Below are 72,089 nucleotides of genomic sequence, written 5' to 3' on the forward strand. Positions count from 1 at the left end.
GCAACTTCTTCGGAAACTTTCCCACTGTGAAGGAGAAGTAGTACGCACCAGGCAGGCGGCATCGGAAACTGCCCGTATCTGGGTTGAAGTCATCACCGATGTTGACCAGAAGGCGGTCAAAGGTCACAGCCCGTTGAGTGCCACCCAACACGCTGCTGCTACGTGTGGCGGAAAAGGCTGAGCGCGGGCCTGAAGTCATTGGGGTGATGTTGAGGGACGCTACACAGCCCAGACATGTGACCAGCCCAAGTAAACAGGAAACACCACTGCTTGGTCTCCATAATGTCACACCAGCTGCAGTGGGGAAAAAAAGACATCGTTATCATTACCAAAGATCTTCAATGTCACTTCTTGGCACTGTTGAATGAAAATGTAAAATTGTTCTCAAGCCACTCGAAGTTAAAGTTAGTTGAAAATGACAGCCATAGGAAATTAATGGGAAATATAAAAAAGACGCTAGTAATGCCCGGAAATGCCCTTGTAAGCAACTAGGGAATATACACAGATCAGGCATAACATTATTACCACTGACAGGTGGAGTGAATAACACTGATTATCTTTTCATCCCGGCACCTGTTAGTGGGTGGGATATATTAGGCAGCAAGTGAACATTTTGTCCTCAAAGTTGGTGTGTTAGAAGCAGGAAAAATGGGCAAGCGTAAGTATTTGAGCAAGTTTGACAAAGTCCAAATTGTGATGGCTAGACGACTGGGTCAGAGCATCTCCAAAACTGCAGCTCTTGTGGGGTGTTCCCGGTCTGTAGTGGTCGGTATCTATCAAAAGTGGTCCAAGGAAGGAACAGTGGTGAACCGGCGACAGGGTCATGGGCGGCCAAGGCTCATTGATGCACGTGGGGAGCGAAGGCTGGTCCGTGTGTGTGGTTCAATCAAACAGACGAGCTACTGTAGCTCAAATTGCTCAAGAAGTTAATGCTGGTTCTGATAAAAATATGTCAGAATACACAGTGCATCGCAGTTTATTGCATATGGGGCTGCATAGCCACAGACCAGTCAGGGTGCCCATGCTGACCACTGTCCACCGCCGAAAGGACCAACAGTGGGCACGTGAGCATCAGAACTGGACCACGGAGCAATGGAAGAAGGTGGCCTGGTCTGATGAATCACATTTTCTTACGTGGATGTCTGGGTGCGTGTGTGTCGCATACCTGGGGGACACATGGCACCAGGATGCACTATGGAAAGAAGGCAAGCCGACAGAGGCAGTGTGATGCTTTGGGCACTGTTCTGCTGGGAAACCTTGGGTCTTTGACATGTACCACCTACCTAAGCATTGTTGCAGACCATGTACACCCTATCATGGAAACGGTTTTCTCTGGTGGCTGTGGCCTCTTTCAGCAGGATAATGAATGCGCCCTGCCACAAAGCAAAAATGGTTCAGGAATGGTTTGAGGAGCACAAAAATGAGTTTGAGGTGTTGACTTGGCCTCCAAATTCCCCAGATCTCAATCCAATCGAGCATCTGTGGGATGTGCTGAACAAACAAGTACACCTCAAGTACTACCACAGCACACCTTCAGGGGTCTAGTGGAGTCCATGCCTCGACGGGTCAGGGCTTCTTTGGCAGCAAAAGGGGGACCAACACAATATTAGGAAGTGGTCATAATGCTACGCCTGATCGGTGTATAGGGATCTAGTGGTTGCAGTATATATAGTATGACATGATTTTCTTTCATTCTCCCATCAGATTGCACCAATCTGCATTCTATGCATTAGATTTTAAATAACTCATGCTCTATTTTTAACTTAAACACTGTATTAATTGAAAATAAATACTAAAATATTATAAATTAAAAAAATATGAATAACTTTTTTATGATATGTGTATTATTATTTATGTAGATATAAATGGTAAATATTTCAGAGCTGAATATTGTCTAGTACAATGAAATCCCCTCAAAATACTTTCATTTAAAAAAAGTTATGCTTATTGTCTTTGGTTTACAAGTGTGACACCTAATAGGAATAGCAAATGGTTAAATAAAGATTTGTATTTTATCTAAAGTCTTTTTTTCCCTTTTAATCACTTGAAAAAACAACTTCAAAGTCCTGCACCTCTGGCATATGGAAATGTGTAATGAACTGGTTAAAATGCCATATAACCATGCTAGGAAGTTAGGTTTAGCGCTGTCAGAATAGATTCTGCCGTTCATATCAAGTGCTCAGTGGAAGCAGTAGTCCCTCTAATTCAGCTGGCATTGTCTGTTCACAGTGTGCACCGGGAAAAGGCAGTAGATTAGACATTGGTTCATCTGCTCCTATGTGCTGGAACAAAGGCATATTTGGGAAGGAGAATTGAAACATGTCATGGGTGCAGATCCATGGGAGACTTCATGGTCAGGTGAAGACCCAGTCAGTTAGTAACAGATAAGGAACACACCGAAGACCACAATAAGACACATTAAGGACCAATTAGTGAACAAGGGGTCGCTAGTATTTCCACTCGTTTTGACTTACTGTGGTTGACAATCAGGAAAGGTTTAGCCAATCATGTGATATTCCTCTGTACCTACTTTTTTATATTTCTACTTTTACTTGTTTTAAGAGTAAAGTAATAACTAATAATAATTACAAAATTGTCCCTGTTCCTTATGCACCCTAAACATAATTAAAGATTTCTTTATTAATCAGTTTTCATAAGATAAAGACGTCATAAAGTATCAAACTAAAACTTTAATGTTAAGCATGTTTTTTAGATATTAAAAGGCCTAAAGGGTCTCAGAGTCTAAGTTTCAGTATTTCAATGTAAGATCTACTCATCCACCCTTACTTTTGCTGTGTAATATAAATAAATATGAATGCTTTTTAATATAGTAAAATGTAGACAAATGTTTAAAATGTTTTTTGTTAAACGTATAACGAAAAAAAGGCCTATCAATCTTAATGTTTTAGCTAAGTTTTATGACTAATTGGAATTGCTAATATTAAACAGGTGTTATTAAACAGGTTGTTATTCAATATAAATGAAACATGACATTGTAGAATGCACTATAAAAGAAGAAAAGTATTTGAGCAATATTTGAGCATAACTCATAATGATTAAAGACAATAAGAAAAGTTGTTTTTAAGCAAGTTTTCATACCTGGTCTAAGTATCTGAAGAAACTTCATTTCTGTGACGACCTGCTCCTTTGTCTCTTGTAAGCCTGAGTTTGTACACCACTGTGAAGAGGTCCAAAAGTTAATTCTGTGTGGCATCTACTCTCACTGAAAACCACAGTGCCTCCCATGTTCAAATAAAAGAGGGATTGGGAGGGGGGGGGGGGGGGGGGTGAGAGTGACAGAGAGAAAGAGGAGGTGCTTCATGAATACACTTTTTCAACCTAGCCTATAAAATATAGTGCATGATATGATTCTTTGTTTACATTTTTATTAGGTTTTATGCCATACCCCTGCCTGGCACGTTTATAAAAGCTAATTGAACTAATCCTGTATTAACTATAATTGGAGTTTCCCATAATTCTGACTTTTTTCCCTCAGAATTGTGAGTTTATATCCCATTATCCTGGCTTTTTCCCTCAGTATTTGCGAGTTTATATCCCATTATCCTGGCTTTTTCCCTCAGAATTGCAAGTTTATATCCCATTATCCTGGCTTTTTCCCTCAGAATTGCGAGTTTATATCCCATTATTCTGACTTTTTCCCTCAGAATTGCAAGTTTATGTCCCATTATTCTGACTTTTTCCCTCAGAATTGCGAGTTTATGTCCCATTATTCTGACTTTTTCCCTCAGAATTGCGAGTTTATGTCCCATTATTCTGACTTTTTCCCTCAGAATTGCGAGTTTATGTCCCATTATTCTGACTTTTTCCCTCAGAATTGCGAGTTTATGTCCCATTATACTGACTTTTCCTCTCAGAATTGCGAGTTTATATCCCATTATTCTGGCTTTTTCCCTCAGAATTGCGAGTTTATATCCCATTATCCTAGCTTTTTCCCTCAGAATTGCAAGTTTATATCCCATTATCCTGACTTCTCCCCTCAGAATTGCGAGTTTATGTCCCGTCAGGGGCGCCGCTAAGGGGGGGAAAGTTAGGACAATTCTAAGGGCCCACACACTTTTGGGGCCCCCAGAGATTGGTTTTATTTGTAGTAACAGTTCTAGTAGTAATGTAATAGAAATTATAAATGTATAATCTACCAATGAGTCACAAATATAACAAAATGATGGCTTATTTCTGCATTTCCGGCAAAATCCAGCAAAACGCTCCACTCATGAACCGCTCACATTTGCTCAAATCCCACTCCGACATGAAATTTCTCTGTACTGGAGGCTACTATAATTGTTGTAGCCATTAAGAAAATGTATTGTTTTATATTTATGTTTAAATATTATAATGTTATTTTTTATGTCTATGTTGATTATGAAAAGTGAACAGCATGAGTGAGAAAGGACACATCATAAGATGCGCAATTTCAGGAGACATGCAGTGGGTCAGACATGACTGTGACCACTTCATTAAGTTTTGTTTTGGATAAATAGTCTCTTAATTTTAATCAATGTTTCATCAGCCAATCGGGGCATTCTGGGTTGAGCGAGCAGAGCTTAATTGGTCAGTATTATTAAATTGCAGACAAAGATTTTGGATAGCTAGGTTGGTGCGGTAGGGGGCCGCCCAACATCATATTCTTTCATAGGGCCCAAAATGCGGCGCCCCTGTGTCCCGTTATACTGACTTTTCCTCTCAGAATTGCGAGTTTATATCCCATTATTCTGACTTTTTCCCTCAGAATTGCGAGTTTATATCCCATTATTCTGACTTTTCCTCTCAGAATTGCGAGTTTATATCCCATTATTCTGACTTTTTCCCTCAGAATTGCGAGTTTATGTCCCATTATTCTGACTTTTCCTCTCAGAATTGAGATATCCCATTATCCTGGCTTTTTTCCTCAGAATTGCGAGTTTATCCTGGCTTTTTCCCTCAGAATTGCACGTTTATATCCCATTATCCTGGCTTTTTCCCTCAAGTTTATGTCCCATTATTCTGACTTTTCCCCTCAGAATTGCGAGTTTATGTCCCATTATTCTGACTTTTCCTCTCAGAATTGCGAGTTTATATCCCATTCTGACTTTCCCCCTCAGAATTGCGTTTGTCCCATTCGGACTTTTCCTCTCAGAATTGCGAATTTATATCCCACTATTCTGACTTTCCCCCTCAGAATCGCGAGTTTATATCCCATTATTCTGACTTTTCCCCTCAGAATTGCGAGTTTAGAGGTAGGCCTATTACATACTTGTCACATTAACATTAGCTGCCAGGAAATGAATAACAAAACAACACAAATTTAAATAATTTATATTTATGTATTTTCCTAATAAATATAATCAACAGGCTAGCTGTATAATATATTGTTCTTTAGATTCCAAATTGTCGTTCTGAGTTTAAAAAAGCACATCGAATATACACATTTCTGTCATATACACTTCAGTTTTTTATTAATAAAGGTTCGAAAATAATCGTGAGTAAATACAGTGATGCAAAATAGTTTATTTTTCTAGTGCTTTCCCCCAATACAAAACTACAACTTCGATATCATCCGTCGTCATCATCATCAAATGCGCACGTTTCCGCGTGCGTCTGGACGCAACGCGCCGGAAGGCGTGTGTGCATTGCGTCTCCGCCGTCAATGCAAACGAAGTAAGAAGCATCGAGAGTCAAAGCTAAAATCCGCATTCAAGACAAGATGGCAGGGTTGCCCCGCAGGATCATTAAGGTAATCGTGAAGTGAGACACACTGCACATTTTTAGTCTTTCTTTTGTAATTATAACACCACGAAATCCTCAATTATCAGCCAAAGAGAAGCGACAGCTGGCTTAGCGTTTGCCACTGTATTTGTTAGCCACTTCCGTTTCGGGACATTCGCTCGTATCCCGAATATGGGTGGGTTAAAAATACATCCATCGCTGTGAAAGATGGCGGAGGGCCTGTGTCTTATTCATTACTGTTTGGGGCTCAGAATCAAACGCATTAAAAAATGACAAACGTTCCCATACTAACTGAAGTCTAAATGAGAGTGGCTCGCTCGCGGTCATTCATTGCTTAAGCTCGAGCTGTTGTGTGTGTGAGCTCGCGAGCTAACCGCTCCAGAGACGGCTAGCTAGGCGTAAAAACTTGGTGGTATAATCCAATTTAAACAGTCACACTTACTTTCACAGCGATTTTACATGTATATTATATATGTATATCTGTTTTACTGCGTGCAGGACGACTATCTGGTCATATAATGAAAGATTAGCATTAGCAAAATAATTCGTCTCGCTCGCTTCCTGTTGGCTAGGGAAGCTGTCGCTGTGCTTCTGCTAAACGAGCTAATGACTGCAGGCCCCAGACAGCAGAAATGTCAAATAAAACACAGCATGAAGTAATTCGGAAAGACATTATTTTAATAACAGTACATCCTAAATGAGAACTGTTGTTTATTCTCACAGAAAAATGTAACATTTTTAACGTTGAATTAAAGCGACAGTTCATCCAAAATTCATATCAACATCGTCATCGTTTATTAACTTATGTTGTCAAAAACAAAAGATGTCAGTCTAGAACATAGAACGATGTGTTAGAAAAGAATGAAAGTCTCCTTACACTTTCATATTATGGAAAAATTCTATATTTTAGTCTATATTTGTGTTCCACAGATAAACGTCATACCTTTTTTGAACAACAGGAGAATGAGCAAATAATGACGATATTCTTTTAAAGAATTTGCCTGTGTACAGATTTATGGCTAGTGAAATGAGGTATGCTGCTTCCTCCTGATAAAAATCACAACTCTTGAGTCATGCAAATGTTTCTGCATTCTATTTAGATTAAATAGGTGAGGCCCTGGCATATCAATTTGCTGCTGCATCTTTTGTGTATATTATCAGTAAGGGGTCTTGCTTTGTGTTGTCCAGTAATTGGTGCTTATAAGTCGTGCATTTCCAGGATTTTTGACCCACAAACACATACTTCCTCTGAATAAGACATTGAAACTGTTGCAGTAGGTTTGTGTGTGAAATGAACTGACTGATGTGAGTGGGAGGTATAGGAATGCATTCTTGATGGCCTGTCCCCCAAGCATGAGAGCATGGCAGGGAGCCCCTCTCTTGTCTGTGTTTGCTCTGCATGGTTTTGTCTGTGGGATATCTGAAACATGTAAGGAATTTCATTCTGAGCACAATGTATATGCTAGGTTAATATAATCAAGTGAAGTAATCATGTAATGCATATGATAATATACAGTTAGAGAGTCATTATCACACCGTAAACCCCTCTAGACCGTCACATTAAGGTCCTGATCATGCGGTTGGCTATGCATATACATTATTCCTTACATGGTTGCGCTATAGTGTTATTATACACTTAAAAAAAAAGATTTTCATGTTTTTTCAGCAATGATGCATTAAATTTAGATTTATAATATTACAAAGAATTTCTATTTCAATGTAATGATTTTCTTTTGAACTTTCTATTCATCAAAGATTCTGTATTGATAATAAGAGACGTTTCTTGAGCAGAAAAATCTGCATATTGGAATGATTTCTGCAGGATCATGTGACACTGAAGATTGGATTAATGGTTGCTGAATGGTTGATTCCGCTTTGGCATCACCGCAGTAAATTACATTTTTAAGGTTTAATTAGTCATTTTAAATTCAAATTTCAAAAACATTTTTAAAAATTGTCCAACCCCAAACAGGGTAGCTGAAGGGTAGTTTACATAAGATCTTTCTTGATTGGTTGGTTGATTTTTTTTTTTATTATTATTGTACATGACAACTTTTATTGTATCGGGATTATAAAAATATATAATGCTATATTTGTCCAGTTGAAATACTGGAAATGGAAGATTCTTTTAGAAGAGTCTTGTTTTACAAGTTCACTATCGTACGGCCAAAGAACCCTCCTTTTTTGAGCCAGGTTGCAGAACAGGTGTGGTAGCTTTTGGAAATGGGTTTATAACACTGAGATTGTAAGATCCACTTTTTGCCATGAGTTCTCAGATGCCAAGTAGGCAATCTATAAGGTGTAGATTGCAGAATAGTACAGCAGTTCTCAGATGAACAATGTCTCCAGACTCAAGCATTCCACAGGTGATATCAGATTCTCATTAGTCATATGGGTGTGTGTTTCCAAAGGACTGTAAGGGTCAGCCCTGTTTCTCTCTCTTACTGAATACGAAGTGTCTGTCTTGATTGGCTTGTAATGGCTTTCAGTTTAACCCTTGTAGTCTTGGTTTTAGATGAAAATGAGTTTATGAGTAATGCACACCTTTTGCGGTATAACCCCATGCTAAATGTCATTGAGCAGATGCAGGTCAGGATGCAGCTATAGGACAGCATAAAGATCATGGAATAAAAAGATATCAAACCGTGCTTGATATTGAAGTCTTCTAATGTGGTGCAAAGAGAGTGTTTACTGAAAACATTTATATTGCCTAACCAGTAACATTTGTGGTGATGCAAGTCAGATCATCCTCTGCCCTACTGAAGGTTAAGGGTACTGTATTATCTGTAAATATTGTAGTTCTGACATTGGAAACTATATTTAAGCACCCATAAAGTTTGTTACTGTTGAAATGTACACATTTTTCTATTTAAGGTGCATATTTTGTCATGAAACTTTTCATGGTTCACATAGTTGAACGTTCTGGGTCATTTGAAGTCTCTTATGCTCACCAAGGCTGCATTTATTTGATCAAAAATACAGTAAAACATTATTATTATTGTGAAATGTATTACATTTTAAATAACTGGTTTCTATTTGATTATATTCTAAGATGTAATAAGCATGATTACTCCAGTCTTGTGTCACATGATCCTTCCGAAATCATTCTAATATTCTGATTTGCTGCTCAAGAAACATTTATTTTTATCAATGTTGAAAACGGTTATGATTTTCTATTCAGGATTCAATTGAAAGTTCCAAAGAATAGCTTTTATTTGAAGTAGAAATATTTTGTGACATTATAAATGTCTCTTTTGATCTTTACTGAATAAAAATATTTTTTTTGTTTTGTTGTAAAAAATAATTTGAATGGCAAAAAAAACAAAACAAGTGTTTCCAAAGTTTATATCTCCCACCGTTTATGAGTTAAATGTGTTTTTTTTTGTTTTTTGTTTTTGTTTTTTTCTACCAAAAAGAATGCAGGACTCGCATTTTACTATGTTTAAATTCATTCTGCCATTTTCACCCTAAATTGAATCTCTCTGGGCCTGGCTATGCCAGTATTTAATATAAAAAAAAATCCAGAACCTAAAATTATTCATGACCCCTCAGTCTATGTATCACCTTGCTGTACAGGTTTGTTTGCCATTGCAATGTGTTGTTGATGCAGGACATTTAGTTTTGGTTACCTAGCCATTGTGCAAGGTAACAAGGTGAAAGTTGTACAGTTCCAATAACCAAAATCTGTTGTCACTGTGTGCATTATATGTTGGCTCTTTCTACTGTTTTGTTTACTCCTGTGTACTCGACCGTCTCAGTCCTTTGGCTAATTGCTAATTAGCTGAGTGTGTGTAAAGATGCCTTGTGTTCCAGCCTAATTGTTCTTGTTTCCATGCATGTGTGTAGGAAACGCAGCGTTTGTTGGCAGAGCCAGTGCCAGGTATAAAGGCAGAGCCAGATGAGGGGAACGCTCGCTACTTCCACGTGGTCATCGCCGGACCTCAAGACTCCCCCTTTGAGGGGGGAACTTTTAAACTTGAACTCTTTCTTCCTGAAGAATATCCCATGGCAGCTCCGAAAGTACGCTTCATGACCAAAATATATCACCCTAATGTAGACAAGCTGGGAAGAATATGTCTAGATATTTTGAAAGGTGAGAGACCATTTTATTCCATCTTCTAACATTTTCAAATCATACTGATTTTACTCATCATGACCTAAACATGAATGTCCAATTTTCCACTTTGAATTTAATCAGAGATGATCACTAGATTTTCCAATTATCATTTATTCAATCTAAAGGGCCTTTTTCCAACATATCACGCAGACTCTGATTAATTTTTATTTAGCAAGGATGCATTACATTGACCAAAAGTGACAGTAAAGACATTTAGAAGATTTTTATTTTAATCAAATGTTCTTTTTTCACCAAATCAGCATATTAGAATCTCTGAAGGATCTTGTGACACTGAAGACTGGAGTAATGATGCTGAAAATTCAGCTTATCCTCAATTCATTAATTCATGAGTGTGAATGCTATATAATATCAGTATTTACATGAATTGCCATATGATTGTTTATGTTTGTATCTGATTGCCATATATATAGAGAGCATAGAAAATGAGATGGTTTCCTACCATCATATTTAATTTTATTCAAAATATTTCCTTACTTCCTAAGTCTGTGCTGGTGATATTTTGGACAATAAAGACGTTAAATGATATCTTGTATTTTTTACTCACTATTGGGTGAAGTGGGTGATAAAATGTACTATTAAAATTAGGGAAATTACGATCTTGTCCCTAGAGTAGTGTATGGGAGAAAAATGAATTGGTTATGATTCCTGGAAGAGACTCGTTTTATCTTTACCTCAGAGCAATGGCTGTTTGAGTCTATTATATTTTATAGTTCCCTTACCTGACATGTACATACTGTGAAAGATTTGCCCATTTAATCTTTAGGAAGATTGAGGATCTCTGATTACACTTTTGACCTCATAGAGAATGATCCCTCTGCTCAACTGTACAGGGCTGGACTTGGCACATATGAAAGCTAACAACTACTTTCCTCCTAATGCTCTTCATCTTGTTGATCTTTCTCCATGGCATGTCACACAGATAAGTGGTCTCCAGCCTTGCAGATCCGCACAGTGCTGCTATCAATCCAGGCATTACTAAGTGCACCCAACCCTGATGATCCTCTAGCAAATGACGTCGCAGAGCAGTGGAAGTCTAACGAAGCTCAAGCCATAGAGACAGGTGGGTGCTGGTTAAATGCATTTAAAGGGATCTCAATAGCAAAACGTGTCCCAATCACCCTGAATAGATATTGCTAATATTTATTTGTCTGTTTGTTCTACATTCGTTTAAATCAGAGGTTTTTCTGGGTGTTCAATAAGCTTTAAGAGGCCAGTGTGACTACTTCCTTAGCCGCGCTTCCACTGTCGGGCCAAAAGCAAGCGTGCTAGTGCGTGCCAGGGCCAGCTGCGTTTCCATTGTCATTTCTGGGGCTTGATCGGGCCTAATCAAGGCTTCCAGGCCAACAGCCAGGGGTTTTTGGCCCACTGAATACCTTGGTCCACTGAATACCTTGGTCCAACTGGGGCTTGAGGAGTGGTTATGAACAAAGGCGGGGTCCACTGCTCATTTCCCATGTTTTCAAATCGGGCTACCAGCTAACCTCAACATTTAAAACTATTTTCAGGTCAAACTCCTTTTCAGGCACCAGCGAGTGTTATATATACTTATATGCGATGCTAAAGGCTACTTATGCTAACCATTGTGATAATAAATACACATGATTATGGAAAATATCAGAGACCGCTTGAAGAACTTCATATATGATTATATAGTTGTGTGTTTATTTGGTTTCATGTTTCATCTGTCTCTTCCATGTACCTTTGTTGATATTGGACTTAAACTTAGACTAAAATAATCATAAATTACAGTCCGGTTAACGCGTATAACTCCTGTTTTCTGTCCGTGAGCTCCCTCTGTTACTTTGGCTGAAAGGATCTAATGAGATGGGAGAGATCGTTCAAACCTCCTCAGATCACATAATTTTGTGGAAATTAATAGAAATGCTCATTCTTTCTTAAGAAATGTGTCGTAAACAAATAAATTGAAGCAGACGTGAAGGCATAAGTTTGTGTGTTCTCTTTTTATGTCGTTTTTAGTCAGCTAGTTGTGTGATGTTGTTGGAGTCTATGGAGGTGTGTTAAAGGCAGGTTTTAGATTAACGCTGCGGGACTACTGGCCTGAACTTGATTTTAGCCTTGAGGTCCAAGGTTATTGGCCCTGCCCAGCATGTTAGCCCTGGCTCTCACTAGACTGACAGTGGAAAAGCAGCTATTGATAATCTGTGTCGCAAAGGACTTAAAGGGATAGTTCACCCAAAAATGAAAATTCTGTCATGATTTACTCACCCTCAAGTTGTTCCAAACCTGTATGAGTTTCTTTGTTCTGCTGAACACAAAAAAAGATATTTAGAAGAACATTTGTAACCAAGCAGAGAGAGCAACTATTGACTACCATAGTAGGAAAAAAATACTATGGTAGTCAATAGTTGCTCTCTCTGCTTGGTTACAAACATTCTTCTAAATATCGTCTTTTGTGTTCAGCAGAACAAAGAAACTCATACAGGTTTGGAACAACTTGAGGGTGAGTAAATGAAGACAGAATTTTAAATTTTGGGTGAACTATCCCTTTAATGCAGAATAGTTCTTATCTCGTGTAGCTGTTTGGCTATTGCTAATTGCTTTTTACAGTTAGACGTAATGATTTGAGAAAATTCACACCCTTTTTATTCACACAACTGGAGTTGAAGTCAGCTTTGTGCTGAAGATACCAAGTAATTTATCTCAACAGAGTGTGAGAAAGCATTTGGGGGTGTATTAACTCTGTATTTGTTTGTCTTTTTCAGCCCGAACATGGACCAGGCTTTATGCCGGAAACAATATTGAAGTCTAGACATGTATGGGGGCACAAAAAGAGAAAAAAAAAATGGAAGTCCAGAGTGAACAACTCCATGTTCTGCCAAGACCTATTCATTTTCATGTAAAGGACACCGTCTTAGGAAACAAAAAAAATATGATAAACTGAAAAGAATATATTAACAAAAGTAAAAAGAAAACTGCAGACAATTTGTGATTTAAATGCACATTAGTACAACAAAAAAACACGTCTTTGTCCTGATTCACTGCTGTTCTGATGCATGGGCAGATGATCTACTCATACGGCTTTCTTTTACAGTGGTTGGGGAGGTAGCCACAGACTTCTGCAATGAAGCGTGCATTAAAACTGACTGTCATTTTGTCTGTCCCATTGCATTTTTTTGGGGGGAGGGGGTAACTTTTTATATTTCTTTTAACCTTATTTCTTCTCATTGTTCTTTGTTAATGAGGAGCAGCAGACTAGCCCCTGTTTAGAACACAATTTGTCAGACCTACCCTCTTAGAAAACCTAGCAAAAAAAGCATAGGTTCTTTAAAAACGGAAAAGAGACTGAAACCACATGCAAACAGTAATTTCACCTAGGAAATGGTTCAACTGGATAGTCTTTCCACCATCACAGAAACTGTTAAAAGATGTAAACCCTAATGTAGACTTTGTTTTGGACTATGGGTAAGGTAGAGCTAGAGAGAAGGGAGATTTTGCGTAATATTTCTTTAGTATAACAAGTCTGTTATCGTATCCGGTTTTTAGTGTTTTGTTTTATCTATCTTGCCATCGCTGTACTAATTGCACTCTTGAAACTCCATTGCGTGCTTTTTTTTCTTTTCTTGTGTCCATCACAGTCCAGTGCATCGAGATTCATTTGTCTGTTTCTTCCCTTCAGCATTTATTTGAAACGCCAAGGTTGTAGGGGGCTGGAGACGAATAATGAATAGTGAGATTTTAGCAAAGGGGTGAGGGGCGGGAATGTCAATAAAAAGATCAATAAAGGCTTTGTCTCAATTCCCTCGATTGGTCTTTGGTTAAAATGTCAACATCAAATCTGTTTGTAAATCCTTCTTTCTATAGAAAGGGGAAAAAAGATCCTGCTTTATAAAATGTGATGACAACAGTCCACACACATATTTCTGTTCTTTCTGTAAATAAAATCTGTTGATTAATAAGAAATATTTATGTGGTGGTTTTATTACATTTCCGAGAATGACAAGCAGGTTAACTGCTCGTTTTGGTTTTCTTATGCTGTTCTCCTACCTTTCAGTAGGCTTTCATAAGAAAATGTTAGTCACATCGTAAAGTTTATCATTACTCCAAAATAACTTGGAGCGATCAATACAGATTTATTTCATTTGAAGAAATTCCACCAAACGCATAGTTAAAGCATCTTAAGTTCTGAAGATGGCTGTTCATCATCATCAATGTTAATAATTAAGGATTAAAACAAAGTGTGTTTCCCATACAATTTCACAGAACTGCTCTTTTGTTCTTTCCAGTGAATCTTTTTTGCCTTCAAAAAAACAAGCTGCCTGATATCGTGGGGATTGGCAATCTCCTTTAGAACATTAATATTAAGTTGTTGATGAGAAACTACAACTAAATTACTGTTGGCTGCAAATTTGTTGCACGTTTTAATAAATTCTTTGTTTATAAAACTGTTAGGTAATCACGTAAACGTTGCCTGTATATTTGTATAACTTCAACTATTAAAATAATGTTATTTTCGCCCCATCAGTCAAATCTTTGATTCATTCTTGGTTTATCAAGTCTAACATGTCTCACACACACACACACACACAAACTATTTTTGGTTCAACGAGTCAGTGATTCAAGAACATTCTGGACAATCTTTGTCATGTTTTGCAAAACTCTTCAACATCGACTTAAAATAATTGGTTTGCTCTCTGATAGTTCACCCCAAAATGAAAATTCTGTCATTAATTACTCGCCCTCATGTCGTTCCAAACCCGTAAGACCTTTATTCATCTTTGGATCACAGATTTTTGATGAAATCCAAGAGCTCTGACCTCTCCATAGACAGCTATTTAATTACCACTTTCAAGACCCAGAAAGGTATTAAAAACATCGTTAAAATAGCCAATGGTAAGCCAGCGTTCTGACGTAGAACTAGGAAGCGCAGCACTGTATACAAAGTAAACTGCGTAGGAGACTGACACAGGCGAGAATAAATGGTTGAATAAAGTCGTTATTTTTGGTTGTAGGCTACGCACAAATATTTTCTCGTCGCTTCATAAAATTAAAGTTGAACCACTGGAGTCACATGGACGATTTTAACGATGTCTTTCCTACCTTTCTGGGCCTTGAAAGTGTTGATTAAATTGCTGTCTATGGAGCAGTCAGAAAGCTCTCGGATTTCATCAAAAATATCTTAATTTGTGTTCCGAAGACGAACGGGTTTGGAATGACCTGAGGGTGAGTAATTAAAGACAGAATTTTCATTTTTGGGTGAACCCTGTGATTCCATTATTACACAGGTAGGCTACCAGCAGATGGCGCCAGTACAACATCACCACAGTCTAGGTTAAACGCTGCAGTGTGGCTTTTGTCTCTGCTACTTTGAATCAATAACTATAACTGGCATTTGTATCAAATTTATAGCGACACATGCAGCATAGTTCAATTCTACCCACTTCAAGCGTCGGTGAATCCATTTCCCCCTGGGGATGATGTCTCATTCATATTTTCAAAAAGGGAAACGCCTATCTGTTGATGGCATCTCGGGTTTGTAACGCAGATCCTATTGCAGCTGATTTAAGGCGACTGCGCAGAGCTGAAGAGCCGCAGCAGAGCAGAGGAGTGTTCACACAGCACCAACCAGCCACCATGGTCAAGACGAGAACATCCCAACGCTCAATCTCCGCTGTCAAGAGAGGAATTATGTCTTCAACATGAGGCACGTCTTATAAATGCCAACTGTATGATCGGCCTGGAAAATCTGGGACGACTTTCAGCTCTTGGCCTGAAAGGCAGTTGCGTTGCGCGTAGGATCCTCCAACAACTAGGCAACCGAGAACACTTGTATTCTTGTTTTGTTCGGAGAAAACCCCACATGATGAAATTCAAGCCAAATCAGACAAGGACATACGACGGAGAGGGCTTCAAAAAACGAGCAGCGTGTCTATGTTTCAAGAATGATCGGGAGGACGAGGTAAGGCTGAGAAAAGTGCCAATGCGTTTGATGTTTTACATGTAGTAGTAGTAGTAGTAGTAGTACTACTACTTTCGCCTACTGAGACGTCAGAAATAGATTGTGCAACCTGTTTTAAAGTAGCTTTCCCTGTTTCTAATAGGCTACATATTTTATTTTACCAGGACTTATTTCTTAAATCAACGTAAGCCAACCATTAGTGTGAGTCATTAGGCTACTTATACAATAACACTTCCCTTTAAGGTTCCATTTACAACAGTTAATGCATTAACTAACTAACAATGAACGATACATTTATTTCAGTATTCCTCTTTGTTAATGTTCGGTAGCCTAATTATAATACAACTGTTCATTTTAATTCTCAGGTGTATTAAATAATATTAAAATTTTAATAATGTATGTATGTATGTACGTTTAAAATAAACATTAACTAATATCAATGCACGCTTTAGAAGTATGTTTCATTGTTAGTTTATGTTAACTAATGTAGTTAAAGGGACAGTTCACCCAAAAGTGAAAATTCTGTCATTTACTCGCCCTAAAATTGTTCCAAACCTGTATGAATTTCATTCTTTTGTTGAACACACACAAAAAATATATTTTGAAGAATGTCAGTAACCAGACAGTTTATGGTCCCATTGATTTCCATAGTATGAAAAATAAATACTATGGAATTCAATGGGGTCCATCAACTGTTTGGATACCCACTCATGTTCTTCAAAATTATAATATTTTGTGTTCAGCAGAAGAATTCAATTATGCAATTCATACAGGTTTGGATTGGAACAACCTGAGGGTAAATAATGGCAGAATTTTAATTTTTGGGTGAACTATCCTTTTAAATAATGTTAACAAATGGAATTTTATTGTAACATGTGACCACCTAATAAGTTACTTACTATCCAAGTAGTGACTAGTCTAGTTCCTATTCCAACTTTGCCGGTGAGTAACTTCTGACTTGTATGTATGTATGTATGTATGTATGTATGTATGTATAACAGATAAAGCAGTTATGTAATACTCTTTTACCAGTAACTATTTAATAGGTACTAGTACTTATTTAAAGTATTTATATTTATAGTAATGGTATGTGTATCAGCTTTGTTAGACAGTAATAGACACCTGTGACTAGTTGTTACTAGTACCTTTTTTTAATTTCACTATTTACAGTTGTGTATTTTTTTTATAGTTGCCATGACTAATCAGAATGGCTACAATAATAATAGCCTTACTATTTTACTAATAAAATGAAAAATTAATACTGGTGTCTAATTAAAATATCCCTGCTTTTGTGGTATGAACAAACTATCTGAATCTATTATACAGTAACTAAATAATATTACAAATAAATGCAACACTTCACAGTAGGCTTCCATTTGTTAACATTATTAACTCACTCAACAAGCGATAATCCATGATTCATGTCTAGAAATATATGACTGTGCATGGAGCAGGACTGATGGCAGGTGTTATAAATGTAATCAATGAGATCAGCACACTAAAAGCCAGCAGTGAGCTTTACTCCTGAGTAATGACAGCTGTTCACAACAGGAAACGTCTATATGAGAGCGCGAATAGGGGGGGCACAATGTTCTTAATCAGCAGGGTTGTTAATCTGTATAGTATGAGATTTTGTTTTCATACAGCTAGTTTGCTTGATCTGGTCTGCCTTAGGTATTTATTAAGAAGACCGACTTGAACTATTATGTTGTTTTATAGATGCTGGATTTTGTGCGTAGTGTACTAAGGTTTTTGTGATTTGACTGGCGAATGTTTGACATGTACACCGCAGACAATTTATGCACCTTAGGCTCAAAATATCAAATGGATAGTCACAAACAATCCGTTTTAGATCACCCATCATTTACGCACCTTCATGTCATTCTAAACGTGAATAATCTGTGTTACACCAAAATTAGATATTTTGAAAAATGTTTGTCCATACGTTGAAAGTCAATAAAGACTTTCAAAATCTAATTTGTGTTCCACAGAATTCAAAGTCTCTCGTTGAAAATGATTGAACAGCTATCAAATTGATCACCCGCGCCATTTCGCGACCTCCTCGAAAGTAGGTTCTGCTTAGACTAAAAATACTGTCTATTATGAAACGTGTCAGTCACAGTTGAGGTGTGCTTCACTTCTGAGACGAGGGCTTGACCTGATGTGAGTAGTGCACTCAGAAATGACAGGAAAATACTGTTGTGTACACAAATACTCCCCCATAGGTGTCTCCTCTTCCTTAAATGAACTTGAACTTGTCCAAACTACCAAGTCAGTGACTTTTTAATGAAGTACTACTAGAGTTGTCAGCGTTACATAAAACATGTCGAGGCACGGGAGCCTCAGACCCTGAATGTTCCGCATTGCAACAGGACCTGGTCTCCCAGGTTTCTCCTCCATGTGATTAGCACTAAGAGAGGAGGAGGGGAGGGGGTAAGTTACACTATGTTCTAAGGCTCCAAGTGACATATCAGCAGCAATTTATAGAACCAGAATGACAGCACCCACTGTCCCCTGACAGAGTCCTTTTCTCCACTTTTTTTAATCTCTCTTTTTTGTCTCATTTATTCAAAGAATTGCTGTTTAGCTCTTTTATCCTTCTCTTTGGGAAGGATCTTGCCTCTTTTTTCTGTATTTCTATTCACTTCTGATCATTTTAAGTGTTGAGTACAGGGCGTCTACTGTGGACGTCAATGCATTCCTGCCGTAGTGATAGTTAGCCGAGTACAAGCGACAACATGGCACACTCTTGAGAAGTGCAGTCCTTCAGCTTCTCTTCTGTTTGTACTCTTGTCCTACAACACCTCGCAAAGCCTCATAATAGGGCTGGGGAAAAATCTCATTTTGATGAACCGATATTGATTCTTAAATCCCAAGAATCGATCTTTTGGTCTACTGTTTTCAGGTGATTAATGAACAAACCTTTGTAGCGTGCGTGCCTCTCACCAATACATCTAAATAGAGTGGTGCAGGTATGACGTCAGAACCTTGAAGGCTTATTCGCCACTGGTTCCTTCGAGATTTCCCTATGGGTTTTTATAATGGGGTTTTTCAATTTATGAGTAAAATAAAGCCTGTGGTAAACATAACTTGACAATACTTTGACGTTTTGTTCTACAAAGTAAGTTAGACACACCCACCTAGGAAGCTTGTTTCCGCCACAGAATAAAACATTTTAAAAGATAATCACGAGTCAGATTTGTGAGATAAAAAGTCGCAATTACATTTTTATTCTGTGGCAGAAACAAGCTTCTCTTCACAGCCATATCGAAAGCGTGAATTTTGAAAGCAGTTATTTTTTTGAAAACGTTTGTTTGTAATAAGTTACTAGATAAGAATGTTTGGGATGTGAGTGTGTGCAGTGTATGATGTAGAACAAAACGTCAAGTTATATTTACCATAGACCTTATTTTACTCGTAAATTAAAACCCCATTATATAACCCCACAGGAAAATCTTGAGGGAACCAGCAGCGAATTAGACTTCCAGGTTCTGAAGTCATACCTGTACTGTCCACTGTTACTTTTGTAATCCAAACGAAGTCTCAGCTTTCAAATTCTGTACATTTTATAATGAAATTCAAACAATAAATACCGATTTGGTGCACTTTAATGGGCTGTGACCGATCGCTCTCATGTAGCTTAACACAGAGCGCACGTGAACTGATCATCTCTTCCTTTTTACTACTATTTGCAGCACTAAATAAACATGAATGATCATCAGAAGGTATGTTGAACGATAGAGTACAACTTGCCAAAATCCGTATCATGTCTCGTGTAATCCCTCAATCAGTGTTTTAAAGGTCCCATGGCATGAAATTTTCATTTTATGAGGTTTTTCAACATTAATATGAGTTCCCCTAGCCTGAATATTGTCCCCAAGTGGATAGAAATGTTGATCGGTGTAAACCCGAGTTCTGGCTGTCTTTCTCTGCTTTTGAGTAAATGACAGGCCAGACGAGCCAATCCTGAAGTCTCCTGGTTTGACGTCCAAGCAGGAACGGTTACCTCCCTTTCCTCCGCCCAGAGAATCTGGCACGCCCATGCAAACGCTCGCGAGATCATTTCTTGTGAACGAGTGAACGCTGGCAGTTTCTCAGTGTTTGGATGTACAAATGAAAACAGAAGTCTTTTTTTAGTTCCTTCTGATCTGTGATCAGTGATTTCTTATGTGTAGCTAATTATTTAATTATTTATTTATTATTCGTGCACACGCTGCGGCTTCTCTCTCCCCCGACAGAGCAGTGTTTTCTATTTTGTGAGTCAGTGTTTTTGTGTCCTCGTCGCGTCTATCTGTTCGACAATGTGCATACAGTCGTTTCTGCTCAACATCAGCAGAGCCACATCTTTAGAGATAAACCTTACACGCCGAGGCTCGGGCTGCACTGGCTGGTCTGCCTCCCCAGTACTGCATCTGGCCCACAGCGGAGGCGCCAAACGCGGCGCGAGATTAAGCAGAAGGGGGGTAAGCGTGAGGGTATCCGGCTAGGCTAGCCAGCTATTCCCACAATAAACTGGATTACATTCGATTACTGCTGTTGTGTCTTTGTTTGTGCTGTGTACTCAATGCGCGTCACTGACGCTTTACATATGATAGGAACATATCTAAAAATAATGGTATTATCAACACTTACTCATAACTCGTTCATCTCGACAGCTGTAATGGTACTTTGCATGTGTTACAAAGTTGGTAGAATAATGATGAAGACGGACTCGGCGTGACTGGGACTCGTGTTTATTCAGAACTCTCAGATACAAACACAATAAACTCGCGCTGACTGACCGCGCTCTCATAACTCATAACTAATTTACTATAAATAACTTTGTTAGCAATCGCTGAGCTCAGTCTCTGGTACATTAGTGATGTCCGGTTCGCGAACGATCTTTCTTTTGAACCGGTTCTTTTTAGTGAACCGAATCAGTTCACCAAATCGGACTGAATCGTTCTAAACGGTTCGCGTCTCCAGTCAGCGCTGATCCATAATTTACTAAAGTTACTAACTTTCTGACATGAGTGACAGCCCCTCCGACTAGAAATAGACTAATAACCTGAAGTATATGCTGTAACTAAAACAGTTCACTGAACTGAGACTGACAGAACCGATGTGAAGTGAACTCCGGTCCATCCATCTCTCTGGCAGCAGCTCGTGCCTCGTAGACCTCGTTAAACCACGCCCCCTCCGCTCATATCAAATGCAAAGATGTCAGCCAATCACAACAGTGGGCGTTTTTACTGAAGTCTCACAGCAGACGCGCCTCTTGTAACAGGGCCTTCAGCCACAGGGCAAACAGCAGTATAGAAAAAATGCCTTTTATTTCTAAATTATGACATTTTATGATGTAAAAATCATACTAACAATATAAGTACACCTCAGGAAACATTATAAAATAATAGAAAAATGCCACGCCATGGGACCTTTTAACCAAGGAAAGACGGCAATAGCTTGTAAACTATTTATCACTTATAATGTCACATTTACCTCAGAAAAGACATTCAATGTTCATACACTTATTAGTCAGCTAGAAAAAAGGACTCTAAAGTGGAGCATTTTGCTAAATATATGCACTATATTCCATATTCATTGTATCCTGTTCATTTACTTCTTTGTCGTGTTTCTATAACAGCCTCCATTTACATGTTTATATATAAAAAAAAACAAGTAGAAACCTAATTGTCATTTTAAAAAGTTATTATAGCTACCTTATTATCATAAAAACATCCTTCTGTGTAATTTAAATTTAAAGAGTATATACAATCAGTTAATTTCAACCTTTAATATTATAGTAAAGTACCAATTAGGGTTTACAGCATTAGTTGAGAGAAATTTGCCATGTAGCCTACTGTACCTGATACATACCTCAATTAATCGGAATTCAATCGAATCACTAGCTTGTGAATCGAAATTTAATTGAAGCCCTACCTCATAATAAAACTAAATAATAATAATAATAATAATAATAGCTAGACTTTTCCATTTTTATAAAAAGGGTGAGAAGTACTTTCCTGTGTAAATCTTACCACCATGATGGTAGGGTGTTTCGAGAGGTTGTCAGGGATTTGCTATGCATTTGTTAATAGCCTATGGTCTGAGTGTTAGAATTGTTTTGTTTTTTACATTTTTCTGAAGAAAATGCAGCAATGATAGGATGTTGCTATGTATATTCTAGGGAGTTTTAATTGGATTGCAAATCAATATCTGAAAATGTAAAGAGTCCATATACTGTATACTCTGCCTTTCAAAAGTGAGGTATGTAAAATCTTTTTGAAAGAAATTAATACTTTTATTCAGCAAGGATGCATTAAATTGATCAAAAATGACAGTAAAGACTTTTGCATTGTTACAAAAAGATGTATAGCCTATTTTAAATAAATTATGTTCTTTTAAACTTCCTATTCATCAAATAATCCTGAAAAAATGATCACCGTGTATTAGTAGTACACAAAAATATTCATATTTTAGCAGCACAACTCTTTCAACATTGATCATGAGAAATGTTTCTAGAGCGTCAAATCAGCATATTAGAATGATTTCTAAAGGATCATGTGACCCTGAATACTGGATTGATGATGGTGAAATTCAGATTTGCATCACCTTTCAAATGCATTTAAAATGAATTCCTGACCCCAAACTGAACTTTGAACGGCAGTGTATGTTTGGAATGGAATAATACTAGTTTGCTACTTGGGTAAATACTGCCTAAGAAGCGTAAGTGAAACTGCAGAGAGGAGGAGCTAGGGATGGAGGAGGGTATTTGGCTCCTGAGCAATGCAGTAAAGCTGCTGATAATACTGAATGGCCTTACATATAGGGATGCTGTGATGGGCTTCATATTCCTATAGGTAGACAGACTTGGACCAGCTGATGCCAGCTTGACTGACGTGACCTGCCAGAACTAACGCTACCCAGTCATTTCTTAAATAAAAATTTTGTTCCAATTTTGTATAGAAATGTCAAAATGTGGCAGTTCAGTCAAATAATCTCTCGAAGTAGAGATGCATCGATTGACCGGCCAGGGACTGGAATCTGTCGTTTTTCCGCATGCTCAGCCCGGATCAGTGACAGGTCGGTCAGTCTCATGTTTTTCCCAATCCGAACTGGTCTGTTTCGTTGCCACAGGCAATAACGTCAGCTGCGCGTTCTCACTCTCTTCTCTCCGACGGTGATGTAACACACACGCCTCCTCTCACTCGTCTCATTCGCTCCGGTTAAATCGTGCTTGTATTGTTTTTACAAGCATAATTTAAATTTTGCCCTCACATCAAAAGCTGGCACCACTGAACTATTTAAAGGGATAGTTTAATTTGATGTTTATCTGCTTACCCCCAGGGCATCCAAGATATAGGTGACTTTGTTTCTTCAGTAGAACACAAATGAAGATTTTTAACTCCAACCATTGCAGTTTGTCCGTCGTATAATGCATGTGAATGGTCACAAAATCTATGACAGTAAAACAAACATGCACAGACAAATCCAAATTAAACCCTGCAGCTCGTGATGATGCATTGATGTCTTAATTAAGACACAAAACGATCAGTTTGTGCGAGAAACCGAACAGTATATAATTTTTTTTTACCTCTAATACACCACTATGTCCAACAGCCTTGAGCACGCGATCAGATGCCGGAAGCGATCGTGCGCTCGAGGCTGTTGGACATAGTGGTGTATTATAAATACCGTTTGGTTTCTCACACAAACTGATCGTTTTGTGTCTTAAGACATCAATGTGTTGTCACGAGCCACAGGGTTTAATTTGGATTTGTCTGCGCATGTTTTTTTTTACTCTCATAGATTTTGTTACCATTCACATGCATTATACGACTGACAGACTGCAACAGCTGGAGTTAAAAATCTTAATTTGTGTTCTACTGAAGAAACAAAGTCACCTATATCTTGGATGCCCTGGGGGTAAGCAGATAAACATCATTTTCATTTTTGGGTGAACTCTCCCTTTAAGTGCAGCACACAAGCAGCCTCTCAAATTGCTTGTGATTTCACAAGTACCAAAATGAGTGGCTTACTGCGCATCAAATACATACAAAATGATGTTCAGTTAAACACTGCATGTTGTGCAACTGCATGTTGTGCAACAGCATATTTGATCCATGCATAAACTCTTAAAGTGAAAGCAGTCTAATATTCCTGCTGCTGTCTTTCATGTTAATCAAAGAACAAAAGATTGCTCTTGACTGAAAAACTTTTGTAACATTGATTGTAAGAATAGACCCTTTTCACAGACTCTGACGTGTTTTAACGGTCATCAATATCGTAAATCCTTTTTTTTTTCCTATTGTAAAGTATTTTCATTTTTTAAAAATATATGTACATTTATAACACTAATACTTTGTATTTTATTACTCTTTCATCAAATTACAAAAAAACAAGTTACCGCTGCTGTGATGGTGTTTCTAATACAGCGTCTATGGGAGTGATGGTAAAAATTAACATATTTCTCTCTTTTGACTGCCGTTATCAATCTTACTCTATTTTTTTCCCCCTCTTTTTGAAAGTTGTGAAATCACTATTGTGGCATTTTTCTTTTGATATTTGAGAAAATGGGCACACAAAAAAATATTGAATATATTCTCTCATTCACAGTTATAATGGTTAACCCAACTATGACGACTTCCGCTCTGAGAAACCCGGAAATGTGAAAAGGGTCTATTAATCTTAAATAATCTTATTTCATTTTTACAATGAAGACTATCCAGTGCGTCCGGTCCCTTTTTTTATACTTAGCCTGTATACTAACCTACTGTTAGACCCACCTGAAAAACATGCTCGCGTTTATTAATTCTCTCTCTTTATTCTATCAAATTTATTTGTGCTGTTGTTTACAATCTGTTTATTTGTTCTGATTTTATTACTGACTTTTGTAATGAGAGTCTGGCCACTCTCATTGACAAGCGTTAACTTCCGTGAAGGCGGGAACGCTGTTGAAGTTTAAAACTATTTGATCTGGTCAGAGCCACTCTGAATCTGCCATAACCAGTCGCTAAAGTTTGGTCTCAAAACTGTCAACTCAAACTAGCACACAACATCAACGTCATCGTTCTCAGCCACTCCCTCTGTTCGAGGATTGGACCGGTTAAAATTTGACCAGAGAAAACCAGAAAATATACCGCAATCCCAGACGGAGTACTGAAGGAAAATTAAAATTGAGCGGAAGTGCGTAGGAGGGCGGAGCCAGGCCAGTCAATTATAGTTATTAGAAAGAAAATTGGAATCAGCAAAAATCAGTATTGGTCACACTTACAAAAAAATCAGAATCGGACAAAAAAAATTGCAATCAGTGCATCTCTGAACCACATCATTTTTTAAACATAATTTTATTTATGACAGTGGAAAGGTCAAAAGTTGAGTGTATTGAATTGTGGGGTACAGTATTCCAAACAATGTGCTCTGCAAATAATTTGCTAGTGTGCATTGAGTGGTAAATACAACAGCAGTAATAAGCATGATATTTTATCAGTAAAACAATAGTAATTCTTTACATAAATACAGTTTGTTGACTTTCCAATTAACACAATTCTCTTGTTTTGACAGTGTGGTTAGGAGGTGTATTTACATTCAGAAAGGATCCTGCTGATACAGTGCTTCTGAAAAATGTGTTTGTTTTTTTTTGGGTGTGTTTGGGTTGAGCCACTGTCATTCTGTCGCCCGCTTACAACTTTTATTGAATGTGGTGGCTTTGCTTCTCTTTGTTTTGCATCTTGGTAAAATGCCTGAACTGTTTTGTCCCAAACAAAAGCAGATTTTATAACTATAGCTTTAAATATACAAACAATTATGGTAGCGATAAACAGTCATTTCTGGTCTACCAAGAGGACCACATTCACCTCAGGGACTTAATTTCAGTTTTTGAAGTGTCCAGCTCAGCAGACTGGTTCAATAACAGTAATGCCAGGGTATTGCCAGAGTTGTCATGGCAACAATGATCCCCTTAAATGCGAACATGATACAGTGGACTGAACCTGAACAATGACCCTTAAAACAAGCCAGAATGAAACATCACTCAGTTACATGCTGTACGTGACTGATTTTAAGCCGTAAGCGTTTCCTCCTTTAGCTTGTGAGCTTTACCTTTCAAACTTGCAAATGAAGTGAAAGGTTTAAAAGCATGAATGTCTTGGTAGCCTAGTTTTGTGTTGACGTGCTGTTATGCATGTGAGTTGTTTTAGCATGTCAGTAGCTCATCTGGTACAGCATAATGTTAGCAACTGGAAGGTCATGGCTTTGGTTCCCAGGGAACGCACACACTGATGCAATATATATATAGCTTATATATATATAAGTTTAGGATAAAAGCATTTGCCAAATCTAATGTCTTGCATTCAAACAGTTGCAAACTATCTGTGAAACTTGTAAAACCTTTTTATAATCTAATCCACAAAAAGATTTACTGACTTTCCTGAAACGTCAAACGCAGCCCTGACCCTGATGCCTATCGTGACTTGAAGACAGCCACTGTCTGCTGGGGGGAACGACTGAAAAGAGTCCGCTCGTTTTGGTCATATTTATGACGATGGGGTCACACGTGTCCCTCAGACTCATGCTGGGATTTAACATGCACATCATATTAAGTGTCACTCATTGGGGCTCTGAACTGGGTCAGTATGTCAGCAGATGCTCAGGACTATGAAGGGTTGGAGTAATAAAGCTAATTAATCCTAATATAATAGTGAAAAATTTAGAAATTTATTGATTAGACAAGTGATGTTATTTAGATGAAAAGGCTGTTTAAGTCATTGAAACTGTTATTCATTTGTTGTGGCTTTCAGACAGTCCTTGATTCAGTACTTATCTGTGAAGAGAATATTTTCTTTACCCTTGAATATTTTTTTTTTTTTACGTCATCAGCTGGTAGAATGTTCTATAAACAGCAGGGTTGTGTACCATTCAAAAATGTATTGAGAATGCCTTTCAAATTTTTTTTTTTCAGTTTGAATTTGAATCAGGGATATTAAGTTAATTAAAACAACTAAAATCATAAAATTCGCCCACGTCGACCCGTGGCTCAAAAGGGATGCAACAAAATTGGGACCCATGAGAAAGCCGAACTTTAAAGCCAAAGTTTATTAACAAAGGGAAAACTATACAAAAGATACACTATATTGGGAATTCAGGTGTTCCAATCACTTCCATGGCCACGTGTATAAAATCAACTCTGGAGTGACGAATTGCGCTTCTCTGTCTGCCAGTCCGATGGACGAGTCTGGGTTTGGCGGTTGCCAGGAGAACGGTACTTGCCTGACTGCATTGTGCCAAGTGTAAAGTTTGGTGGAGGGGGGATTATGGTGTGGGGGCTGTTTTTCTGGGGTTGGGCTTGGCCCCTTAGTTCCAGCGAAAGAAACTCTTAATGCTTAGCATACCAAGACATTTTGGACAATTTCATGCTCCCAACTTTGTGGGAACAGTTTGGGGATGGCCCGTTCCTGTTCCAACATGACTGCGTTCCAGTGTGCAAAGCAAGGTCCATAAAGACATGGATGAGTGAGTTTGGTGTGCAGGAACTTGACTGACCTGCACGGAGTCCTGACCTCAACCCGATAGAACACCTTTGGGATGAATTAGCCTGGCTCGCAGTCTCCACTCTCTCGTCCAACATCAGTAACTGACCTCACAAATGCACTTCTAGGAGAATGGTCAAAAATTCCCATAAACATACTCCTAAACTTTGTGGAAAGCCTTCCCAGAAGAGTTGAAGCAAAGGGTGGGCCAACTCCATATTAAACCCTATGGATTAAGAATGGGATGTCATTAAAGTTCATGTAAAGGCAGGTGTCCCAAAACTTTTGGCAGTATAGTGTATGTGTAATGTAGCAGTCAGGCATCAGTAATGCTAAATGAATGCATGGAAATGTAATGTGCTGTGGCATTGTGGTGTGTGCAAAAAGAAACACAACCAAACAAAAGGAAACCAATCAAGTAGGGCGTCCGGTCTGCCATCGGCCTTTCTTCTTTGAAAGGCTTTAAAGGGAAGTAAGCAACAGGTGTCCATGATGTGACCAGCCAGCGCTGGGGAAAACTCTACTAAAGACACAGGTCATCACAAAATATAAAACAAAAATTAAACTCATTATTTCAGCTAGTTGCCAAAGCAATATTTCTCATTATCATTTAGCTTTACTTGATGTACTAAATCTGAAAAAAATAAAAAATAAAAACTAGATAGACATATTACACACAAAAAAACGCACCACAAAATTGCTAAAACTTTTACAGATTTTAAAATGAAAAATATATATTAATAAAATCTATAATATCTCATTTCCAAAATAACACTAATACGCCTAACACTTTTACAAACAGGATTCTTGCCGTTTGAAGTAGAATAAAGTAATATGTGAATAAGTGAAATGTGTAACTACAAAAAAGATTTTAATAATGCATTTCCTTTTTTAATTATACCCATAAATGTTGTCATACATATTTCTAGAATAATGAAATGATATTAATAAGCAACGTTTGAAATTCCAAATTTTATATAGATTTTATTAATTTACATTACATTTTAAATCAAATTTATCCATGTATATTTATTAATAAATTCTTATAGATTATGGCTGGAGAACACTTAATTTCTCAGAATGCTCTAATTTACTCAAAGTAAGATATAATAAATTCAAGATTCTTGTCTTGATGGTTAATAATGTAGTGTACGTATCGGAATATATTCTGCCTGTCAGCCATAATTGTTCAAAGTTTGAGTTGATTTGGACAGATTTATGTAAATACCTTTTGCTGTTTTGTTTAGTCAGAAGGTTTGCTAACCTTGTTTTTTATCATTCAATTTATCAGTTCCAAGGATGATATAATCAAGAGTTGAATGAAAATAGCTTTCATAGCGATCAGTGGGTGGGGAATTTTGCCTGGCAGATCACATAGCCAAATATTGACTGCAATGCTTGCTGGAATGAAAGTGTACTAAATTGCTAAAAATAAAGGTGAACAACTTTAACTCTAATTACCATGCTGTATTTTTATTCTTGAACAATTACTGTAACTGAACCATCTGCCTTAGTCTAAGTTTGGGAAAACCTAAGAATCGATATGCCCACTATGATTGAACCGTGTGATCCTTCAGGAGCAATGTAAAGCCAGAACCTGTGCAATTTCTTCACATCTCTCATGGTCACCTGGCCCAGCCGCAGCTGTTTTTGCTCCCACACCTCATACCCTAAAGCAGAGCTTGACTGTCAGCAGACAGAATCTGTCGCTATGGCTGAGGCAGCTGTTGCCGGTAGTTTATTTATAAGAAGTGATTCCACAGATGTACAATTGCCTTCTAGAAGAGTGGTGGAGATTGACAGCATTGAGTGAGAGTAATGCAGTGGAGCTCATTATGGAAGCAGAAATGCTTTGTAATATATACGCATTTTAGTAGAAGATGGTGATCAAACTTTCTAAAAGATATTTTGGGAAAAGGCAATGGGTTCCAATGTTGTTTTGGAACCCATTGGCATTCATTGCATGGACAAAAACCATCATGACAAAAAACATACGCAGGTTTGGAACAACATGAACTGTCACACCTAATGAAATGAAATGAATTACTACAGTACATGTTGAGGCCAACATTTCTCCTAGAGTGCAAGGAAGTTGATCAGATGGATGGTATTTTTGGTACTGATGTATCAGGTTAGGCTTAGTTATGTCAGGATGTTCTGACAGTGTTGATGAGCAGTTGGATTTTGACTAGCTGACTAAGCGCTGTTTTTGTATGTATGTGTGTGTGTGTGTGTGTGTGTGGCAGGTTTTGCTTGTTAGCAGCAGTCGACACCCAGATCAATGGATCGTTCCAGGAGGAGGGATGGAGCCAGAAGAGGAACCTGGAGGAGCTGCAGTTCGAGAAGTCTATGAGGAGGTGAGCTCTGTCCTCAAGGTTTCTATCTCAGGGGTTCTCAACTCTGGCCCTTAAGGTCCACTTTCCTGCAGAGTCACAATTATAGTAACAATAGTTGCTTGTAGAACTTGTAGTGCTTGTAGAAGCGGTGCAGTGCAGACCGATCAATGTATGGAATCAAAGTTCTGCAAGAGCATTTTGAAAGCATACAGAGCTATATTTATGCGAATTATGACATGCAGCATTAGTTCCGACCCTAATCAAACACACCTGAACAAACAAGCTTATCAAAGCCTTCAGGATTGCTGAAGTTATGCTGCGTTGACGGAATGTCATAATTACTGTAATTTTGAGATGTCAACATGACGTTCTACTAAAAGCTGTTCGCATCCTTGAACTGGGAATTATGCATTTCTATGGCAACACTATCAACTGCTGATTTACCTGCTCGAATCTCCAAGAACTCAACATTGTTATTGAACACTTTGTTAATCAGTTATATATTTTCTTGTTTTCAGATTAGTTTAATAAATTACCATGTAGAGGTCTGTTCGGATCAGGCCATATCTCTCAGATAACCACTTTACAGAGATAGTTTAATCAAATCCACCTACTTGGTTCTGTAAAAATATTCTTTTGAAATAAATTATTACTTTTATTCAGCAAGGACACATTCATTTGATCAAAAGTGACCACAAATTTTGGTCACACTTTAGTTTAGGGTCCAATTCTCACGATTAAAGGATTAGTTCACTTTAGCTCACAAACTTTTGCCATCCAAGATGTCCATGTCTTTCTTTCTGCAGTCGAAAAGAAATTAAGGTTTTCGATGAAAACATTCCAGGATTTTTCTCCATATAATGGACTTCAATGGGCTCCAAACGGTTCAAGGTCCAAATGACAGTTTCAGCACAGCTTCAAAGGGCTTTAAACGATACCAGATGATGAATAAGGGTCTTATCTAGCGAAACGATCAGTTTTTGCGAGAAACCGAGCAGTATTTATGCTATTATTATCAGACGAACGTGATCTCTGAGCTCAGCCATAACTTCCGCTAAGTGAGGTCAAAATACGAGTGTGGTCATATATACGTAGATGGCTCATTAGCGCCTGCACGGATCAGTCGAATGAGCCATCTACGATCGATATATCTATGACCACGCTCGTATTTTGACCTCACTTAGCGGAAGTTATGGCTGAGCTCAGAGATGATCACGTTCGTCTGATAAGAGGTAAAATAATAGCATAAATACTGCTCGGTTTCTCGCAGAAACTGATCGTTTCGCTAGAGAAGACCCTTATTCATCGTCTGGTATCGTTTAAAGCCCTTTGAAGCTGTGCTGAAACTGTCATTTGGACCTTGAACTGTTTGGAGCCCATTGAAATATATTATATGGAGAATAATCCTGGAATGTTTTCATCAAAAACCTTAATTTCTTTTCGACTGCAGAAAGAAAGACATGGACATCTTGGATGACATGGGGGTGAGTATAAATGATCAGCAAAAGTTTATTTAAAAGTGAACTAATCCTTTAACTACGATGTTTGCCTCAAACTCCTCATTACTGCTTATTAATAGTTAGAAAGGTAGTTGTTAAGTTTAGGTATTTGGTAAGATTAAGGGATGTAGAATATGGTCATGCAGAATAAGGCATTAATATGTGCTTTATAAGTACTAATAAAGAGCCTAGCAATATACATGCTAATAAGCAACTAGTTCATAGTCAGAATTGGACCCTCAACTAAAGTGTTACTAAGATTTCAAATTCATGCAGTTCTTTTGATCATTTATATTTATCAAAGAATCCTAAAAAGATGTATCATGGTGTTCCCAAATATTTGAAGTAGCACAAATTTTTTTAACATTGAAAATAAGAAATGTTTCTTAAGCAACAAATCAGCATATTAGAATGATCTCTGAAGGATCATGTGACACTGAAGACTGAAGTAATGGCTGCTGAAAATTCAGCTTTACCATCACAGGAATAAATTACATTTTTAAAATATATTAAAACAAAGTGAGAACAATTATTTTAAATTGTAATGTTTATTCACAGTATTGCTGTTTTTGCTGTATTTTTTGATCAAATAAGTGCAGCCTTTTGGGGAGCATAAGTGCAAAACCCTTTTACTCCAAGCTTTTGAACAGTAGTGTGCATTTTTAAATGACACAAACAAGTTAGCAAGTGATACTGTCTAATCCAATATGAAAACAACATTCATAAATATGCGGTGTATTTAAAGCTTCTGTCCGTAACTTTTTTTTGTGTTCAAGATTTACTAAAATTATATAATGGACAACATGAATCCATTTTCCAAACCGTGTTTTTGTCTTACCCTGAATCATTATGGTACACTTATAATAAGTGTTTTTATTGGGACTATTTCAGACTGGTCTGGTAGAAACCGCTGCGGAGGAGAACAGTCCCTGCGTGACTCGCCATAGACATAAACAGAGAGAAGTAGCTCCGGCTGCAATGTTCTTCCGCAAGACGCATGCGGTTCTGTTTATTAACCGCTAGAGCGCAAAAAGTCAGTAATGTTTTAGTTATTTAGCGGGACTTATCAGTTTATCTCTGTGTTAAGTATTTATTACAGTAAAATAAAAGTCTTGTCTTATCTTTACTGGTTTACTGAAGCGGGTTGCATCATCAGGTGGTCCCTCAGGCTTTTGAGGGTCTGTCGGTAGGTCCAAGGTCCTAAATGAGGCCTGACTGTACTGTAGTTATATGTTTAAGGCACCAGTAGAGACCTTGCGTATGTATAGGTGAGAGTTATGGGTTGCAGCTGTCTCATATCTTGTCACCAGTTTCCTTTGCTTTACACCATGCATACTGCTTATTGCATACTTAACAGTATATAATATATGCTGCATACTATTTTTAAAAAAGTAACACGGTACAGGAAATTGCAACCAATCATCATCTCTGTAACCCCATTTTTTTTAATCCATTTGTGGAAAAATGTCTTAAACTTAGTCAAATAATGACTTGAGAAAAATATTACATAACATTACAGGGATCGCACACTCAATAATTAAAAATGTAATCTCAAAATTCCCTAATGCCGTTGCAAACCTTTCTTTCTTCTATGGAACATAAAAGATATTTTGAAAAGTCTTTGTGCATACAATGTTTTTTGCAGTTAAATTATCCATAAAAAGTCAATTTTTAACTCTCTCATTCACACTGCATTCCGTTCAGTTTTTGCCCACACCTTTGACTCAACTGTTATATATTTCGGTATGAGAGATATGCTCATGTGATACTACTACCACCACCACCATATAGATTCCTCAATCATCATTCACAATCTGTACATTAGCACGCTTTCTGTCATCTTCAATTTAAGAGGCTTCACTAAACGAATCTTTTCATGTCTATCTCAGCTAATGGTTATGTGGTTCATTTCAAGGATGGGCTGTGTCATGACATTGAAGGGCCGTCGCAGAGGTTGCCAAGAGGGTAATTTGTTGACAGCTGTGAAGCATTACAGCGACATTTAGAAACCGTGTCCTGTTACCGTTGGCCTCGTCCGTCTGAAATGTACATGCCCCTGAGGTTCAAGAGTCATGGTGTTAGGACACTTGCGGTTGCCCAATTTGAATGCAGCTTAATTACAGCAGCCAGTGGGTTTTTGAAGTATGAAATTAATCACGGTAAACGAATGGTGACATTTACAACAGGACTGGACACACTATCTGGCTGTATAACAAAATCAATCAGCCAGCTTTTCTTTAATAACATATTCAATTCAATAATTCAAAATCGAATGAATGAGTTTTACATTTTAGTTAACTAAACCATAATTGCAAAATTGAACTAAGCCAACATTGTCCTATTCTTTCCATTTGATTCTTCATGCACAAGACTTCGAGGGATTTATTTGTTACATAATGGTTTAAAAGGTGTAACTCAAGCCATTCAAGTGTTAGGGAGACCCTGGAGGAGACCATAAACCTGTCTGTGAATTACAGCATGCTGCTGGATATGGCAACAGTCATGGGACCCAAACTACTACCCCCCAGGGGTTTTACCAGCGATGGGATGTCCCAAAGCTCTTGCAAAGGGGGTTGTTTTTATAACAGACCTATGGCCTAAGGAGGAATCCTTTTTTATTATTTAATTATAACTTAATACATTTGTTTACTTGTCATGTTAAAGAGGACCTTTTATGTTTCATTACATTTCAACTCTCTTAAAACACGCTGACATTTTGAGCTTATTCACTGTATCTCCCAGAGTTAGATAAGTCCATACATGCCATTCTCATCTCCGTGCGTGCCATAACTCTGTCTGATGCACCCACCGCTAGCACAAAGACTGGAGGTAAACGGCTCCATCTAGCCTACTGCTCAATAAGTGACAAAATAACGGCAACATTTTCCTATTTACATGTTGTGATGTGTATAGTTACATCGTGTACTAAGTGACGGAAAATGAAAAGTTGCGACGTTGATGATTTACACAGCGCCTGAAAATTGTCCCCAGCACGCTCTCTGTGTAAGCAGGTTGTCAAGTTGGTTATGTTGATGGAAGTTAGCCTATTTTCAGGCGTTATCTCTGTATTCCCGGGACATCAGTGCCATCTGAAGCCTTTCGTAGTGTGGTTTTGGTCAAGTTTACTAAAGTAAACATTGTCGAGTATGTTCTTCTCGCCGCTGTTTCCTTAAGGTTTATAGAACAATTACAATGAACAATTAACAAACTCGTATTCTTTCGGATGTTTCATACGCAAATGTTTTAACAGCGGCTGTTGTTTAGGGTCCTTGCCACCACGAGACAAATCAGCATTGCAAATTGAACATGTAGCTCGACTTGAATCGCCTTCTTTTGACTTAAAGTAGCCTACTGCCACGTTTTATGTTCATGAGTTCCATTTTCACTTTTAACGGCGGCATCGTTACGTCTGACCAGCGTTGCACGCGTAGTGCAAGTCTAGGGTTCGGTTCAGTGGAAAAAAATTCTGAGGTTCGGCAGACACCCAACCCGTCAAAAAGCCCAATATTCGGCCGAATCCGAACCCGAATCCTGGATTCAGTGCATCCCTAGTAACTATACACATCACAACAGTAAATAGGAAAATGTTGGTGTTATTTTGTCACTTATTGAGCAGGAGGCTAGATGGAGCCGTTTACCTCCAGTCTTTGTGCTAAGCTAGGCTAGCGGTGGGTGTGTCAGACAGAGCTATGGCACGCACGGAGATGAGAATGGTATGTATGGACTTATCTAACTCTGCGGGATACTGTGAATAACCTAAAGTTCCAAAAAGTCGGCGTGTTCCTTTTTAAGTATGTAATTTTGCTGTTTGCACATTAAAAAAAGTCTGTGAAGTTACAGTACAAAGTCCACTCCAAAGTGAGTTATTCTCAATATCAGTAAGCACTGTTCCTGAATTCCCTGAAATGCCTTGATAAAAAAAATGGGTCAAAATGGCTAAACACTAAGCTTTTAATTGTCTTAACCACAAATTATTGGTCAGGATATTAGCAAAATTTAAGCAAATCCACTACTTAAAAAGACAATGCAGTCTCATAAAAACATTTAAAACATTTGGTGTTATTTTTTTTGCAATAGGACAACCAAGAAGTGGCTTGAGAACAAGTGTCAGGCTTATGTTTTGGCCTAGTCAGAGTCCAGATTTGAACCCTATAGTGAATATTTGTTCTCACATTAAACTCAAACGAACTGGGAGACATTTTTCAACTACTCATGAACTGTTTGAAGCCATCAACATTGAGTGGAACACTAACTCTTCTTCCTGTAAAAGCTGCCTGCATTTTGGGGAAGGCAATTCCTTTATCTACAGTATTTGTGTAATTCTTGCTAATTTTCTGACCAGTGATTTGTGAAAATAAAATGGTTAACTAAATATTTAGCCAATTTTGGCTTGGACCATTGTTTTTGCCCAGGAGTTGAGTTACATACACATCACAATATCCCACATTGAAATATTTCCTGCCCAAGGCATGCACAAACAAATCCTCCTGGTTGAGTGGCGTACATGGTGTGTTGAAACTCGCGGTTATGGTAAGGGCTGTGACATTTCCAAAACACGTTTGAAGCGGTTGATGAATCACAACACACTGGTCCAGCCGACCAATCAATGCACACTGAGCTTTTTGAAAGGAGGGTCTTGATAAAGACAGGAACAAAACAGAGCGTTACTGACAGACTGGGAAGAGAGGTGCTGTAAAAATGTGTTTTGTTTTTTTTAACATTCAAACATTTAAACCTATTCTAATAGACCCCAAAAACAAAGTCAAGACTTTGTAAAAGGCATTATAAACGAGTGTAACAAAACTCTGGATGGGAAATAAAAATTACATTTGACCTCCTAAAATGTTTAAATTTGGTCCTTTTCCAGCTATGACAGAATGAAAGTTGCTGTTTATTTTCAGGGTTTGTCTAAGGCAATGCACATGTCATGTGACCATGTCAAATGAGGATACACTGAGATGACAGAAACAGACTCAGGGCATTTTAAATAGACAAATCTCTCATAGTCCCTTAAATTGCCCCCTGTTGTTTGTCAGTTCCGATTGTGAGCAGTCGTATCAACCCAATTTGCAGGGTGAGCCCAGGCTGGTTGGGGCATTTTGCAATGTCTGAATGAAGACATGATGTTCCCTTGTAAGCATTATGTTGTCTGGGAAACACGCAGCTCAGGTCTCCCGGATCAGTGAGCTGGGGCTAATGTTTTGGCCTGATGTGTCGGCGTCAGCTGGTACGGTTCCAGAAATTTGGTGTGTTCATCATCATGTTAAGCCGCTGTTAGCACTGATAGATTCATGCTGCAGCTTATGTCATAACCGAAGTCATTTCCTTTTTAAAGTGCCATGATCTGCACAATAAGGCATCATAAAAATAAGTTGGGTCTAAATGCATTGTCATTTCAACTATATTTCTGTTCAACCAAATGAGTCTCTCTAATGCTTCTTCCATGTCTATTCCTGCTTAAACAGGCTGGTGTGAGGGGCACCCTTGGCAGGCTACTGGGGGTGTTTGAGGTAAGACTGCCAAACTGCCTTATATAAAATAAGACGCTACTCTTAGCATGTCACTGATACTTCAATAAACAAGGCTTTATTTCATAAACATTCATAAAAATCTTATCTTCACACCTACTCAATGCACTTTTTCCTATGATTCACACATTGTGTAGCCATGTGATAACTTTATATTTCTCATTCTGTACAGCAGAACCAGGACAGCAAGCATCGGACATATGTGTATGTGCTTACTGTTACAGAAACACTAGAAGACTGGGAGGACTCGGTCAATATCGGTAAGTTGATGTTAAGAGTAAGACTGTCTTTGTATAAACGATTCAGATTAATTCAGTAACTGCTCCAAGTGATTCATAATTGTTTTTGATTCAGTAAAATGAACCGACTCGAGTTGTTCACTTGTGAATCAGATCACACTAGTCGCATTGTATGATTTTTATTTGCTTTTGATTTATTTTTAAAAATTAAATTAATACTTCTATTGTGCAAGGATGCATTGATTAAAAGGGAGAGTCAATACATTTATAATGAATTAAAATGCTGTTATTTTAAAGACTGGAGTAATGATGCTGAAAATTCAAATAAAAATAAATAAATACATATATATCCCACACACTCACCTAAAGGATTATTAGGAACACCATACTAATACTGTGTTTGACCCCCTTTCGCCTTCAGAACTGCCTTAATTCTACGTGGCATTGATTCAACAAGGTGCTGAAAGCATTCTTTAGAAATGTTGGCCCATATTGATAGGATAGCATCTTGCAGTTGATGGAGATTTGTGGGATGCACTTCCAGGGCACGAAGCTCCCGTTCCACCACATCCCAAAGATGCTCTATTGGGTTGAGATCTGGTGACTGTGGGGGCCATTTTAGTACAGTGAACTCATTGTCATGTTCAAGAAACCAATTTGAAATGATTCGAGCTTTGTGACATGGTGCATTATCCTGCTGGAAGTAGCCATCAGAGGATGGGGACATGGTGGTCATAAAGGGATGGACATGGTCAGAAACAATGCTCAGGTAGGCCGTGCCATTTAAACGATGCCCAATTGGCACTAAGAGGCCTAAAGTGTGCCAAGAAAACATCGCCCACACCATTACACCACCACCACCAGCCTGCACAGTGGTAACAAGGCATGATGGATCCATGTTCTCATTCTGTTTACGCCAAATTCTGACTCTACCATATGAATGTCTCAACAGAAATCGAGACTCATCAGACCAGGCAACATTTTTCCAGTCTTCAACTGTCCAATTTTGGTGAGCTCGTGCAAATTGTAGCCTCTTTTTCCTATTTGTAGTGGAGATGAGTGGTACCCGGTGGGGTCTTCTGCTGTTGTAGCCCATCCGCCTCAAGGTTGTGCGTGTTGTGGCTTCAGAAATGCTTTGCTGCATACCTCGGTTGTAACAAGTGGTTATTTCAGTCAAAGTTGCTCTTCTATCAGCTTGAATCAGTCGGCCCATTCTCCTCTGACCTCTAGCATCAACAAGGCATTTTCGCTCACAGGACTGCCGCACACTAATGTTTTTCCCTTTTCACCCCGTTCTTTCTAAACCCTAGAAATGGTTGTGCGTGAAAAATCACCTTTCTTTCCCATTCTGACATTCAGTTTGGAGTTCAGGAGATTGCCTTGCCACGTAGAATATATATATATATATATATATATATATATATATATATATATATATATATATATATATATATATATATATATACATTTACATTTACATTTATGCATTTGGCAGACGCTTTTATCCAAAGCGACTTACATTGCATTGAAGGTACACATTTTACATTTTGTCAATTCTTGCTTTCCCTGGGAATCGAACCCATGACCTTGGCGTTGCTAGCGCCATGCTCTACTGTTTGAGCTACAGGAAAGCTGTATATATATATATATATATATATATATATATATATATAAAATGGCGAATAAGCCCCGCCTTCTAAATTAAAAAGCCAATTGTTGATTAATAAAGTCATTGCGTCACTGCAGCTGCTGTTTTAAGCTCTAGTTGCTATAGAAATAGCCAGTGTTCTGAGCAGTGTAGTCAAGTCTGCGTTTTTCCCACGTAATCGGGCCACTTTAAAACTTGTTACCGCAGGCTGTTTTTCATGTCCGCAGGTTGAAGCAACCACAATAATGTGATATTTAGCCCCGGGAATGCAAATTTTAGCAGGGGAACCCTGCCAAAGAATGCAGATTTTACCCCCTGGAGACCTGAAACGCGATTGGGCTTGTTTTGGGCTAGTTGTGTGTAGCAATTGGGCAGGTTTTGTTTTGAAAACCTGGCAACCCTGGTTCTGAAGTACGCATTTAGGATTGCGTATGCGCATTTAGCTTTGTCCAGGCTGCTTTTTGTCATGATTCAAGCATTTAGAAAAAATGTATGAGGCTGTTGTCAGATTTCAATGGTGATTTTAAATATGTAATTTAATCGTAAGCCTGGCAACCAGTTTTGGAGAATTTGATGTTTCCCCATTCAAAGAGGTAAGAGCTGCACTTGTATGCCCAAAGATGGCCTCCAGTGAAATGACTTGTCTTAAAGGGACTTTGGTGATTTATATTAAAATTCTACTGAAGCCATTTGATAAAGTTGTTCACTAAAAATCCTCCTCTCCACCATAGTTCTCAAATCCGTTACACTTTATTTTAAGGTGTCCTTGTTACGGTGAAATTTACATTTAAGTACTGAGTAATCTTATTTAACTATGTGTACTTACCATTGGGTTAGGATTAGGTTTGTTGTAGGGTTAGTTGCATGTAATTATGCATAAATTAGAGTTATTACTAAGTAAATGTAACACGTGTAACAATGACACTGTAAAATAAAGTCAAATCATGCAAAACTATCATACTACTTGGAATATAGCAGCACACAGGTCGCATAGATTATAGATTACTAAATTGGGTCCAGACAGAAAAGTTCACCTGTAACCAAGTCTGCAATAAATTAATAGTGAACACTTTTTGTCTACAAACAGCTTAGTCTGCTAACAGGACCGAATTTAAATCGTTTTAGACAAGCTTATCATAACCAGCTCATGTCTTTTCATAAGACACAACTGCTGATCTGTAAGCAGCTGCAAATATGGGGATTTATGTAACTATTTTCCAAAGCCATTACCGATATAGAGCAGGCATGTGGATTAGCCACTTAAAACCTTTTACTTACTGAATTTTTGTTGTCAGGAAGCATACACAATAATAACATTTTCCCACAGACAGCGCAATTCAAAACTTGCACTATTTGTAGATGGTGAGGAAAGGAAAAGAGAAACAGGTAATCCTTCACTCCCAGCAGCCGTATAAATAGACCGAGGTTTGTTCACAGGGAGGCGTGCTGTTAGCAGGGGCACAGTTGTTTTCCAGTTAGCGTCACTACACTCCCCTATCGCTGGCCTCGCTCTGCCTGTACCATAGTTTCGGCTGCCAAATAGGGCATCATAGCCTCAATACACAGAGAGGAAACGAGTTTACCTGACACGGAGCCGAGTAGAATGCATGCTTTGATTGTCAAAGTAATGACCTTTAACCTTCCTGCATATATGACGTATATTTAAAAATGCTTAAGGTGAATGTTTAAGTTTCAGCACTTTGTGAGAGACCGTTTTGAGGACTATAAATACAGTGGAATGTTTGTCAGTCAGATGGTTGGGCAGCCAAATGTCTGACAAGTTCACTGTGAAGTTGACCTTTTGTACTGTATTTAAATAAAGCTGTGCATTTTTAAAACTGCAAGTCTTCAGACCGTCTAGATCTTTAATCCAGGTCTGTGTCTCCTTAATGATGATTCTGATCTCTGTATAAACTTAATACAGAAGAAACCATTCAAAATTGGTTTATGCCACGTGTACAAAAAACACACTGGATAAATGACTTTCTTAACACACCGTAGTAAGATATGAATGTATAATAACCCAAATTAACAAGGTTAAACCCGCTAAAATTATTTTTATTTGATATGTCTGTGTGCTTCCCTTTTACCTATTTGCTCTTGTTGGATGACAAACTATGTTTTTTTAATGTTTGAATATAAAACTGAGCAGCAAGTGTATTTACCCAGCCACTTTGGCTAACGTTATGAGCAAACATTCTTCCAGTAATGTTAATAGAACATTTATTCCGAGTTATGTTACCTGTACATTGTTTATGAAATGTTTTAGTTGGATGTTTGTCTAAAGTTTTTTAAATGTTACTACTACGTTCAGAGAACATTCAAAACTAACATTCCCATAACATTCTCAGTTTTTAAAATGCTTAAAAACGGGTCGTTTTTGAACATTCAGGCCCTAATATCGTTTTCATAACTCCATAGGAACATTAGCAAAATGTTCTTAGAACATGTGACCCTGGATCACAAAACCAGTCACCACTTGCACGGGTATATTTGTGGCAAAACCCAACAATACATTGTATGGGTCAAAATTGTCGCAACATTCTTTTATGCCAAAAATCATTAGGATATTAAGTAAAGATCATGTTCCATGAAGATATTTTGTACATTTCCTACCGTAAATGTATCAAATGTATTATTAGTAGTAATGTGCGTTGCTAAGAACTTCATTTGTACAACTTTTAAAGGTGATTTTTCTCAATATTTAGTTTTTTAGCACCGTCAGATTCCAGATTTTCAAACAGTTGCATCTCGGTCAAATATTGTCCTATACTAACAAACCATACATCAACGAAAATTATTTATTCAGGATTTTCAGATGATCTCAATTAAAAAAAAAGACCCTTATGACTGTTTTTGTGGTCCAGCTGGTTAACGGCATTGGTTTCAGTGTTATAAAATGCTCTGAAATATGTTTTGCAGGTCGGAAACGGAAATGGTTCAAGATCGACGAGGCGATCCGGGTGCTACAGTGCCACAAACCTGTCCATGCAGAGTATCTCCGCAAACTCACTCCTCACTGCGGCCCCACAAACGGCAATGCTCAGGAGCCGGCGAACACGGATGACAACGCCCCCCTCCGCCAGACAGCCTCACAAGACTGTGGACTGGCCCATTTGCACAGATAGAACTGCCACCAGAGGGCACCGATGCAAGGGAATCTATCCTTGGATTGGAAAAGACAGTTTTGCATGTATAATTTCAATGTTTACTATTTGAAACTTTTTTTTAAAGTGTGGAAACCAAAGGCTTGTCGTGAAATGCCTGCAAGTTTCCGGGTCAATAAGAACAAGGACAGTTTTTTTTTTAGTTTTTTTTTCTCCATAATTTTTCATTTCTAAATGTGCATTTCAAGCCAAATAAGGTAAAGATTTTTGAAGAAGCGTGATGTCAAGTAAGCACAGATTGATGGAGACGAGTGCCGTGATGACATTTTATTTTACAGACGCTTTAGGTGGAGGAAGACAATGATGGATGTGAAAAGGTTTGATTGTTGTTTAAATTGGATAACTGGTATGGGTCTTTTGAAATGCTGTCTAATTATATCTAATAGATAACTAGGCATATTTGTTAGGTATTGGGTATATTAAAATTCTTGATGAACCAAATAGAAAAAAAAAAAAAAAAAAGATGATTCATGAATTTTAGAATACATAAATAGTCTAAAAAAGGATTTGGGCTACTTTTGATTATATTAGATGCCTTCATCACAGATATCTACCTGTAATATAGGTTTAACATGCTGTGAAGTTGAAGGTCTTTTCACAGTTTGGTCTTAAATGTGAATTTGCCACATTAAGCGGTGCAATCTGATTACCCTTCTTTCTCTTTGCACATAAAGGTTTCATTTTCCATCTTCTATAATTACTTCTGAGCCACTGTCTCTTTAAGACACAATGGCATTTGGTAAAAAAGAAAAAAAAAATGCATCTGGTGTCATTGGTCCATGAAAGACAATCTAATGGTATGCTGTTTATATTGCCTGAAGCGATATTCTGAATATTTCAGAAAAAGAAAAGGCAAAACACCTAATGTTAACCCAAACCACTGTTTTCTAAGGTCTGCAGAAATGCAATGTACATGTATTTTGATTACAGTAACAATTCACGTGTCAATAACTCAATCTTGGGAGTTTAAATAGCTGAGGAGGAATTTTATTTAATTGTGCATTTGTTTTTCCTTTGGGGCCTTTTTTTAAAGTGGAATTTATGCGGAATTCACAGAACGGGATGGAATATGTGGCCAAACTGTTTTATTAAGACTGTAAATGGTAAAAACAAGCATACTTATCTTTCTTCAGATGGAAGATTTCATGTTAGGTTGTAAATATGTTTTAATATTAAAAATGTCAGTTTTAAGTATTTAGTATTACGAGTCCCACAGTTTATTTTAGACATTTTAAAGTTAAATTATTTCACTGCTAAAAACACAGGCACCTCAGCTCTTTACTTGTTTATCAGTGAGGCTCAATGAACACTGTTTGATTTGTAAAAGATTACAGTGTAAAAATGTCCACAATGTGAATGTGATTTGACAGAAATTACAAATATTATTATGAATTATTTTTCTTTTTTCTTTTGCCTGTCTTCGGAAATCAGAAATACCTTGAAAACAAAATAAATTCACCTCTCTGTTCCAAACCCAGAATGAAGTCTGTAAAGAACATCCAGTTGGGGTGTTAAATGTGGTTTGTAGTAGCTTGTGTGCATATAATGCTTAAAAAACACGTCTAGAAGAGGGATTCGGCAGGAGAACATCAGATAACATATAATCAGGTAAGGACTTCCTTAAAGTCATGTGGCAAGTCCATTCACCTGTATGGAGGAATATACGTGAATGCAGGTAAAGTGAGCCGTTTGATTGTACTGTGCTCAATGGGTTAGTACTTTCAGAGACATAACAATGTTTTTTTTTATTAAAGAGAAACTATTTCATTAAATGATAAAATAGTTTTGGTTGATGCAATATGACACTAGGGGTGTGGCCACACCTCAAAGGAGGACTCCCTCAAGGTGAAAGGTAGAGAACCCTTTGATATAAGTTTTTCATTTCTAACTTATAAGGTTGCTCACTATATGTAAACAAATATTGTGACAGTTCCCAAGGAATAAAATGTTTAAAAACGTGTCGGTTTTCTTGTAAGGTGCAAGTATTGCTCGGCAACTTTGGCTGAATGTGTTAAAGTGGGATAAAGATAAAGTGGGCCAGTGGGATTCAGGTAAAGTAGGCGACCTTTAACCTTCAATAATTACACTCAAATTCATTAAATGGATAGTTCACGCAAAAATGAAAATTCTCAAAGTAATGAGGCTCATCTTCAGAACACAAATGAAAATATCGTTGATGAAATCCGAGAGCTTTCTGGCCCCACATAGACTGCAACTTTCAAGAAAGGTAGTAAAGACATCGTAAAAATAGTCCATGTTACTCCAGTCGTTCAACCTTAATGTTATGAAGTGATGAGAATACTTTTTGTGCACACAAAAAAACCCAACAAAAATAACATTCAACAATTTCTCTTCCATGTCAGACTCTAACACTGTCCATGTTGTAAACACAGTGCAGCACTTCCGTTTTCTGCGTCAGAGCGCTGGCTCAGTATTGGCCGGCTCCTGCGTCAGCATCACGCACATGAAATTAACCTGCAACGAGAATAGTTTTTGTGCGCAAAAAAACCTAAATAACGAGTTATATAGTGATGACCAATTTCAAAACACAGCATCATGAAGCTTCGAAGCGTTATGAATCAGTGAGTCGAATCATGATTCGGATCGCGTGTCAAACTGCTGAAATCACGTGACTTTGGCGAGCCAAACCGCTGAATCGACTCACTGATTCATAACGCTTCGAAGCTTCATGATACATTGTTTTGAAATCAGACTCGTCTTTAGTACCTTTTAAGGGTCTTGAGAGTGTAAAGTGCATTGTGCCAATGGAGGCCTTTCTGAGCCATCGGATTATCTAAAATATCTTAATTTGTGTTCCGAAGATGAACGGAGGTCTTACGGGTGTCGAACGACATGAAGGTAAGTAATTAATGACAGAATTTTCATTTTTGGGTGAACTAACCCTTTAAGTGCCCTAGTCATTGGCGATTCTATTACACGGAACGTGAAGATAGAGACACCAGCTACCATAGTCACTTGTTTACCGGGAGCCAGAGCACCTGACATCAAAGCAAATTTAAAAGTGCTGGCTAAAGCTAATCGTAAATTCTCTAAGATTATTATTCACGTCGGCACTAATGATGTTCGACTTCGCCAGTCGGAGATCACCAAAATTAACATTAAAGAGGTGTGTGAACTCGCTAGTACGATGTCTGAGGCTGTTTTTTTTTTGTTCTGGACCGCTCCCGGTAAAAAGGAGTGATGAGATAGTTAGCAGACTATCATCACTCAATGGCTGGTTGTCTAAGTGGTGTCTGCAAAATAACATAGGGTTCATAGACAATTGGAAAAGTTTTTGGGGCAGACCTGACCTGTTGAAGAAGGATGGCATCCATCCCTCTTGGGGTGGTGCCGCTCTTCTATCTAGTAATCTGGCACATAGTCTTAGAGCTAAACCTTGACTCACTAGGGCCCAGGTCAGGAAGCAGACAAACTGGCTAAACCGACCGTCTGCTAGCTGTCTCACGTTACCGGAGTCAGATAAATCCCAGCACATAGAGACTCTTTCACCTAGATATTATCATATAGAGACTGTGTCTGTTCCCCGAATTAGTAAATACAAAAAAACATCAAAACCATTCAACAGTAAAAATTTAATTGACGTCCAACAAATAAACAAAATATATAATACAGATGAACAATTGATAAAGCTTGGGTTGCTGAATATTAGATCCCTTTCCCCAAAAGCGCTTATTGTTAATGATATTATTACAGATAATAATCTAGATGTGCTCTGTTTGACAGAAACCTGGCTAAAACCTGACGACTACATTACCTTAAATGAGTCCACCCCCCAAGATTATTGTTATAAACATGAGCCGCGTCTGAAAGGTAAAGGGGGAGGGGTTGCTGTAATTTATAATAATATCTTCAGTATTACTCAGAAGTCTAGTTTCAAATATAATTCCTTCGAAGTTTTGGTGCTTTATGTAACGCTATGTAGTGTACATGATAAAACCCGTTCAACATTTGTGTTAGCTACTGTATACAGGCCACCTGGGCATAATACAGACTTTATCAAAGAATTTGCTGATTTTCTATCAGAGTTAGTACTGGCCGTAGATAAAGTACTAATTGTTGGTGATTTTAATATCCATGTTGACAACGGAAAAGACGTATTGGGATTAGCATTTAAAGACACACTAAACTCTATTGGAGTTAGGCAACACGTGTCAGGAGCCACTCATCGCCATAATCATACTTTAGACCTAATATTGTCACATGGAATAAATGTTGATACCGTTGAAATTCTGCAGCAGAGCGATGACATCTCAGATCATTACTTAGTATCATGTATACTTAATTTAGCTAAGGTTGCAAAGCCGCCCCCTCGCTTTAAAAATGGCAGGACAATCACTGCCGCTACTAAAGATTGCTTTTTAAATAATCTCCCTCATCAGTATCATCTGCTCAGCATCCCAGATAGTATAGAAGAACTCGATGTTGCAACAGAAACTATTGACTCTCTCTTTTGCAGTACTTTAGACACAGTTGCTCCTCTGCGCTTAAAGAAGATTAAAGAAAATAGTCCAACGCCGTGGTACAACGAGCACACCCGGGCCCTTAAAACAGCAGCCAGAAAAATGGAGCGCAGCTGGAAGAAAACAAAATTAGAGGTATTTCGTAATTCGTGGAAAGAGCACATGATCACATACAGAAAGGCTGTAAAAACCGCTAGATCTGCTTATTTCTCAACTCTCTTGGAAGAAAACAAACACAACCCAAGGTATTTATTCGATACAGTGGCTAAATTAACCAAAAATAAAGCTTCAACTTCTGATGATTGTAAACAGCACAGCAGTAATGACTTTATGAACTTCTTCACATGTAAGATTGATAATATTAGGAAAAAATTTTTAACCATGCAGCCGTCTAATACAGCATCACATCAGACAGAGCATTGTAGTGTCACTGAGGAAAAATTACACTCATTCACTGCTATAGGAGAAGAAGAATTGGCTAAACTCGTTAAATCATCAAAATCGACAACATGTATGCTCGACCCTATACCAACTAGGCTATTAAAAGAGATGCTACCAGAGGTCATAGATCCTCTTCTTAATATCATTAATTCATCTTTGTCATTAGGATATGTACCGAAAACTTTTAAGTTGGCAATTATTAAACCACTTATTAAAAAACCGCAACTTGATCCTACAGATTTAGTCAATTATAGACCAATCTCAAATCTACCCTTTCTGTCAAAAATACTTGAAAAGGCAGTGTCTTCACAATTATGTTCCTTTTTAGAAAGAAATGGTATCTGTGAGGATTTCCAGTCAGGATTTAGACCGTATCATAGCACTGAGACTGCTCTCGTCAGAGTTACAAATGATTTGCTCTTATCATCCGATCGTGGCTGTATCTCTCTATTAGTGTTACTCGATCTTAGCGCTGCATTTGATACTATCGACCACAACATTCTTTTGAATAGACTCGAAAATTATGTAGGTATTAGTGGAATTGCATTATCATGGTTTAAATCATACCTATGCGACCGTTATCAGTTTGTAGTAGTAAATGAAGATATGTCACACCGATCGCAAGTTCAGTATGGAGTACCGCAAGGCTCAGTGCTAGGACCGCTACTCTTCACCCTGTACATGCTACCACTGGGAGATATCATTAGGAAGCATGGCGTTAGTTTTCATTGTTATGCTGACGATACTCAGCTCTACATTTCTTCACGCCCTAAAGAAACTTACCAATTCACAAGATTAACGGAATGCATAGCTGATATAAAACATTGGATGACTGGTAATTTCCTGCAACTCAATTCAGAAAAAACTGAATTTTTAATTATTGGACAAAAAAGCTCCACAAGTAGTAACCTAGAATACTGTCTAACACTTGATGGCTGTTCTGTCAAGTCCTCGTCGTCAGTGAGGAACCTGGGTGTGCTCTTTGATACCAATCTTTCGTTTGAAAGCCACGTTTCTAGCATCTGTAAAACTGCTTTCTACCATCTTAAAAATATATCTAAATTACGGCACATGCTCTCAATGCAAAATGCTGAACAGTTAGTTCATGCGTTCATGACCTCAAGGTTAGATTATTGTAATGCTCTACTGGGTGGTTGCCCTGCTCGCTTAATAAATAAACTCCAGCTGGTCCAAAACGCAGCAGCTCGAGTTCTTACTAGAACCAGGAAGTATGACCATATTAGCCCAGTTCTGTCAACACTGCACTGGCTGCCTATTAAACATCGCATAAATTTTAAAATCTTACTTATTACTTACAAAGCACTAAATGGTTTAGCTCCCCAATACTTGAGCGAGCTCTTAACATATTATACTCCATCACGTCTACTGCGGTCTCAAAATTCTGGCCAGTTGATCATACCGAGAATATCCAAATCAACTGCAGGCGGTCGATCGTTTTCCTATTTAGCACCTAAACTCTGGAACAGTCTTCCTAACATTGTTCGGGAAGCAGACACACTCTGTCAGTTTAAATCTAGACTAAAAACACATCTCTTTACTGTGGCATACACATAAAACACTTTTTCAATGAAATGATTGTTAGGCTGCATTAACTAGGTCAGCCGGAACCGGGAACACTTCCCATAACACCTGATGTACTCGTTACATCATCAGAAGAATGGCATCTACGCTAATGTTAGTCTCTCTGTTTTATCCCGAGGTTTACTGCAGTCAGCCGGATCCGGGCCGTATCCAGATCAGATGGTGGACCTGCGCCCAGAGAAGACCAACACAGGACCCCGAAGTGTCTGGGAGACCGTGATTAGACTCCCCCTGAAACTGCCTCATCGACACGGCATCTCAATAAACCCGTCTCCTGCGTGTTGCCTCCGATCATTCGAATATTGCACTTTAATAATGATTTAATCAACATCATCCTCAATAAACCCGTCTCCAGCATGTTGCCCCCGGTCCCTCGAATATTCTGATCTATTATGACCTCCGAGCTGTAAAACTGCCTGAATAATAATAATAATAATAATACGCTGTTTGTTAATTGACCAGAGGAGAACTGGCACCCCGACTGAGCCTGGTTTCTCCCAAGGTTTATTTTTCTCCATTAGGTCACCTAATGGGGTTTTGGTTTCCTTGCCACTGTTGCCTCTGGCTTGGCGTGCTCAGTTGGGGACACTAAATTTTTCAACTAAACATCGAAATACATCTAAATAATAAACTAAATTAACCATTTAAACTAAATTACTGATCAAATTATTGATCTAAAGCCCACTGTATGATACTTGAAATTTTTCCAGAATGGCTATACAGCTGAATAAAATTATGCTGCATTATTTTCCTGTTTAACACTGTAAAGCTGCTTTGAAACAATCTACATTGTTAAAAGCGCTATATAAATAAAGTTGACTTGACTTGACTTGACTTAAGGGCCTGAAAATAACCTAAATATAAAACTGAATGTCTGATCATGTTTTGATTCAAATTTGAGGATGATACTCTCAAAAATTTTACTTCTGTAAGCTTTTACGTCAAGAAAAGTAGGAGTCCTTTCAAAAAGGCCCTTTATTCCAGAACATTTGTAATTGTAAAGAGTGGTTTTTCATTCAAATAAATCTGCAATAAACTGCTAATTATAATGGATATACAGTTACTGAAAAACTAAAGCAACTATTTACAGAATTTACAAATTGTAAAAAACTAATTTAGTTGATAAAAACATTCTGTCATAGGGTCTGCGCGCTCCTATCCGGTGTGTGCGTAAAAGATAGACTAAAAAAATATGGACGTAGTGTCCGTGACGTCACCCATAGGATTCTGATGAGCAGTTTTGAAGCGTAAAGTATGGACGAGATGGCCGTTGGCAGCGCGTCACTCCCAGATAACAGAAAATGGGCAAAAAGGCGGGACGTGGGCGGAGCTGAAGTGACACGATGACTAACAGACAGCAGATAAATGGCTATCCACCTGTCACTCGAAGTGGCCACGCCCTTAATTATGCAGAACTTTAATGCTTTATATAATGTAAACAAATGAGTTATAAAAAAATTCACCCCCTCACAGTTGTCATGAAGGGCAAAATAAGCCGTAAAGACCAAAACCACAATTTGTACCAGGCTGTAAACATGTTTTATTCTGCTGTAAAGTTGGCCATTTTAACATGGGGCTCAATGAGATTCTGCTCCCTTTTGGAACCTGTCGATGAATTGCAGTATATGTCACTTCCGTATTGGCTTCAAGAGAAACTGCGGGAGGTTGCCGCTTGGCGTAAACTGAGAAGCGCCTGCCGATTTGTGAACGTGAATGAAGACGTAACCAATAGCAGTTTCTGTTGACATAAAGTGCGCAAGATGACAACTTTTGATTGGTTACTATGTCCATCAGTGGTGGCTGGTCAATAGAGGGCGCTGGGGCGCCGCCCCCATCAAAATTCCAGAAATATACATGTATACAAAAATGATATAAAAGTGAAATAAAAATAAAATTGTTTACTCAAACTGGCTGTTAGTAAGAGCCTCAGCATTTAATAAAAACTGGCTTTGATGGGTTAACTATTTTATATGTTCTTCAATATGTTTCATGCGTGAGGGACGCCGGACAAATGGATGTCTATCTGAGTATAAAAATATACGGGCAGCATGTGACCTGAATCTGGTCTCTAATTGGTTCTTAAAGATCCTCCTCCGGACGCAGGTCGTTGCGTCCCTGGCGAATCAGAATTGGATGCGTGTTATTTTATCTGATTGGTTCTCATCACCTGTCATTCAACTTTCGGTTCTTGGCCACTGACACAGTCCCTCCGACTCCGCCAAAACGATGATCAGTTTCGTAGAGATGGCAGCAGTTAAACCAAAGGCGTTCGTTGGAAGATCCCGAACCGGACCAACGCGATTTACAAAATCAAGCAGCAGGCCAGTGACAGAGGATGAAGCTGCACTCGGAGCTTCACGCGCTTGTTATGAGAAACGTAGGTGGCTGGCTGGGTGTGTTGTTAGCAATGCCCTTTATTGCTTTCCCTGTCTTTTATTTCAAAGTGTTGGTACTAAAGTTTTGTGGACAACAATGGGGGTAAGAGACCTCAAATATCTGACTGAACAATGCAAACGTCATGACACTACTGAGATGACTGACTTTAGTTTAATCAGAGAGTCATTGAGAAATTTGCTGGCCAGAAAGAAAGGAGAGCAAAATGTATGTTTTAGTCAACATGCTAGTCTGTTGTGGCTGTTTTCTTTTGTTTTTCATTTCCTCATTCAATTATATGTGGGAAGTGAATGTGTAAAAAGTGAAGACACTGTTTTCTCTTCCATGCTCATCTCTATATACCCTATTCATTAACAAAATGAATTCTTATTTCTGTGCCATAGTTATTATATTGATAAATAATAGATAGTTAGCTAATCTGTGTGCTCTGTATATGTGCATTTCTGAAATGCATAGCATGTACAAATCAATTTAAATTGTAATGTAGATGCATTTTCTGTGAAGCTGCTTTGATATAAATCATAAATTTTGTAATGATATGAAAAGCGCTATACAAATAAATCTGAATTGATTTTATTTTAATGCTTGAATTTAGTAAACATGCATCTGGATACTTTTTTTCCCTATTATTTTGTTGTTTTGGATTAAAAAGTGGGATGCATTGTGAAGAGTGGACCCTTACACTGACATGTATGCGGGTGTTTCTTGGTTTCGTCCGATCTGATCTGAACGATAGGAGATGAAAGAGGAGTACTGCGGTTATTTTGTTCATGTTTAAATAGCCAGTGTTTCAGCATTTCATTTAACCCTTTCCTCTCTGGTGTATTTATTGCAAAAACAAGTTCAGAACATGAATCTTGAGTGTTTTAGCTCTCAAATGGTGCATAGTTTGTGATAGTTGATTGAATATTTTGTATAAAACAAAAGTAAATAAAAGTACAGGCGTGTCTGTAAAGTTCACTTCCGTAGATGTACATTATCCCTTACATAAAATAAAGGACGTGCTCTCTCTGTTGAGAGACCCTGAAAATCCCTGAAATAACTCTGAGCAATAAAGCCAGAGTTGAACAGTATTTTTAAATGTATTGTCATAGACTATGTGGACTCTTCATGTCAGATTCTTACATTAAATCAATAAATTCAGAATAAAAAGACGCTATATGGCTATTACCAATCAAATCAACAGAACCCCTGAATCGACTCGCTGATTCGATATGCTCCAAAGCTTCATGAAGCAGTGTTTTGAAATCGGTTATCACTATACAAGTCGTTATTTCGGGTTTTTTTGGCGCCCCAAAAATACTATCGTCGCTTTATAATATTAATATTGAACTACTGTACTCACATGAACTGATTTAAATGTTTTTAGTACATTAATGGATCTTGAGAGTGTAAATTGCTTTGCTCTCAATGGAGGCCTCACTGAGCCATCGGATTTCAACAAAAATATCTTAATTTGTGTTCTGAAGATGAACGGAGGTCTTACGGGTGTGGAACGGCATGAGGGCGAGTAATAAATTACATTATTTTCATTTTTGGGTGAACTAACCCTTTCATTTAATTACAGTTACTTCCGATGTAATTCCATTAAATACTGTATAGACCAGGGGTGTCCAATCCTGCTCCTGGAGGGCCACTGTCCTGCAGAGTTTAGCTCCAACCCCAATTAAACACACCTGTACCTGCTAATCAAGGTCTTATTAGGCATATTAGAAACTTTCAGACAGGTGTTGAGGCAAGTAAGAGCTAAACTCTGCAGGGCAGTGGCCCTCCAGGACCGACTTTGGACAGCCCTGGTATAGACTAACAATTCTATGTAAAACAAATGTAATGTAACCTTCTCCCTTTAAAAAGTTCAAGAATAATTTATGCAATTTTATATTATTTATTTGAAAGAATTAAAAGAGTTTCACGTCTATCTTTGTATTGTTCAACTGGTCGAAGTTGATATGGGATTTAGAAAATAAGTAGTAAGTGGTTAGTAATCTAATTACACTGTTGAAGATGTAATTTTTTTTAGAGAAACTTACCAAAAACTGTGCATAAAATATGTTAGGAGATTCATGTTTTAAATATAACAGTTTTAATGTTGAAATATTAATTGATTGAAAAAATTAAAATACATTTTTAAATATTAATCTAAAACCAGGGAACTCAATTTATTTCTGCTATCTCAGTTTAATATTCAGGGAGGGGGAGGAGTGTTTGGGAAACTCGTTTGGAAACAGTATTTAATTGGTTGCCATGGTGTGAATATGTTTGTTTGCTGCTTCTGGAGCTGCTCAGATGTTTGAGCTCACTATTGTGACATCATAGTGGAGATTCCGTTCTGGCAGCTGTAAACTGCAGTTCCGAATCTAGTTTGCTGTTGGTGTGTTAGGTGTGAACAGATCGAAAGACTTTCAAGACTTTCTGCAGATTTCAACGTCAAATATTGAATTTACTTGAAGCATTCAGTGTCCATAATGGCGCTGATTAGCAGTGTATTGAGGCAACTGTTTGAGCGTTTTGCTCACTTCTTGCTCAGAAGGGAGACAACTCAGAGAGCACAGCAGTATGCAGCGCAAGAACTAGCGGCAGAGAAACTTCAAGAGGAGTGTAAGGCCTTCGACTACACTGTCAAGGACAGGAAGTACAGGAAGAGATGCCGCAAGGTACCTGAGAAGGACCCGCTTGGAGAAAGAGAGGAGAAAAAAGAGGAGATCAATAAGGGAGGCAGTCATGAAGATGAGGCTGAAATAACACTCAGCATTGAAAAGATAAAGCAGAGAGGACGTGTACACCCGAAAAAAAGAGAGATGCGCAGTCTGGAAAAGTTTATAGAGGGAGAAAGTGAGCTTAGAGAAGCTGGAGAAAAGAAAAGGAAGAAGAAAAAACGGAAGGAACAAAAGATCACAGAGCCAACGCCACTTCTTGTGGAGGTCAAACCTCTGAATACTACCATCAGATCTTCCTTCTTAACCCCAATAGAGGGAGATCTACCAACGCTTCCGAGTGTCTCCGGACACCTCGTTCTACCAGCCGCTCTCTTCAAACCCCTGCCGCCAGTGAGAAAACCTGATCCAGCACCTGAGGATGTGTTATCCCTCCCATGCTCTCCGCTTCAAGTGGATCCTCCCAAACTGTTGGTGGTTTCTCCATGTCCCGATGAAGTTGTTTCGTTCCAATGCTCTTCATCCGAGATGCTTCCATTGGCGGATCCTCCACGCCCCACTCCAGCACCTGAACTGTTTTTACTCCAATGCTCTTTATCCGATGTGCGTCATCCCAAAGGACTTCCTCCGAGCCCCACTCCTGCACCTGATGAAGTTGTTGCTCTGCGACGTCCTCCCAGCCGGAAGCCTCAGACGTTCACTTCTTCCCTGTCTGAGCCACCTCCACAACTCATGCTGATCGACATAGAGGATGAGGAGAACGAGTATGTGGAGTACACAGAGAAGACCATCCGGGCCAGTGACTTAATCAAGTCTGAACGCCCCCAAACGCCGGAGGCTGAAATCAAACCGAGGAAGATGTTTGCTTGGTTGGAGGAGGACAGCGAGGTGCAGGATGAAACGTGGGCGAGTGAAGCTGTGAAGGTCCAGGCCTTTGAGGAAGAGGAAAGTGACCCCAGCGAAATGGGAGACTCCAAGGCCATACAAGGCCATTCGGATGATGCCTCTCAGCTGGATGAGCTCTTCTGTGCAGCCTCTGCTGACGGTCCCAAGAACGAGACCCAGCACGATGTGAACGTCAAGACAAAGTGCAAAAGAAAAGTGCCACTTGTTCTGTTCACCTGGGCAGAGGAGAAAGCCAAAAAAAAGCAGGAGAAGAAAACAATCAAGGAGAAGGAGCGGAGAGAAAAAGAGTTGCTGCTTGAACGCTACAAGAACGATCCGAAACTGAAGCACTTGAGGATCAATAAGCACAACCGCAACTACAACTCCTCCTAATGCAGATCTTCGTCCCTCTTCACCTTTAACCTTTGTAAATAAAAAAGTCTGCATACTAAAAGTTGAAAGATTCATGTCTCTTCCTGACTATTAAAACATAAAACACGTTTAGGACTATATGAAGTTAATCAATTTGAAGTCATTTGAATAATTGAGCAGCAGAAAGTGAATCATTCAATGCAGTTCACAGGTCAATATTCTCTGAGGTGGATCCTTCCAATCCATCACCAACATGCTCGTCTTTTCATGTTTCTTTTTGGCAACAATATTGTAGTATGTAAATTTTTGCTTAAGTCTCATTCAGAGTAAAAGACTGCACACTTCATGTGATCCTAAATCCATTTGAGAAAGTAAATCCATTTAATTTTTCTAAACAAAGGAGGACTAATACAACTTTTTATATTAAAATCAAAGGAGATGGCAAGTCACTGCCTTAATGAGTTAAATGCTTCATTCAATCGATTCGTTCAAAATAAAAAAAAATTAACTTAGCAAACGACTGTATTTATGAATGGATAGCCTAACGGCCCGTTCTGGATGTGAAATTGTCCCTGCATAATAAAACCAGGGTTCCTACACAATTTTCATTTCAAAATTCCATACTTTTCCAGACTTTTTCCGACCATATTTAACTTGTTCTGATAAATTGTTTTCAAATTCAACTGCTAACAAGTGTTACATTCTAAAGATTTAGTATTGGCGTTTTTGCCTTTTATTAGGATAGGAAAGTAGCTAGACAGGAAGTAAGGTGGGAGAGAGAGGGGGGCGGGATTGGGAAAAGTCCATGAGGCAGGACTCGAACTCGGGTCTCCCGAAGCACAACAGCACTACATGGCGACAGACTTACCCACAATGCTATCGGCACCGACAAGTCTGTTACACTCTGAGTCAAAACCTGTATGTAGGCTATCTAATATTTAGAAATCCTATATTAAAATATTGCCTTTTGTGACCTTAACGATCAAAATGCTAAATCAGTCACAATTTTTTTAAAGGGTTATTAATTTACCCAAAAATGAAATTTCTATCATAATTTACTTACCCTCATGTTATTCTAAACTAATAAGACTTTTGTTAATCTTGGAAATCTTGGACACATGAAGATATTTAAAGGATTAGTTCACCTTAAAACGAAAATGTCCTAATCATTTACTCACCCCAATGCCATCCAAAATGGCAACCAACCCAGTTGGTTGCTCAAAAACTTAATTTATCTTTCACTGAAGAAAGTAAGGCATGGATATCTTGGATGGCACTGAGGTGAGTAAATGATTAGGACATTTTCATTTTGGGGTGAACTAGTCCTTTAATAAAGGAACTAAAATCTCTCAGATTTAAAATATAAAAAATATTAATATAATAAAGTCTTATGGTTTTGAAAGACATGGGGGTGAATAAATGACAAATTTTCATTTTGGGTGTACTATTCCTTTAAGAACTCCACCATCGACTCCACCATGTTTTATCCTCAAACCCAACTTGCTTTCTCAAACTACAAAGTGCTGTGTTAACCACTGTTGAACTGTGAAAAGGAAGGAACACACAGGTCTGACCTTTACTGCCATAGCTAGGCTACAAGTTTTTCATTCATTGAAAAAAACGATTGTGTATATATTTATTATATACATTTAGAAATTATTAATTTTATATTTAGAAAATGAAATAGGGACAATAGTCTGGAAACATAAATATTTTTTCCATACTTTTCCAGACCTGGAAATTACTCAAATCAAATTCCATACTTTTCCAAACCCCGTAGGAACCCTGTAAAACGTGCTATATCATAGTATGTTTTCCTTCTAAAATGTTCCATATCCACCCAAAACAATCTTTATGTAGGCTATAGGCTACACAATTACAAAAAAGGACAACATTTTCTGTTGAACAAAAATCACAGGAATAATCAATATTTAATGATATCTCTTTTGGCATGTAGAGCAAAGACCTTCCATTCCCCTTAGCAATGCACATAAAAATAATTGAGTCAGACGACACTCACTCTTATATATCTGTAGCTAACCAATATAATGTATAATATAACCTTGATTCTTTTCCAAAGAAGATGGCTTGTGCCAATAAATATCGCTGTACACCAGACAAAGCAGACACTTATTTTTCACTATGTTTTGAACATGACAGTTTTAATAATACAGGCTTGTTGTAAATGTAATTGTATTATATATTTGTATTTGAATATTTGATTGAATGTGTTATTTGCAAAGGCTGGTATCACTGGGATTGCACGAGCAAACCAAACTTTGATTTGTCTGGGATCCCAAGGCCCTGTGTAAAGTGTGTTAATGTGTGTGTTTAAATAAAAGTGTTTTTGTTAATTGTATGTCGTATATGTCATGACTTCTCGTTTGAGAATAAAACTTTTAAAACTCTTTATTCAAAAGGAAACTACTCATTATTTACTTTTATCTGTAATATTTACGGTAAAATGTGCAAATTACTATATGGTCTATTATTTTAGCCACTAAATAAATGTCATTAAAATGTGAACATTTAATTAACCACCGGGTGTCACACATTCCCTTTAGTTTTGACACTGCCCACTAGGGGGAGGAGCCCAGTAGAAGAATTTAGAGTACCGTTTCCATGATAACGCCATTTCAAAACGGTTTTCACAGGATGAATTTTGAGTTTGTAAGCTTTCGAATGATACCTAATTTATGATAATTACTGAAATATATGATACGATAAAAAGGCGATCAAAAAAAGAGCGACAGGTGTCCCGCAAGCAAAAAAAAGAAGAAGCTGGCGCTGTGTTCAGCACCTCCAGCATCCACACTGAGCTTCACAGAGGATGTAAACTGTAGTTTGTGGTCCACTCCTCTTTCTGTAGTTGATCAAGAAGCTCTGCAGTTCCTGTGTCACTCCTGCTTACCCTATATAAATAATCAAAACCGTTTATCTACTAGGGGTGGTTAATCTGTCTGATTTCCCGATTCGATTCGATTGCGATTATTGAAGTCCCGATTCGATTACAGTCGATTTTCGATTATTAACGATTCTCGATTAGCGATTATTGATTTTCCATTTCACAACAGTAAACGAAAATACACTACAAGTGATTGCAGTATAAAAAAAAAGTCAGCTACTGAATTACTTAACTCTTTTATTGAGTAACAACAACTCAAAGCACTTGTCGTGTAGTGATGTGTAGTTACACAGAAATGAATACATCACATTGTGTTGTGACTCATCAAGTTGAACAAAACAATAACAAATAAATGAAAGGCTTATTTCCTTTAGGAAGTAGATCAGAACCAACATACTGTAGAAATTGGACAATTTTCTTCTAGAAAGACAACGTGTTCAGGTGGAGGAAGACTGCAGGTTGCAGTCGAAACATGTCAAGGTAAAGAAGAAGTTTTTTCTCCACCTAAACACCTTGTCTTTCTAGAAGAAAATTGTCAAATTTAATCATTAAGAAGACAAAATGAAAATTTTTGAACAACTTACTGTAGCTTCAGTTTATATACTGTACTGTAGAACACAGTGACAAAATGTCAAGAGTGATGGATGCGGTACGCGCGTGAGGGGGGCGGGAGCGCGTGGACCGCTCGAGCTCCTCTCGTTCGTTTCCTGACGTGAGAAAGACAAAAGGGGAAAAAACGACAGAAGAAAAACGAGTTCGTGTCGGAGGAGTGTCGAGGCCCGTTCGGTTCCGTGAGCGGGAGCCGCGGGTCGGTGCAGCGGAGTGGCGGTGTGTTTCCAGCATCAGTCCGGCTGTGTGTGTGTGTGTGTGTGTGATCCGCTCATCGCGTCCTCAGGATCGCCTTTATTCCCGCGAATGTGCGCGTCGATGTGTGTCGCGCTCGCTCATCTGAAGCGCTCATAAATCTGCGGATTGAAGGCGTTTATTCGGTGTTTGTGCGCGAATCTGAGCCGTGCTAACGCGCTAATGCTAATGTGCCTGAGCTCCAGAGGAGGCGAGGCGGGAGGATTTCTAGAGTGTTCCCTCAGAATCATCTCAGCATTAACGACAGATTTACATTCATCTAATGAACACACACACACACACGGTGGTAGTGTCAGGTTTAGATAAATAAAAAAAAATCGATTTTTGAAAATTTAATTCTCGATTCATACTCGTCCATAACATACTCGCGATTAATCGATAATCGATTTTTTTCACCACCCCTATTATCTACCCTATCCTAACAATATAATCCAAGCCATGAATGCTGTGATTCAGATAAGTGTAATGTCACTGGCCACCTGTTCACTGTAAACAGGGATGGCACTCAATGTCGTCTAAACTGGAACGATCTGCCGCAGCATCACTCACCAGCTAATCAACTGACGGCACCGTTACACACAACACAGTCTTCAGGAACACAAAACTTCAAACTTTTCCGTGGTTTTATCTCTGAATGTTTGCTATCTCTTGCCTGTAGACAGCTCTCTAGGGAAGATCAGGCTGCACAAGATGTCGTAGAGCGTCACCCCCACTGACCAAACAGTAGCCGGTCCTGCATGATAGTATTATGCTGATCAAACCACTCAGGAGGGGCGTATTCAAGAGTGCCCGAGAGACCCAAGAAGACCAGAAACATCCATTGAAAAAGTTCCACTCCAAACTAATTATCTTTGTTTGATCATCAAAAGATCACAAACATCCACAGAGAGCAAACCAACCTGCAAAGGATGTGTTGGCCGAGTCCTTTAGCAGATCTCCACAACCAAAGTCCAGCAGCTTGATGTCATGGGAAGCTGTGGAAATCAGCAGGTTCTCTGGCTTGACGTCCCGGTGCAGGACTGATCCTGCACCAGCACTTTCTTGGCCAAGCTCTCATCCAGACAGCCGTTCTCCTCGCAGAAACTCTGCAGATCTTGGCAGGGAACTGCCTGTTGCAGGATCATGCCGTAGTCTGTGTGTCGCTCAAACCACTCCACAAGCTGCAGGACGTTGGGGCAGGCAGGAGCCGAATTGACCCAGATCATCAATGCCACCTCCAGCGGCAGCAGACCATCCTGCAGGGACAAATGCTCTATTATACCGAGACGGATGAAAACATTCACTCTAAAAACATTTACTATGATTCACTCAATTTTTTTGGTGAAACATTTTTACACTAATAAAATTGAGTAAAACGCAGTCACAGAAATAAAAATGATAAGCGTAAATCAAATATTTAAACAAGTTTAAAATTATATTGCTCAAAACTGAATCATGAATTCCAAATTTTCCGAATCGCTCACAAAATCATGTTTTTGCATGTCCGCGCTGTTTTCTCCTTTGCTCTTGTTTCCACATTCTCTGCTTGCGGTTTCAAATGTTGCAGTTCAAGTTTCATGTAAATTAGGGGCGGGTCTTAGCAAACACCATTGGTCCACTAGCTCTAGATTGACAGCTCATCCTCAAGCCAATAAATTGAAGAGGGAAGTTTACGTCACTCCAATGCGACTCATGCCGCAGTTCAGCCAGCCGCTGTTGAGCTACGAGTAACGCGTTCTATATCTGCAAGGAAATACATTATTGTATTGTTATGAATATAATTTAAGGACTCTATTCTTTTGTATGATAGACGTTTTAGGGGGGTTTCCTCACAATTAAAGCAGTAAAATGTACATGATCACGACTGGGTGCATTCTGACGCTTGGCTGTGAGCGAAACACGTTCACTATAGGCCCAGAGATGCACGGATGGGCTTTTATTTTATCCGCAACCGCATCACAAAATCCGTCGGCCCCAACGTTTTTTGACCAAAGTTCAAAGCCGCACCCGCCCGCCATCCGCTGATTGTAGAAAGCCTTGTTGGGCGATGCAAGGCGATGCTGACGCGAGCAATCGTAATGCAATGGACTGGCCTACATTAAACCTTTAACTAAAATAGTTATTGAGCTGTTTACACTGTCATATACAATAAAAGAGCCTGCACAGCGACAGGAAATGAAAATTAACGCAAAAAACCTGCCTACCTTAGCCTATAGAGCATTTGACTAAAGGAGCTCATGAACCGCTCACCGGTAAAACGGCGTGCGCTCAAATCCCGCTCCAACGTGACATTTCTTTGTAGGCTACTGTAGCCTATTTACTTGTTTAGTTTCATATGTTTAAATATTATAATGTTATTTTTTCATTTCATTTAGCCTACGTTGATTATGAAATATGATTATTATATATGTATATGCCTTACATGTCTAATTAATGGGCAAAGTTTTCCGACTATTTTTTCGTTTTCTGCTGTGGATGTTATTGAATTGGTAGAAGTTTAGCTATTGCGTTCTCTCTTTTAAATGGCTATTCCCCGAGATACTACAATGACTGGCTGTTTTAAGATATAACTAATATCGAAACAAAGCAGGCAGTATGTACGAGATGTTTAGGCCTCCATACTGACAGCTGGGCTCCTCGCAGGTTTGCTTAGTGGCCTACCACGCGCTGCAACAATATTTAGCAATGTAGACCTATATGTTTTTTTTTATTTTTATTAATTTGAATGGTTGAACCACCCGTCCGAATTTAAAATATTAAAATAAAATTTTTCGTCACGTCATCCGCCCGATCCGCGGAGTCCGCGGCCATGCCGCGCATCTCTAAGGCCCAATGTTTGTGCAAGGAAATATATTTGTTTACAATCATGAATATATTATTAAATATATAAATTTACACAATCAACATTTTAGAGAGGTTAATCATGACCCCAAATAGTTGGTTAGTGCCACTCTCATTCCAAAGAAATATTTTTTCACAGCCAGTGGTGGAATGTAACCACATATGAATAAGAAACATTATCGCATCTATAAAACACATCAAAACTCCACGAAGCACAACGAGAACCCGTAGCCAATTAAAACACGTATTTAATTTCATATGTTCAAATATTATAATGTTTTTTTATTTATTTAATCTACGTTGATTATGAAAGTGAACAGGATAAGATGCGCAATGTGTCAGAACTGATTTTGACAACAAGTTTTGTTTTGTTGAAAGCCTTTCTTTTCAGTGAATTTCGTTTTAAATAAATTGTATCTTAATTTTAATCAATGTTTTATCAACCATTTGCCTGGATTTAATAAACAATAAGCAAATATAGCAGAGTAAGCCGACAATGACATGGAGGCGCCAGCGCTGTGTGAACAACGGCTTAAATGAACGAATAGGCTTTTTTTTTTTAGTTGGAAGCAGTCCTAGCTACTTATTTCAGATAGCCTATATTCGAACCAGCGCATGTCACAAAGGGCTTTCTGGGTTTAGGGTGCTGCGAGCAGAATGAGCTTCAGAAATGAAAGAAATCTTCAGAAAGTCACTCTCCACTTTGGAGGAAAATGACCACTCTTTCTACGCAAACTGGGCTACAGATGGTAAGCACAATTACATTAACCCAAAACTAAATTAATTAAACTTTTTTTAATTATTAGAATAGACATTAATAGAATAAATTGTCATGCAACTACTTTTAATTCTCATAAAGTACATTTCAAATCAGGTACTCTTTTACTTAAGTAGGGTTGTCATGGTGTACTTCTACTTTTACTAAAGTCAATATGTCTCTGGTTATTTGTAGCCTATTAGGCATACTACTTCCACCACTGGTGATAGAGAACGCATTATAGGCTAGCTCAAAAACGGCTGCTGGATGGCCAGTCAAGCGTCAGTAAGTGATAATGTTCATTTTACTGCTTTAATTGTGAGGAAACCCCCCTAAAACGTCTATCATACAAAAGAATAGAGTCCTAAGATTATATTCATAACAATACAATAATGTATTTCCTTGCAGATATAGAACGCGTTACTCGTAGCTCAACAGCGGCTGGCTGAACTGCGGCATGAGTCGCATTGGAGTGACGTAAACTTCCCTCTTCAATTTATTGGCTTGAGGATGAGCTGTCAATCTAGAGCTAGTGGACCAATGGTGTTTGCTAAGACCCGCCCCTAATTTACATGAAACTTGAACTGCAACATTTGAAACTGCAAGCAGAGAATGTGGAAACAAGAGCAAAGGAGAAAACAGCACGGACATGCAAAAAATTTAAATAAGAGCAGAAAACATGATTTTGTGAGCGATTCGGAAAATTTGGAATTCATGATTCAGTTTTGAGCAATATAATTTTAAACTTGTTTAAATATTTGATTTACGCTTATTATTTTTATTTCTGTGACTGCGTTGTTTGTGATTCTGGTTAACTTTGCATTGATTTTTCAGTTTTGTGCGTTATATTTTTACATGTGCTTTTATAATTTTGATTCATGCTTATTTTTTTTTTTTGCGTGACTGCAATAAATTTGGCGGGAAACTGATCCCATACAATACAGTATATATTACAGTTTTGACATGTATACAATATTTTACAACATATTTACAACATTTAAACTCATGTAACAAACATTTTTGAAGTAAAAATTAAACATTTAAAAGTAATTCAAGTGTAATCAACCTGTCTGTTATCCAATTTCCACCGTATCAGCACCGTTTCTCGAGCCTGAGATGGACTCGCGCTCAGCGGGTGGACTTTGAACTTGAGACCGCCGTCCTGCATTTCACTCGTAGCTCAAAGATGCTGCAACGCGCCTGACTCCATAACCTGCCAATAAACAAACAGTGCACAGTTTTAAGAACATTTTATCATCCAAATTAATTATATTCATTATCTTAAGGAATAAAGTCGTGTGTTTTGAGCAAGGAGTTAAGCACCAGGGGCTTCAAAGACAGATGCAGCACTCGTTTACTCACATTGCGTCACTGTATGTTGTTTTGCATTAAATAAAAATATTTTAACCTCAGTAATGATTTTATAGATAAAATAAAACACACAAACCTGAATTTCACAGAAGAAATGTTCCAATTCTGCGACGCTGAGGAGAAGAAACTTCTCTGGAGACTGAGAATTCAAAAAGCAGCGCTCAATCAACCGTCGAACCGTCGTCACGTCAAGGGGCGGGGGAGGGGTGCAGTGTTATAATCGAGTAAACGTACTAAATTTCTTCAGTGCTTGTTAAATATTAATAATTTGAATTAAGTAATATTTGTGGTTCTTGAAACAGAACGATTTAATTCTCCCTTCTCAAATATTTTGATAGAAATTTCACAAATATATTAAGTATATTTGAAATAAATAATTGGTTATTCGAACAATTCTTTTAGTGAAAAAAACTTAAATATAACTGTAAATTTGAGACAAAATTAACTGTTGGATTTTTAGTCAATTATTTTGGTATGTTCAACTCAAAATATCAAATAAATTATATTTAGAAATTTTATTAAGTTAATAAAGTTAATTACTGTGATATTTACTAAGCCACCGGATTATTTTTTTGAGTGTTGATGGCAACCTGTAGACAGATAAACCACAGTAAATCACACCTGCCTAATTGTGACAGATGACATTTACTGATTTATCATTTATAAATACATTTATAAAGGCTGTCTGAACAAAGGAGGGAAGAAAGTGTCTTACTGGCAGTCCGTCAGACATGCAGATCCCAGCCGAATCCGCCTCGTCCCAGCAACGGGCCGATCACATATGCTTCTGCAAAATATATGATCAAAGAAATGTCCTTAAGAGAAAACATGTTGCAGTATCTAAAGCTGTAAAGGGACATTACTTTAATGCAGCTCTTACATTAAACAGCTGAAGAACATTTTAATGACAAATCATTTAATAATTGAGCCATACCTTTTTTTTAATACAAGCATATTCTGACCTGTGCAAGAGCGTTTCGCAGGTCGTCCATCATCTGGTCCCTCCTGGCTGCTGCTCTGCCTCTTCCTCTCAGCTGGACCTGTGGACACAGAAAACAACTCAGAATGCAGTGGGGCTAAATATCCCGGTAGCTCCAACTGACCAGCCGACTGACTGGAACTCTGCTGGATCTGGAGCGGCTTGAGGCTGGAATATTTTGAACATCAAAAACTGTTTTTTTTTTTTTTTTTAATAATATCAATAATCAATGTCAGTGGTTCTGGTTACACCAAATTGTTACTTTATGTTTTCAACTTTCTATTTTCAGTGACAAATAATTTATTAACTGAGCCATAACGTTTTCAATAAAAGCTTATTCTGACCTCTGCGAGAGCGTTTCGTAGGTCGTCCATCGTCTGGTCCCTCCTGGCTGCTGCTCTGCCTCTTCCTCTCAGCTGGACCTGTGGACAAAGAAACAACCAACTCAGAAGGCAGTGGGGCTAAATATCCGGAACTCTGCTGGATCTGGAGCGGCTTGCAATACCTGACAACTGGACTTTGCATCGCTGCAGTAAACATATTCACACACACTTTTTCTTCATATTCCCCACTCTCGGTCTACTGTATGTCAATTGCCCTGTTATGTTATGACATGTGTTACTGTTGATCTCTGGCACTTTATGAAAATGCACTGTCGATTGATGCACTTATGTAATCTCGTTGTACTAACAATGACAATAAATTATATTATTATTATTGAGGCTGGAATATTTCAAACATCAAAAACTTTTTTTTTTTTTTAAATAAATAATATCAGTAGGCTAATCAATGTCAGTGGTTCTGGTTACATCAAATTGTTACTTTCTATTTTCACTGACAAATAAAATAAGTTTCTTCACATTAATTTAGTCAATCACATCATACCGTAACATACCAAAAAACAATTAAAAAACTCTCACCTACTCTTTCACCTAACGTTATGTGAGCCATCAACATCGTCCTCGAACCTGCAATAGAAACAATACAAAATGCAATACAAAAAAGAGAGTAAAATTGAACTCTCCTCAGAAATACTCCTCCCAACAAAGAAAATTAAATAATAATAAACAACAACAACAACAACAACTCAAAACTCCGTTTAAAATAAGAAAAGAACAATAAAAAAATATCCCCAGAAATAATTCAAATCAAACTATGTAACGATCTTCCGATCTCCTTCTATAACAAAAGTCTCCTCTTGGAAATCCTCAGAAAAATCTTCAAAATCTCGAGATTCACACAGAAAATATTTTGCAAGTGTCTGAATTTGCCTCGTCTCGAGTGTGTATGTTCAGTCAGAATTCATTACGCCTCGCTACAGTTCTAAAATGCGCTCATATGCACGCAAAAACACGACGTCGCGTGCGTGAGTAACGTACAGCAGCGTGAGTGCACAATCGAATGTCAACACATTTATTGAACAGTAATCTTGACGTTTTCTTCTTTTTTTGTTCTGAACAGTATCATCCGTGGAATGATTTGTGTCATAATTATTCATCATAGCTTATAAGCGATTTGAACAAAACCTCTAACCATTAGACTCTAATGGAACCCATATCTTCTGTCCAAAAAAGGCACAAAAAGGAATAAATCAGGCATCATCTTATTATAAACTCTCAGAGATTAATTAAATTTGCCCCTTCCCCCATAGTAACCTTAAGGCCAATCAGCGTTCAGTATCACAAATACCTCATCACCCTGGTTAGTAGCAGAGTGGTGAAGAAATTTTAATTAATTGAAGGATCCCAAAACAAGACCAAATTGAAAAGCCCATATGATTTTACTAATGAAGGAATGGATGATGACGTTCATCATGTATTTACAATGAAGCACCATCTTTCTCAGTGTTTCTGAACAGATTATTAACAGTTTAATTGATCTGCAATGTCATGTCGATTCAACTGTAATAACGGAGGTAGAAGCGTTAGGAATAATATGGTAATAATAATTTAGAAAAACATTATATGAATAAAATAAAACTTCAAAACTTTCCGTGATTGACGTTTGTTCTGTAATATAACTTATCACATGCATAATTAACAGGTTTTCATGCTTGTGTGCAATTTTGGAAACTCAAGACTCTCAAGGTAAAACAGAAACATATATATCTGACTATTTCGCCAATAAGCATCAAAATGTTATATATTTTTATAATTCAATATCGTCGCGTTGGCTTCATGGTTTGATTCTATTACGTCATTCGAAATGCTTCATGGGATGCGTAGTTCATGGCCTCATAAAAGACGGTAACGTTAGTCTTTTTACATTTGAGTACTTCTCAGATTTTACTGTTTTTCTAAATAATGTTCGTTATGTTGTGATTAATCTGTGATCTGGTTTATTTTTATAATGGCTCTTAGACCATTTTACCGGGGTTAAAAAAGATCCTAACTGAAAAAAAATGAATGGGAAAATACTTCCGGAATAAAGGAAAAAGTGGCCGATTACAGTAGCGCTCCATTCCTACAAATCCCGCCTTGGACCTAATCTCTCTTTTCAATGATTGGTGGACGCTCCTTACAGACAGCTTTCAATTGGGCAGCTTAGAAGCCATTCATGCAGGCGGTCCAATCATCGAACACATTGATTAGATGAAGGGCGGGACTTAACGGAAAACGGTGGGCTTGTACAGAAGCAGCAGTGTGTGTGTCTGCAGGTGTCAACAACAAAATATCTAAACACTCCCTCATTAGCACATAACATTTAGGATTTGATTTTTCATAGTTCTAGCCAGAAAAAGGACCAGTATGTTAAGACGAATATTACAGATGGTGAGTGAAATACACACAGACACCCATTCAGTTGCATGTGATTTGTAGCTCGTCGGGCCTGTCACTGAATGATGGCCTTGTGCAAGATTGATTAAAATGGCTTTTCGCTTGTGGTTACTTAACGACAGTTTCAACTCGCGACTGGAGACGATCTATTTTGTTCTTGAGGAACAGTGAATATTCTGCTAATGTCATTATGAGTGAATGTTGACAAGGAGACTGAGCTGCTAGCCGGTTAGCAGGCTACATAGCTTTGTAAAATTACTTATTCATAAGTCGTTTTATGATTAACGACAAGCAGTGACAATGTGTCAGCTTTGTTAATATTGTCCAAAAGACGTGTTCCGTTGAAATAGCTGGTGTGAATGTATTTTTCAGTCATCTGTCAAGCTGTGACTCACACTAGATGATTTCCCCATTAATAGAAATGTCTGACCCCATTTCTTAAGTTATACAGCAGCGGACAGTCTTTGAATATTTAATTTCTGCTTGATAATAATCCTGTAAGATACTATGGATCTACCATAGGTTTTTGGTCTAGCATTTTTTTTTGTATACCTTTCATTTGTAATGTTTTAGAAAGTCTTTTATGTTCACCAAGGCTGCATGTATTTGATCAAAAATACTGTAAAAACAGTAATATTTTGAAATATTATTACAATTTCAAGTAGCTCTGTTTAATGTGTTATTATATTTTAAAATGTAATTTATTCATGTGATGGCAAAGCTGAATTTTCAGCATCATTACTACAGTCTTCAGTGTCACATGATCCTTCAGAAATCAGTCTAATATGCTGATTCGGTGATCAAGACATTTATTATTATTATCATACCGTACATTATTTTAAGGGAAACACGTTGCAAATAACAGCATTCATTTAAAATGGAACCTTATTAACAATTTAAATGTCTTTAATGCCACCTTTGATCTATTTAATGCATGAGAAGTATTAAGTTGCTGAATAAATTTAATTCAAAAAGTTATTATAAGTATTTATGCATCTTGGTAGCATTTGCTGCACTGTCTTTATTTAAAAGTTAATATATATTTTAAATGATTGCAAAACAGTATTTGTGACTGAATTACAGTAAATGACTGCATTATAGTAATGAGAATTGGGGGATAAAATCTTTCTATTTGTCCTTAAAATAATATCATAGTAGTGCAAACAGTTCTAAGGATCTTCATAGTAGATTATATCAAAATAAAATTATGCAAAGTAAAGTCTTTTTCACTTTGATTTAGGGGTGTTACATACACATTTTTGACAGTCTTTGAGGATTAGAAAGTCCTGTTTATATGACATATGTTTTATATACTAGTAAAAGATTTTTTACTCCAAGCCAATGTGTTACGTGGTGTCAAAGGTTTTCTCTGTCAGAAGTGAAAGGGAAACTGAAAGTAAAGTCTAATGTTGATTAAACAGTAGTTTTCAGCCACTTGTATCCCTGTGACATCTTGTGATCTGACAGTAAGCACATATGAAATGTCAAGGGCATATCAATGTTAGAGAACAGTATTGTTTGACATTATACTGCTCTCGGTTGCCAAGATCGAGGGAAACATTAAACGACCCTCTTGCTGAGAATACCGTTTCAGCCCGATGCATGTCCTCGGATGATTGACAGCCAAGCACATCCCAAAAAGTGAACAAAGCGATCTTTGCCTTTACACCTTGTGAATAACATGAAACGAGAAGCACTCCAAACCAGCACTCATTCTTGATCAGCTGCCCAGATACCTGATCAGCTGTGCCAGACATGAATAGTGTGATATAATGAGATGAGTTTCATCGCAGCTGACATCTGATTCAAATCCTTACTTTCTCCTTTTTCTCTGCCCATATCTTTGTGGAAATAGACTCCTGGGAAAGGAGGCTCCCAGAGCTCGGAGTCTGAGCAGCCGTCTGCAGATATGAATAATGAGTCCTCAGAGGTAAGCTGAATTATATGTATAATCCTACCATGTTACTGCCAAATGCCTCATTGCCTTAAAATCTGTTTCTGTCATTTGCTAAAATGATATCAGTGTTGCAGTCAAGTCTTTAGTGATAGTTCTCCCAGAAATGACAGTTCTGCCATCATTTACTCACTAATTTTAGGATTTTCTTTCATAGATTTTCTTTCTTACAAAATGTTCACGCTACTCTTTTCCATACAATGAAATTGAATGTTGACCAGGGGTCGTCACACTTCAGAAATAGTGAAAAAGCACCATAAAATGAATCCATATGACTCAAGACTTACAAAGTCATAATATTGTAGCTTTACGTGAGGAATAGACTTAAATTTAGGTTAAGTTGTTAACTTGTCGCCATCACAGCTCTCATATTTCATTCATATATTAGCATATGTATTCACGTAAAGAGCGTCAATACTTTTTTGTCAGTGATGCCAAATGTTATTGGTATTTGTGTCTTGTAACCAACCACAATGTGCCTAAATGTACAAATTGAAGTCTTTTTGTTGTTGTTTTTTTGTTTTTGGTGGTCACCATTTACTTTCACACAGAACACATTTTTGCATTTCAACAGTGATGTATAAAGTACTCGAAAGCCATACTTGAGTAAAAGTATTGATATTTTGCTAGAAAATTACTTTGGTAAAAGTTAAAGTCTGTGTTTAGAATATTACTTGAGTATAAGTTTTAAAGTATGTGATATTTATTGTACTTAAGTTTAAAAAGTATTTTTTTCATTTTTAAAAGTACTTAAGTATTGAAAGAAAAAGTACAAGTAAATGCAAAATACAAAAGGTTAAAAATTGTTCAGCAAGCAGCAAGATTGTGTTCAGTTTTAACCGTTTCTTACATTTTGTTTTCTTTGAAAAAAAAAATGGCAAACTGGTTATTGTAAGTTTTAAATATAAAAAATACTAATATATGAATTATATCTTGATCATTCATGTTAATTCATAGTACAGTAACTAATGTAAGAGAGGACTTTAAAATGTTAAAATGGTTTAATTAACCCACCTTAGTTAAAGCTGCAGTCCATAGTTTTTCCTCTTTGTCGCCATCTCTGTCCGAAATCTGCAATTGCAGTTATTCGCGGAATTATCAACTTTACGTGAATTGTGCCTCGGCACGGCACAGCGTGGAGGAATCCAATGTTATGAGGAGAATGTGCGGCTGCAGTCACTGCACCGGTGTGGATACTGTCATTCGGAATCACATTCTACTGTTTGAAAGTATGACCAACATAATAATTTTCACCGGAAAATGTCTACTAAGGGGAAAAAAGCATTGCAGTAAGTCGCGATGATTAAATCTAACGATCGCTTATTATATCACGTCAAAACATGCAAATTATACTTTGTTTTCAAATTGTTAATGTTAACAACATCAGCATAGCGTGACTACATTTAATGAGTATTAGGGCTACGTGTAGTTTAGTTTCCATTTCTGTGCAGTCTAATTTCTAACTGTCATATACCATCAAATTAATGTGGAGGGCTAGCACAAAACAATTGATATTTACCATAATGGACATAGGCACAACAAAGAAAACTCCGTAACTGTATGAATTAAGCGAACAAGTGTGCTTCTGTTACATAATTTAACCATTGAAATGTCTTGTCCAGCAGAAAAAAAGCGGTCTCTTGAACCCCAATAAAACATTAAAGCCATTCTTATCCTTATTTTCGCATGGGCCCGGTTGCAGTCTCTTTTTTTCTGTAGCCACTCCGAGAGTGCGTCTCAATCAGCTCCCTAACTCAAACTCAGTAGTCAGGGCACTGATCAGGGAGTCAGCCCATTGATAATGTCCTGATCAGTGCCCTGACTACTGAACTAGGGAGCTGATTGAGACGCACCCCGAAAGTCCGAAGTCTTTCGCATTTTACAACGGGTGAACCTCCAGTTGTCACTGGTAATTGTCGTTTGAACCTTTCTGGATCTGCCATCAAATTGATAAGTTTAATTATATCAAGTGCTGTGAGAAAAGGCTATAAATCTCCACCTCCAATATCCTCACACGCAATATAGCCTAATAGCCGGGACACCACCTTTATGTGTACAGATGTGACATAATGACGGTAAGATATGCTTGAATTTCCCGTGTAAATCCACCAGTATCACTGGAATTATAACATTATAACATTATTACAAGCGTAGTACAGTAAATAAATCGAGCTAAGGTAAGCAGATAGTATTGAACACTAACTGGTTATGTACTTGCTCAAATTTATTTTGGATAATTTTTAACCCAAAAAAGTTACAGACTGCAGCTTTTATCGTAAAATATTACCATTTCATATAAATCCCTTCACACATAAAGTCATAGCATTGAAATTAGACACAGTATATGTATATTATATGTATTCCACACTTTATTTGCTTCTACTTTAGAACACTCAATGGTAATCTAATCAAAATATGGAACAGTAATAATAAAAAAAACTGAAATTGAATGCGTTTCTGATTTGTTTATATGTTTCTGTCGGCCGGATGAGGATGTTTGATTTCTCATCACTAGCTTCAAATATGCCACTTCGCTGCATAACGACTGCATAAAAACGTCCAGATTAATATAAAATAATGCAAATAGATGGTAACAAACGTGACATTAAATATTTGGATCAGACTTGAGTGTTTTTGTCACATTGTTTTAACCGCTTGAGGTACTAATGTTAGCATCCTCTCAGCCTCGATGGCATTAATACAACATCTAGTCAACAGATGAATTACTTTATAGTGATAGGAAAACATTTACTGTAGTGTATAACATACCGTTTTGTTGTCTGTTTTAAATCTGTTTAAGAGTGTACCACTCTATGCATCAGCCTCATGTGTCAGTCGCTATAGCAATGGATGCAAGGAAAAGGAAAGCACTTGTTTGCAGTCTTCCGAATTTATTTTGTAGTTAGTAACGAAAATGCTTTGGGGAAATGTATCGGAGTATAAGTATACATCTTATGTAGGAATTGTAGTGGAGTAAAAGTACAATTTGACAGAAATATAAAAACTCAAGTAAAGTATAGATTCTCCCCAAAAATACTCAAGGACTGTAACAAAGTATTATTACTTTGTTACATTACACCACTGCATTTCACTGTGCTGGTTTTCAATTGCTTTTCTATATAAACATGCT

At 37.9% G+C, this 72,089-nt stretch overlaps 5 protein-coding genes across 6 annotated transcripts in view; 4 read left to right on the forward strand and 1 right to left on the reverse strand.

The window, feature by feature from the left end:
• The window catches only part of c1qtnf13 (C1q and TNF related 13), a gene marked incomplete at both ends in the record, with an annotated part of 984 nt that extends 785 nt beyond the window's left edge, over nucleotides 1-199 (reverse strand). Inside the window, one exon of the mRNA XM_079824764.1 lies at nucleotides 1-199. This exon is cut by the window's left edge and continues 785 nt beyond it. Within this exon, the coding sequence (XP_079680890.1) occupies nucleotides 1-199 (199 nt within the window).
• Nucleotides 200-5,589: 5,390 nt separating this feature from the next.
• ube2na (ubiquitin-conjugating enzyme E2Na) lies at nucleotides 5,590-13,618 on the forward strand. The gene is made up of 4 exons (XM_079826065.1): nucleotides 5,590-5,731; nucleotides 9,571-9,817; nucleotides 10,782-10,922; nucleotides 12,586-13,618. The coding sequence occupies exons 1-4, from the start codon at nucleotides 5,702-5,704 to the stop codon at nucleotides 12,630-12,632; spliced, it is 465 nt and encodes a 154-aa protein (XP_079682191.1). The 5' UTR covers nucleotides 5,590-5,701; the 3' UTR covers nucleotides 12,633-13,618.
• Nucleotides 13,619-15,149: 1,531 nt separating this feature from the next.
• Nucleotides 15,150-43,663, forward strand: nudt4a (nudix (nucleoside diphosphate linked moiety X)-type motif 4a). 2 transcript variants are annotated; one of them, XM_079826064.1, is made up of 5 exons: nucleotides 15,150-15,779; nucleotides 29,533-29,643; nucleotides 36,587-36,631; nucleotides 36,825-36,909; nucleotides 41,459-43,179. In XM_079826064.1, exons 1-5 carry the CDS (start codon nucleotides 15,549-15,551, stop codon nucleotides 41,662-41,664), a joined length of 678 nt encoding a protein of 225 aa, XP_079682190.1. In that variant the 5' UTR covers nucleotides 15,150-15,548; the 3' UTR covers nucleotides 41,665-43,179. The 2 variants fall into 2 exon arrangements, with proteins under 2 accessions (XP_079682190.1, XP_079682189.1); XM_079826063.1 differs by having other exon boundaries at nucleotides 15,211-15,779; nucleotides 36,822-36,909; nucleotides 41,459-43,663.
• A 7,573-nt stretch (nucleotides 43,664-51,236) lies between these two features.
• Nucleotides 51,237-72,089, forward strand: part of LOC307131743 (uncharacterized protein) — a 676,237-nt gene continuing 655,384 nt past the window's right edge. Inside the window, exon 1 of the mRNA XM_079825581.1 lies at nucleotides 51,237-51,592. The gene's annotated coding sequence lies outside the window, so the exon portion shown is untranslated. The remainder of the gene's footprint in view (nucleotides 51,593-72,089) is intronic.
• Nucleotides 66,818-72,089, forward strand: part of eea1 (early endosome antigen 1) — a 37,042-nt gene continuing 31,770 nt past the window's right edge. Inside the window, exons 1-2 of the mRNA XM_079825582.1 lie at nucleotides 66,818-66,999; nucleotides 68,861-68,935. Of these exons, the coding sequence (XP_079681708.1) occupies nucleotides 66,976-66,999; nucleotides 68,861-68,935 (99 nt within the window). The 5' untranslated portion in view covers nucleotides 66,818-66,975. The remainder of the gene's footprint in view (nucleotides 67,000-68,860; nucleotides 68,936-72,089) is intronic.

The sequence above is a fragment of the Gobio gobio genome, assembly GCF_949357685.1.
Source record: "Gobio gobio genome assembly, chromosome: 9".
NCBI classification, from domain to species: Eukaryota; Metazoa; Chordata; class Actinopteri; order Cypriniformes; family Gobionidae; genus Gobio; species Gobio gobio.

What these genes read in the sequence shown, in the direction of transcription:
- nudt4a (XM_079826063.1), top strand. Translation starts at nt 15,549, where the DNA reads ATGATCGGCCTGGAAAATCTGGGACGACTTTCAGCTCTTGGCCTGAAA. An exon ending in GGCTACTGGGGGTGTTTGAG is followed by an intron (nt 36,632 to 36,821) that starts GTAAGACTGCCA and finishes CATTCTGTACAG; the next exon opens with CAGAACCAGGACAGCAAGCA. An exon ending in GGAGGACTCGGTCAATATCG is followed by an intron (nt 36,910 to 41,458) that starts GTAAGTTGATGT and finishes TATGTTTTGCAG; the next exon opens with GTCGGAAACGGAAATGGTTC.
- ube2na (XM_079826065.1), top strand. Translation starts at nt 5,702, where the DNA reads ATGGCAGGGTTGCCCCGCAGGATCATTAAG. An exon ending in TGCCCCGCAGGATCATTAAG is followed by an intron (nt 5,732 to 9,570) that starts GTAATCGTGAAG and finishes GCATGTGTGTAG; the next exon opens with GAAACGCAGCGTTTGTTGGC. An exon ending in ATGTCTAGATATTTTGAAAG is followed by an intron (nt 9,818 to 10,781) that starts GTGAGAGACCAT and finishes CATGTCACACAG; the next exon opens with ATAAGTGGTCTCCAGCCTTG.